The sequence below is a fragment of the Nelumbo nucifera genome, chromosome 4, assembly GCF_055504915.1.
Source record: "Nelumbo nucifera cultivar China Antique chromosome 4, China Antique-T2T, whole genome shotgun sequence".
In the NCBI taxonomy this organism is placed as follows: Eukaryota; Viridiplantae; Streptophyta; class Magnoliopsida; order Proteales; family Nelumbonaceae; genus Nelumbo; species Nelumbo nucifera.
Window position 1 is genome coordinate 92,159,042 of NC_142652.1, and position 68,950 is coordinate 92,227,991.

At 36.2% G+C, this 68,950-nt stretch overlaps 2 protein-coding genes and 1 long non-coding RNA gene across 6 annotated transcripts in view; 1 reads left to right on the forward strand and 2 right to left on the reverse strand.

The window, feature by feature from the left end:
• Window positions 1–3,226, reverse strand: part of FKBP53 (FK506 BINDING PROTEIN 53) — a 6,505-nt gene extending 3,279 nt beyond the window's left edge. Inside the window, exons 1-5 of the mRNA XM_010278175.3 lie at window positions 3,064–3,226; window positions 2,771–2,844; window positions 2,368–2,603; window positions 2,035–2,180; window positions 969–1,326 (exon numbers count right to left, since the gene is read on the reverse strand). Of these exons, the coding sequence (XP_010276477.1) occupies window positions 969–1,326; window positions 2,035–2,180; window positions 2,368–2,603; window positions 2,771–2,844; window positions 3,064–3,076 (827 nt within the window). The 5' untranslated portion in view covers window positions 3,077–3,226. The remainder of the gene's footprint in view (window positions 1–968; window positions 1,327–2,034; window positions 2,181–2,367; window positions 2,604–2,770; window positions 2,845–3,063) is intronic.
• A 9,154-nt stretch (window positions 3,227–12,380) lies between these two features.
• On the reverse strand, window positions 12,381–48,128 carry LOC104611188 (Transducin/WD40 repeat-like superfamily protein). 4 transcript variants are annotated; one of them, XM_010278163.2, is made up of 13 exons: window positions 47,837–48,128; window positions 47,625–47,737; window positions 47,434–47,463; window positions 47,159–47,298; window positions 43,012–43,188; window positions 42,778–42,841; window positions 42,543–42,650; window positions 40,992–41,145; window positions 39,257–39,346; window positions 23,418–23,473; window positions 20,734–20,825; window positions 15,964–16,021; window positions 13,247–13,856 (listed from the first exon to the last, which is right to left on the reverse strand). In XM_010278163.2, exons 1-12 carry the CDS (start codon window positions 47,916–47,918, stop codon window positions 16,012–16,014), a joined length of 1,116 nt encoding a protein of 371 aa, XP_010276465.1. In that variant the 5' UTR covers window positions 47,919–48,128; the 3' UTR covers window positions 13,247–13,856; window positions 15,964–16,011. The 4 variants fall into 4 exon arrangements, with proteins under 4 accessions (XP_010276472.1, XP_010276465.1, XP_010276454.1 ...); XM_010278170.3 differs by lacking the exons at window positions 13,247–13,856; window positions 20,734–20,825 and adding an exon at window positions 12,381–12,418; XM_010278152.3 differs by lacking the exon at window positions 20,734–20,825.
• A 14,248-nt stretch (window positions 48,129–62,376) lies between these two features.
• On the forward strand, window positions 62,377–63,468 carry LOC109115958 (uncharacterized). Its single transcript, XR_016085105.1, has 2 exons — window positions 62,377–62,928; window positions 63,134–63,468. It is a non-coding gene; the product is annotated as an uncharacterized LOC109115958 (long non-coding RNA).
• Window positions 63,469–68,950: the final 5,482 nt, after the last annotated feature.

Genomic DNA, 68,950 nt, shown 5'->3' on the forward strand with positions numbered 1-68,950 from the left:
TCATATGCATGTCCAGGAGACTGAGTCTGACTCAGCAACACAAAAAAAGTTCCAAAATTTTGTTTTACTAACTTCGTAGTTTTATAGGAAAAATGGTGGGGCAGGATCCCAATATAATGTCATTTTTAAAGCATCCCTATTTAGGTATACTCCCATACTGTACACAGGTCCCTGCTTGTGCATGCTTATCACTTTTTGGGGAATGACATACTTTACCTTTTGACTGCGTTTGGAAACGATGCAAATGGAGTGTAAATCCCGGTTCAGGGTAAATTTGCACTTTGGTTCACTTTTGCCTGTGTTTGGCAACATTACGTTTTTGCATTGACAAATGACAGACTAATGCATATTTACATTGATAATAAGATGTAGAAGTACATGAATAAAAAAGAAATAAATTTGCATTCAAGTGGGCTTTTGATAAAAAAAAAAAAAAAGCATATGCTTTATTGGAATTCATGTTTGCAGCCATTACAGCTAAAAGTCTGTTTAGTAACTGGTAAGAAGGTAAATTTGTCAATGCAAAACTAACCCAACTTTGCAATTTATATAAACCGCTTTACAGTCTACATATTTGCATTCACACATATTTGCATCGTCTCCAAGTGCAGCCTTTCTCAAAAGACAAATAATTTTTATAGGAAGATGGCATTCATTGTGTAAATTGGCTCTTCATTTATGCCAAACTACCAATACACAAATCCACTTGGTGCATGCTGCATGGAGCTACTCCCTAAAATAATCTAGTATAGGAATGTATAATGAAAAGAATTAGAATATTGTTATTTATCAAAAAAAAAATGATTTAGCATATATTGCAGGGCAATTAAGAGTAGTCTAGAATTTAGGTAATTTTTTAAGAAAAAGAAACAGATCTACTTGGCTGTATAGTAGACTGCATGAACTTTTCACCCAGTACTCATCCAAACAAAACATGGCAGAAAAAAGGTTTACACATAAATTCTCACCTTACTGGCTCATCATCCTCAACTGCAGTACTACTCTTCCTTTTTAAACCTGTAACTTGGTTGCCATCATCTTGTGTCTTCTTCTTCTTGCTTTCCTTGTCCGATTTCTTGTCTGTCTTCTCCTTTTCTGCTTCTAGATTGTTAACACTGGATTTGATTTTGGATCGGGGGGAAATAGGGAAGCCATCTTCATCTTCACTTTCTAAAAATTGGGCACTGGTACTACCTTTGACAACAATTTGCCGCTGAGAGCTGTCATCATTGTCAGAGTCCCTCAACTGGGATTTCTTCTTAGGATGTTTCTGGCTTCCATTTGCAACTGTAGGCTTCTCATCATCCAATATCTCCTCAATAACAACTGCAATAAAAAAAACAACAGGATTTCAGACACAACTTCTTGAATTGAACAAAATGTCTACACATTACATGTCAATATGCAGAAACGATCTAACATCAATTCAATAAATAGCAAATCAGAGTATCAGTTCAAGAAGAACAACAATACCATTACCAATAACTAGAGGTGCTGAACAAAAATAAAAATAAAAACGAGCCAAGGGAACCAAACCAATCAACCAGTTAACCGATTGGTTTTTGTTCACTTTCAGTTCCCAGTTTTTCAAAAACTGGTGGTGCCAGTTCAGTTTCAAAAATAGCTCATGGTTTGGTTAACCGAACAATGAGCACCCCTACCAATAACAATGATAATAAAACAACAGCAATACACCTGAAAAAGAACTGCAAAGGAAGTGGTAGTAAGCAAAACATTCAGACTCAGATGTTGTGGACCATCTTAGTGGCATTCAAAGTTCTCAGTTCAACCATTTTAGATTCAACCGGGATTAAATCATCTTTAAGCACCTTTTTGATATAACAGCTTATGTACAGCTCAAAGAAATACACTATAGCCATACTTGTTAATATTACTTATGGCTTTCGCCAATTCTAATATTACAACTACCTTCTATCCACAAAAATAAGGGTTCATGAAATCTAGTTGATTTTAGCATCATATACAGTGGCACCAGTATAATATCATGCTATAATGAAAATGCCTCCAAAATACCTCCACTATTGGGAACAGGCGAAGGTGGAAAGACTTCCACATCACCGTCATCAATGAAATCCTCATCATATTCATCCTCATCTTCAGTATCGTAATCAGTGGATTCCTCTGTCTCAGTCTCACCAATATCTTCTCCATAAGAATCTCTATATCAATAAAGCAATTCGTATAGGAAAGCAATAGAAAGTGATGAACTAACAAATCCCCAAAAATACATACAAGAAAAAGAACACATAATGAGATAACCAGTAAAAGAACCGTATAAATGGTACATGCATGAGAAAAATGGAAAAATGCAAGAAAGAGATCACCACCGGAAGTTCAAAAGGATACGTTTCATCATCATCTCCGCCAAAATCCTGGACGACCCCCAGATAGAAACCGGTGAGATGAATGCTTCGAGGGCCAACAACCGAGAAAACGACATCGTCATCCTCCTCGAATTCGAGACTTAATGGGCACGATTCAGTCTTGTCGGGCAACAGAGAGCACAGAAGTACGGGACTCTTGTCCCCTACATTGCATTGAAGTAAGCTTTTGTCTGTAGATGACCCGGTACCCAACGTTGCCTAAGCCACATTACAACATGTATACCACGTTAAGGAGACAAAATAACTCCGAATCCAATACACAGATGACGAGAATCCAAATGATCTTAAGCCGATAGATAAAAGGAAAATATGATAATGATGATGAACATATATATCAGAAGATGGATTGGGTATCAACAACAAACCTGAGAAATGTGAAGTCTTCCTCGCATATCATCATATTGATGTGTATAAGGCTTTCCCGGCTTTATTTCGACACCTGAAAAATGGAAAATGAAGATGCACAAACCCTAGAATCACCAAGGTACGAGAGCCAAAAGTAGGAAAAAAAAAACAACAGATGGTTTCATTTTGCAGTGTCCAAAAGAATTAAAAAACTAGAATGAAATAATAAAATTAATTAGCGAAAATATCAGTAATAAAACGAAAGAAATTTATCAAGAAAATAAATTGCATGAAAGATGGAGTAGAAACCAACCCCAGAAGGCCATATCCGAACAGAGAATATTCTTTCGGCTTTCTTTGATTGGGTTTCAATTCAATGGAAGCGTCCCTTAAACCCTAGAGAGGAAGCTCTGCTTCGCTTAAAACCCTAACATAACAGCCCCTCCACAGCTGGCTTGCTTTTTAAAGTTTTTATGAAAATTGTAATTGTAATGCCGCGAAGAAAGTGAAAGACGGAAAGACAATGAGAATGTGAAAACTAAAAAGCTTGTGTTCGGTAAAGGTAAATGGCAAAAGCCAAAAGGGCAGAGAGTGGGCAGTGATTCAAAACGCTTGATGTTGAATGGAGACGAGAACCGTTGAATAGGATGATAGAATTGGAATCTGCACGGCAGAACTACGATACAAGATTAATGTCGATGTACTGTATCAAAATCAAAATAAAATATTCAAATCTGGTAAGTGGTAGCCAGTAACGGAGTAACCTGTAATGTGATGGATTGTAGAGCGTGCCGGGCTGGGCCTTGGTGAGCCGTGCCTGTGCGGCACGATCCCCCCTCGCAGGTCAGGCCCAGCACAGCCCGTGGCCTGGTACCCAGCCTGGCCGGGCCGGGCTGTGTCAGGCCTGAAGAATCGGACCTGGGCCAGACTTTTTTGTTTTTTTCTTTTTTTTAAATTAATAAAATTTAGACATATAAGAGCAAAAAATTAACATGAATAATCGACAATAAGTTGGAAAAAATTGTGAAAACTTTATTTCATTTCAAACTTAATGTGTACAAAAGAAAGATAAAAATACATTGAAAAATAATAATACAATAGAATTGAATTAATAAAATGATAAAATTGAAAATAAAAATTACAATGGGATTGGATTATTTGAATACATTGCAAATAATTCTCAAATAAAATTGTTGAAACCAATACTTGTTATATTCTTGTAATTTTTCAAGTTCCTTTCAAAACAAAAAAAAAAAAAAAACACTTTTTCAAGTTCTCACCTCCATCATTTGCATTTGGTGAACTATTAGTTGAGGTGCTATGTCTTCCTTTGTCTTGTAATTTGTCTTTCACATCTAGTCAATCATTCAAATAGATGCACATCTCCAAAGATTGATCACTCAAGTTGTTCCTCTTCTAGTCTAAAACCCGATTACTTGCAGAAAAACAAAACTCTAATGCAACTGTTAACACCAAAGAGGTTAGCATATCGTGTGCCATGGCGAAAAGAATTGAATTTTTTTTTTTTCAATTTTTTCTCTACCAAGCTAAAATATCAACTTCTATGTTTCCTATAAGCTGGATAATCAGACATATTTAATTGTTGCAAATAAAATTAAAGTCCATCGAATGATGAATTTGATGAAGAGGTGGCAATCCATTGTTGCCCTTCTCTACTTATTATTGACTAAATTTTATTTCCACTACTACTTTCATGTGGTGTGGTTGTTGAACTTCTCTTATTTTCTACTAAACTTTGAATTTCATACATTTTAAATAATAAAGTATTTAACTTTATCTTTGTTGTTCCAATTTGAATTATTATATTTCAAGATCAAGTAAAACATCTAAGGTCATGTTTGGGAGTGTTTAAGTTAAAAATAAGTGCTTATTTGAATAAGCACTTATTTGCATTTCGCACCCAACTTTTTCAAGTACGTATTTTTTAAAATAAGAAGTTATTTTATATTGGGTGTCTGATAGTCTTTTTCTCTAATAAGCACTTAAATAAGCATTTGTGACTACTTTGTCCTTCATTTTCTTTCAAATTTTCAAAATATACCCTTTGAAAGCACTTTTATTAAATTACTTTTATAAAAACACTTTTATGAAAGTACTTTTATAAAAGTGATTTTGTAAAAGTGCTTTCATAAAAGTACTTTTCTAAAAATCAACTAGAGATAATTTTATAAGTGGTATTTTAAAATTCAACTAGGGATAATTTTGGAAGAAAAAAGTTCAATAAGTGCTTATTGCATAAGCACTTAAAAAAGCTAGAAATTTGGGTTTAAAAAATACGCCCTTATTTTTAAAATAAGCACTTATTTCAGGCTTATTTCCCAAATACCAATAAGTGTTTAATGGCCCAAATAAGCACTCCCAAACATGGCCTAAACCTAATTTTTTAATTCTAGGGTCAATATTTGCAGGCAAACAATATAAAGGAAAAATATTTTTCAATATTTTTAAAATTTTGTTTCTATAATTTCAACAATTTCTTGAAATTGTAGAATATCTCTATATTTTGAAATATATATATATATATATATCATTAACTATAAATAATTGATTAAGTAATACACATGAAGTAGGATAATAAACGCTTGAAAATAAATTAGTTGTAAAAACTCTTCTATACAAATTGAAATTTCCCAATCTTCAATAGTTATGTAATCATTTCACATTTTTTATCGTAATAACTTGTTAAAACATCTTTATATGATAAATAATTTTCTAACATAGAATATGTTGAACTCCACTTATGTTTTGCATAAAATACAAACCTTTTATATTTTTTTCCGTATTCATGACAAATTTTTAAATTCTTGTTTTCTAACCCCTGAAGTTCTAACATACATAATACAATTCTAATAACTTTATTAATATGGGGTGAAATAAATTCTAATGCACCTTGTACACATAAATTTAATATGTGACATGCACGCCTAATATGAAATAATTTTCCATTAAAATTTGGTTTTAATTTGTTTTTTAGCATATTTACTGCAATATCATTATTATTAGCATTATCAGAAGTAAAAAATTCTTTTCAGTTTTATATTCATATAAATTATTTAATATACTTCCAAATATTGTAGTGACATTATGCGGTCATTGTTGTAACTTAATCGTGTGTTTGATTGGTGAAGATTTTTTTAGCAAATAAGTCTTGGTGGCACCTCTATTAAGCCTAACTACACGGTATTGTATACACTCAAAAGCCCTATTGATTTGGTTCTTGTTGGCACCCGTATAAGTCCAATTGGTCCAAGTATTGCAAACACCCATGAAGTCCTACTAGTTGTAAAGGCTCGATTAGCATTCAGGAAATCCAATCGATTAGTGAAAGTCCTTAATGGTAGTCCAAGGTAGAGGACATTGGTATGATTGGCTGAACCTCTCTAAAAATCCTTGTGCCTTGTCATGTTTCTTTTCTTCTCAAGTTTGCATTTCATTTTTATTTGTGCTAACATTCTCAAAGTCATAACTACAATACTAGAATCTTTGATATCTTGTAATATGTTCTTTGATTGTCTTCATTTGTTTTTCATTTATAAGATACAAGGTCAGCTAGTGTAGCTGTTGAGCTTTAACTGCTTTACTTTTATTGTTTTGTTGTCTACATCTCATTAGCATTTATATTTCAGTAGTTAGATTCTAGTAGCGGCTAATCACTGCTTGAATCTCAAGATGAATATAGATTTGGATAGCTGCAGGTTTACTGGTTCAGTAGTTTGATTGATTCAAGTGTATTAATATCTTGATTAATTGCTGAACCTAATTGACCTAGCCTTAAACTTTCGCTGCATCTTGATTGTCAAGAAAGTTTAAGCTCAATTTGAGGGGAAGGGTCTCGAGCTTGATTGTCATGAGTGTAAGAAGCAACAAAATTCATTTATCAACATCATTTTTCGTTACTTTAACCAAATGATAGATAGACATTCAAGGTAGAAATAAATCACAAATTGATTTAGATACCTTACCTTTTCAATTAATATATTCTTTTATCGAATATTTGCAAGAACATTGACCAACTTTGGTGATATTAGCACCATTGAAAACCATGCATGTACCATGTGAGTATTGAAAGGTCAACATCCTGAAAGACAAGTGATCTTTGCAAGCATGCTTTGAAGATGATGAGTAGCTTCATTTAGCAATGATATTTCTGCATTTTTGTACTTAGCCCCATTCATTTCAATCAGAGATGATTCAAAATCCTATTTCATGGAGGATTTTTTGCTCTCACAACTCTTGAATTTTGCAAAAATGGACATTTTAGATCCTAAAGAGTTAAAAGGGCCATTTTCACCCTTAAACTGCTCAAATAAAATAATCAGGCATGCTGATGTGGCATTGCTTAAATAAAAAAAAAAACCCTAAAATTTACATGTGGGTCGCACTTAAAACTCCTATCCTCTCAAGTCTCGACTAACAACCCACCTCTCTTCCTCTTCCCATGCTCTCTCCTCTGTAGTAACCTCTCTGGTTTCTTTTCATCTCCTCCCTCCTCTCCTATCACCAAATTCCCCATGCTTCCAATACAAGTGAGAGCATCCGTAGCTTCAGATAAGAAGATGATATCATGATCCTGATTAGTTCCCAATACAAGTGCATTGGGAAAATCTTCCGATAATGATATCATGATCATTTCTGGTATATCATCATGAGATGTTTCCAATACATACGGCGGGAATGTGCTGTGGGATGTTGTGGGGAGCAGATTTGAACTCTAAGCTTAAAGTGTGCATTGTTGGATAACATATCTCTTCTCTTGGTTAATGAGACTCACCAAGCAGGGGCGGAGCCAGGGGGGACCCAGGGGAGCCATGTTCTCCCCTATGATTCAGAATTCTTCACTTGGAAATAGAGCTTTCCATGTAAATTTCCCCCCTCCCAAACTCTCCACCCCAATGGTTGGACCTTTCTATGGGCCCATCCATACTTATTCCCCCTTTCACTCATTTCACTTCAGGTTTTGGCCCCACTCACAAAAAATTTCTGGCTCCACCCGTCATCAAGTGTACTTGCGGCCTTGTTTTATATGGATTAGTGAAGGGAAAAATTGGGGTGTACTCTGTTAAAGGGGAGGGGAGATGCCACAAAATGTATACTAGGTTGTTGATGATGGTGGTATTGTGATCTTCTGATTTTTGGAATACAGTAAGAGTAAAGATGAGAGGTGTTAATTTCTATGGTTTTGATCAGTTCTATACAAGTTCTTCCCCTGCTTTTCCATGGTTTTGCTGGCCATCCACCTGTCCACTTAATTTGTGACTCATCAAAAGTAAAAGAAGGGTAACCATTGGTGTCGTAAGCACTCTTTTTCCTTAAAAGCTATCTTTTTGTTATTACCAGCATCATAAAAGTAGGAACTAATCAGGTGTCTTTTCACTAAAATTCACGGGGGATTGTGATTGGTCAAAGCCTTTCCGATATGATGTCTTTACAGCATCATAGATATTTCCCATAAATATAAAATAAAGAAAATCATAGAAATCAATAAACCCTTGTGTTACAACTCTGACGACATCTCTCTTATCTAGCAAGCTCTTCTTATTAAGAAGGTAGCCATTTACCAAAGAAGTTGATTTTGTTCATACATTTCGGAACCTCTTACGGTCTCTTATCTAGCAAGTTCTGCCCATTTCTTTTCAATGACAATCTTTGTAGGTGTTTGGCTTCAGTGCTGGGAACACTGCACCATTTTCCTATAAAAACGGTGTTGGGCATGTGGGTACTTATTTTTTATTTGGAACCGGTGCTACTACATAGGCTGTTTTCTGAGAAAACAGTACTGGTTCTATTTGGTATCAGTGATGTAGAACCATTTTCAGGATTGGTCTATATTATCCAAAGTCCAAAATGATGCCACATCATTGTACCGCTTGCAGTAACGCACCATTTTCTTAAAAAACATTGAATTTGACATTACTCCAGACCACACTTTTCCGATTTTCAAGGTGTGGTCTGAAACAACATTTTTTCTAGAAAAACAGTACCAAACAAGAGGGCGTTTGAAACACCGCTTTCTCTGATGTGACGCCTACATGGTGCCATTTTCTCATAAAACGACATTGATGGCAAACATCACCCTTGTTAATGACCTCAATATTGAAAAACATATCCTTATTCTCCACACCAATCTGTTTGATAACTTGCAAACATGTGTTCTCTCCTTAGAATCTCCATGCATATGAAGCAATATTTAAAGTTTAACCATCTGATCTCTCTTATGTAAGAGAGATAGACTAAGCTGTCTGCAATTAACGATGAGTTCTTCGATTTCTTCAATGCCTTCAACCTTGCAATGAGATATAAAGAACTGTACTCTAAGAATCTTTTTTTTTTTTCCTTTTTTTTTTTGTTGCAAATAGAACAGATATGAAGGAATACATAGAGCTCTGCAATCTATCATTTTTAAATTCAGATCTTTGCAATCCCTCATTTTCAGGTAACATCTCTTCAATCCCTCTAATTTTATAAAATAAATTTGAACAAGTAAAAAACCACAAAATTTCACTTTCTAAAGCGAACAATGAGAAAGACCTATTGAAACTATCCATCACTGACTTTTTCGCCATTTCCACAACTCTCGTCATCAAAACTCGAATTCTTACAGGCTTATGCAATTTTCAAAACCCTTCATTCACATTGCATATGAAACGTGCCCCTTTTCTATTCTTGATATTAATCAATTGGGAACAATAGAAAGAGGAGAAAATTTTCTTTTTTTTTTCTTTTTTGGGTTTCTAAATTTTGTTATGGTGATTTTTAATAAAAAAATAAATAATAGAAAAACTCTTCTTTCAATTTTTTGAAAATGATTAAAGGACTAACTGGTTAAAGGTTTGATTCATGGTTTTCAAAACCAGACCAGACCAGACGGTCGGACTGGAAAAACCGGGAACCGGTCAGGGGACTGGTTTCGTTTTTCCCCAAAACCGGGATTTCTCAAAAAAACCATTGATTTTGGTCAGAAAACCGCTGACCCGGGCGGTTAATCGTTCGAACGATTTTGACTGTTTTTTATTTATTTATTTATTTTTTGTCAAAACGGGCTGACCGTTCAATTCGAATGGTCGGACCATTCAACCCAGTAACCGGACCCCTGACCGGTTCGGTCTCCGGGTTGGTTTTAAAAACCATGGTTTGATTGACGTAAAATTTTATTGATATGTTGCAAACTGAATGGATTTGAAGGGAAAATCCCTCAAGTTCAAACGCACTGGATCCAGGGTGGGTGTTATTCTGATAACAATATCTGGAAGTAGATTGTAGTGACAAATAGTTAAACAATAAGATTATATTTGGTTTAGAAGAAAAAAGTAAAGAAAAGAAGGGAAAAATGGAAAAACTTATACAAGGTTTGTAAAGATTTCCCTACCTTTCTCTACTTTTTTCTTGAAACCAAACACAGCCTAAATGAAAGAACAGAGAAAAACCTATTTTGGGCCACCAGCTTTAGGAAAAGTCCGAAGTGTCCCTTTTGGTTATTTAGGTCTATTCAATGTTGATGGTATATATTATTATAGTTTTGATAACATAAAATAGCCAAAGATGGTACAATTTATCAAAATGAGTAGCGTATATATCAAAAATCCAGGGACACTGTTGTCTTCTAACTAAAAAGTATCCACGTATGGAAAGTGGAAGCAAGAAGACTCCGTGTGATGATATCCAATGTGATGGTAAAAGGGATAAAAAGATGTTTGTAAAATTCACCCCAGAAAATAAAGTAATAGAAGAAACCATAGATTTATATAAGTCAATAGTGAGGTATTTCAAGTTTGAAATCAACTAGATTAATTAAGTTAATTTGGTTACATAATTTCAGTAGATCAATTAGGTTAATTAAATTGATTAGCTTATTTGGGTTTGGTAAGGATGGGTTAATTGGATTGATTATGTCAACCATGTTGATTCAACTAAATCAATTGATTAGTTGAATTAATTAAGTTGATGTGATAATATAATTAGGTCTATTAATTTATTGCTGACGTTTACCGTTAATGAAATTTATTAATAAAAAAGAGAATGATAAAGCAAGTGAGAATACTCATTATTATAAGTTAATAGTAACTGTAATTACTTTTAATTAGGAGTAATAGAAAATTAATAGATAAAAGAGGAATATCAAACTTGATGGTGGGCCATCTCGTGCTCCCTATTGGAAGACGGCTCGGGCATCTGACTGATGAGGTTGGCTGGCCAAGATGCAAGAAAACAGTAATCAGAGTACCTGGGATGCTTTACTCTAGGTGGACACTCTGATGCTTAAGTCAGCGAAGATTGTTAAGAATGCTAAAATGCAAGATAGCTAGAGGATTCAAAGAGTTAAATTGCGCGTACCTTTTTAATCAATAGGGCGCCTTTACTTAGACACAGGTAACCGTAGCTTCACGTAACGTGTCTGAGATCTTCAGGGAGACATGACTTATCTTTCTATCACGCTCGGAGGTTTTCATGCTTGAAGACGATTTCCGCATAAAGCAATAAGCTTATCCAACTACCTCCAAAGCGGGTGGCGCGAGAACTAGCTCTGTCAATAAGGTAATGTGATCCTGAACGGTTCGAAGACAATGAGTCACACAATGCGGAGGCTGGCTGCCGCATCACGCAGGTCGCCACCTGGACCTTGGTTAGGTCGATGGGGCCTCGGTGGGAGGTTGCCCTTCGTGCCGAGGTCTCTAGCTTGGTACTGAGGTGGCCGGCCTGACCCTGCCAAGGTGTCTATAGGTCGACCCTAGCGAGGTGATGATATATAAGGGTGTCCATGAAAAACCAAAAAACTAAACCGAACCGAGAAAACCGAACTAGAAAATGTAGTTAACCAAACCGACTGGTATATATATTTATATGTATATTTTATATATTTTTTTAATATATGTCACATATTTTCTATATATTATATATAAATATATATATATATATATTATTTTTATAATAATCTATTTATAAATGTATTATATATATTATATATTTTTTATAATATTTATAATATATTATATATTATTTATTATTTATAATATAATATTATTCATATATTTATATAATATATATTATAAATATAAAAAACCAAAGAACCGAACCGATCAAAAACCGAAACCGGTGAACTAGTTAACCGGTGGTACCGATTCGGTTTCGGTTTGGAGAAATAGAAAAACCGGTGGTACAGTTCAGTTTGCAAAAATTGCCCATAGTTCAGTTAATCGAACCATGGACACCCCTAGTGACATAACACTTTCAGGGTGTGCGAGATGCATCCGACGTGATTCCGAGGTTATCTCTATCATTTTGGTAAAGCAAGTTATATGGTGTCATGCTACGGTTTCGGAGTGCCTCATCAAAACTAAATGAGTTAATTAGGTTAGGTTAACCAGCCGACTTAGAACCCTGGTTCTTGGCCTCATAAGTTTTGCATGTTCATTGAAAAAGGGGATTATTACCGGATTTTCTCCAATGTTTCCTTGTATAGTACGGACTAATAAAATTCAAATAACCATCAACCAGGTCGTTCTATTCATTGATTCATTCCTGCCAAACAAACTGCACTTTAGTTGGTCTAGTCCCTGTTATCACCGGCATCTTGTAATCAGAGAAGTTGGATTGGATCGTTAAAGGCGACCTCCAGACTATGAAAAGTCATATACCACTGCCATGAATGCCTACACAACAAAATCAATTGTAATTTGTGGAGGCATGAGATCGATGCATGGCTCCTTCATAACCTTGATGACTGTTTAAAGTTCAAAAAAACAAACCGACCAACTATATTATCCTCCAATGATTCAAAAGAAACTCTATGAGATGTTCATAAATGGAAATAAAGAGAGTACTTAGAATAGAGTAGATAAAAATATTTTAGATGAGAGAGATTTTAGAAATTGATTGGAGAGTGAGCTAATATGATACCTGTTAGAAGAGATATCTTAGGAGAGAGATTTTAGGAATTTTTCAGGTAATTGGGTTGAAATAGTGAGAGAGAGAATCTGCTAACTTGACTTAATGGGAAAGGTGGGAATGGAAAGGGAGAGAAACTCAAAAAGAATGCAGAAAGGGGGAGTTGTTGGAGAAAGAAGAGCCCATGTACAAGGACAATCTACCATGAATCTGTAATTTTAAGAGGTCTGTAATTTAAGAGGCTAACAGGTACAATGATTCTATTGGTGATCATATATCTTCAGTTTCAAATCAGAATTGGCTATTAAGAGTAGGCCGTGTTTGATGATGACCTTTATCAACCATGACTGAGAACCAGATGATGTTTTTCTTTATATTTTAATTTATGAGACATGAGTTGCTTCTTAAAGGGGTTAGGCTTCTATTTCCAACCTCAGTTTTTTCTTTGAATTATTAATAAAGTCCATGGCTATCCCTCCACCTAGAGTAAATTTTGGGTTTAAAAAAATTAGATTCTCAATAACCATAATGTGAGTTATCACATTTTGCTTTCCAAAGTTAGCCAGAGTGATTCCTCCATGAATTGTGCCACATTGATAGCCAAGTAATTTATCATCAGACTTCTGAGGTTACAAAAATTAAACATTCAACAAAGTCGAAGGCATGTATACCAAATCTTAATAGTTAATACCTCAGCCATTCTCCCTCTTGAATACTAACTAAAAATAATAAAAAAAAAACCATTTCTCCCTCTTTAAACTCATAATGTACCCCAAGTTGGAAAAAACAGATACAGCTATTTAGAAAAAAAAAACAGAAAAAACCCCTCTGCCCATGACATGACAATCTGTATAGCTTCTTGTTCGGCCTGCTCATCAGGAATGCATGCCAAAATTGATGTTTGACACATGTATTATCCACTTCATTAAAAAGAAATCGTTACTGAAATCCATTATGACCCATCATCATCCTTATCTTTGGCACTCTTCTTGCTTTTTCTCTTGGGTTTCAGTAATGGCGATGATGTACTATGATCTTTATCTTTCACTTTGCTTTTCTTGTTGTGCTTGGGCTTTTTTCTTTCTTCACTTTCTTTAGATGCTTTTTTTCTTTTCACAGGCGGTGGTCCATCCTCATTGACCTGGGTCTGATTTGTCTCCTGTTCAACATTTGACAGTGGATCTACTACAATGCCTGAAACTTCTGCTAAGCAAAGAAAAGCACTTAGGACTAGATATGAAAGAGATAGAACTGGATCTACTTCAAAAAAAATGGGGCTGAACAACCTACTAATTCATACTTTAAGTACAGACAGAGATACTGATGTAGCTGAGGAAATAAAAAATGGATAAACTACAAAATACCCTACCTGCGGTTTCCAACAATAACAAATACCAAACCTAGGTTTATAAATTTGCTCCGCACTTACCTCAAGTTATCTGAAAATTATTCTACTGCTGAAAGACCATCTCCTAATGTTGGTCCTAGCTATCAGGGGTCTTGGGACAGGTGACTGCAATACAAGCCTAACCTTCAGCATTTTTGGACAAAGTGGCTGTTCAGTATTGGTTGATTGGTTCTAGTTATTTGTTACTTCTATTGCTATATAGACGAATTACAGGCTACATTATAAGGTATCAGGGCAACATTTACATCCTGCAATTGAAGCAGTGGTTGTGGAGAACGACTGTGGTTATGGCAGAGATCATGGTTCACAATATCAGCAATATTGCACGAAATTTTCACAAAAAAATTCCTATTTTGCTTAGAGCAAAACAAAATTATCTAAGAAATCTTTTTTTTCCCCAATATCTCCGATATTTTGTCAATATGTTGGCAATATTTCAAGGGCAATTTTGGAAACTTCAGAATAGTCAGAAACTGCAGAAATACATGACAAGGGCAATTTTATAATGCACATTCTTTTAGATGATAAACTATACAAGTTACGGTGAACTGACCTCTAAGGTATCCAACCCTGTTCAAGAAATTCTTTCTCTTCTTGTCTCTTCTAAGTTCTTCTTCTCCACTTCATTCTCTTTCTTTATATAGATTTTACAAAACCTATACCCACTGCTTAAGATGGTATAAGAGCAGGTTTAGAGCCTGTTAGTTCTCTCACGAACCCTAAGTCAGTGTTTTCATTTGGTGTTGTCTTCATCTTGGTTCAAGCTTTGGGATAAGACATGGATGATAATGATGATTCTCGTTGTCTCAGTTCGTAACAGGGGCATTGAGGATGATTAGCTTGAGGTTAAAGATCAAGAAGAGATAGAGGTGGAGCAAGTTGAGGAAATTCAGGCACAGGACACAAATATGTTGGTTGTAGTAGATCTAAGGAAGTCATGACTTTACAAGTTCAACTAAAACCAACTCAAGAATTACAAGCTGGCATAGCACAAGTTCCACCAACAATAATAATGGAAGAAATCCAAGAGTTTGCTGAAGAATCAAGAATAGCTGAAAACATAGAGATGGCATTTCCTAAACCAGAGATTTAAGGAAAAGTTCAAAATGCTGCAGTTGATATTTTGGATATGAAAGTTTGTAGTGATAAACAAGGGGAAGATTCACCACAAGATAGGCTAATTAATGATTTTGGTGCTCAAAAGGCTAATGTTATTGGTGATTTAACAAAGGTTATGCAAGGCAGTGTGTTTAAGTAGCTAATTGAAACTCCTACTTTTGTCATTGAGATACATCAACTTTTCATCCTCAAGTTCTTCAAAATTCAAGGGCGAGTTTTTTTTTTTAATCAGGGGAAAACGATGCAGGAGCTGAAGAATTAAATTTGGAATTTTCTGGAATTTTATGTATTTCCATATTTTTGGACAGGGTATTTTCGTCATTTTGTTCAATCCCATTTGGGCCTGGCCATGGTATCTTGTTTTTCTAATTTAGTGGATTTAGTAGAGCTTATCTTCCAATTTAGTTTATTTGCATTAGTAGGTGGAAAGTAATTGTGTTTCTTGATGCACAAGACAAGTCACTCTATAAACAGATGTATTCTCCCTCCCTCCCTCCCTCTATACTTCACTTTTTCTATTGTGTTAGTTTTTTCTACCCTTGCTGCACCATTTTATATTGAAAACCTAGGAGGAATTCTTAGGTATTCAACACACAAAGGGGTAAAAAGGGATATGAATTTATCTATGTATTGGCCTATCATGATTTTTATCCATTCAAATCTATTAGTTTTTCTGTGTTAAGGATTTTTTAGTAAGCTCTCCTGTACAAGATTCAAGTACCATAAGACATATTGAAGGCTATTAAAACCTTGTGATAATGGAAGCATAATATGGTCACTAACCTTCTCCAATGAAATTTGAATCAATCACAACATTTGTGAGCTGCTGCTTCAAGAACACCTGCACCCAATAGTATTAATAGTGAAACAGATGCCATTAAAAAGAGAAGCAAGTTATAAACTATAGAAGAGACACTACTTAAATGCATATTGATTTCTCAAACGTGGATTTCTGTAGATCTCACCAATATGCATTTCCATTAACCTCATTGACTATTCATTCAACTGGATTTGGTTCCAATTTGCAGTCTATTGTAATGGTGTATTTCTTTTGTATATGAGGCAAAGGTGTTATTGTCCTTTAACTGTTATATTTTAAAACCTTATATATACTAATGAAGTGAGCACTTCCCAAACACTGTTTTTTGCACTTTCTTCTTACTCCAGGTAAGACACACATGATATCAGAGCATTGTCTGGCAATAGGTCAATCCTGATTAGGTCTTCTTTCCATATTTGAAATCATAAGAGGAATCAGCAGGAGCCTTGCTAGACTGACCGGACAGGAGAGCTACTTTCTTCCTTATTCTTTGGAGTTGTAAGACCAATAAAATATTCTCTGTGGTGGACAATATACTAGATAGAAGTCTAAAAGGGTTTCAAAAAAGGACTTCTGCTGCACTGGTTGGATGTATCTCTTCAGTTTAAAGGTAATATAGAGTGAAGCAGATTACCGTACCTGCCTGAATAAACCATAGTGAACAAGATAAGATTGGTCTACTGCCTCAGATATCAAGAGATTCATTCAAGACCAGAAGTATTCTGGTTGTATGAGGACTAGTTCTGACATTTTTTGGGCTGGTAAGGTTTCGGTTCATCCCGTGGAGGCTATATTAGTTCTGAGAAGGTGACTCTTGAATTATTGGATGGCCATATAACCTGTGGAGGCTATAACAGTCTCTGAACTTGATTTGTTTGGGTCGTAGAAGGGCAGTACATCCTGGGTAAAGAATTTTTTGTCTTGAAACATTGCTATTTGTTCTTGTACCTGTTATTGGGGTGACATTGCGACCTGGGTGATCAGGGTTCAAATCTTAGAAATAGCCTCTCTGTATATGCAGGCATAATGCTGCATACATCTGTCCCTCCTCAGACCCCACATTGGTGGGAGCCTCATGACTGAGACCTGTTATTGGGGTGACAGCAGCTATCTGGTTTCCTCTCTCATTCTTGCTTGTTGATGGACCTAGTTGTGTGTACAACTATTTTACATAAAAGAGCTTTTTGTAGTGTCTGTTTTTGGTGTTGACAATGGTTACTGAAGATTCGGCAACTTCATGTGATTCAATCTTTACCTGGTAACAGTATGGACAGCATAATCCTCATATCTTTATTGTCCTTTTAAATTGCCTGAATTATTGGAATGGCTCAAGGTAGTAAGGCAATTTATTGGTGGAAGAGGAATACAAGGGTATCTAACCCAAAAGATAATCAATTCAAATGAAGATCCTGCTTATGAAAAGTGGGAAAAGGAAAACCATATGATTATGTCTTGGCTGCTATGTTCAATGCAGCCCAAACTGAAGAAGAATGTCATGTGGGCTTAAACAGCAAAAGGAGATTTTTGGGATCAAGCCAAATCTACATATGCTGAATAAACACAGTGACTTGTAATATTTGTATGTGTGTGTGTGTGTGTGTAAGCCTGGCTGTAAAACCTAGGCCCAATCCTAGAAATTTCCAGACTGGACTAGGTTGAGCTTCTAGATTGGGCTACAAATGATTACCTTTAATTTCCACCCAATTGAACCTCAAACAATCTTCCAAATACCTTTATTGATGGTATCTCAACATCCAATAAGGTCTCCAAGCATTCCCCTACATTCTAAGCTTTAGAAGAACATCTAGAACTTGTAGAATGCCTTCCCTACAATGTTCTACCCCTCCTAACAATTAGGTCAAAGTTCCACCTAATGTATGTCTAATTAGATTCATCCTCTACAACATGGAGAACCTTCCTCTATATTTATAGTGTTTACAAGTTCATTTTCAAGCTACAAAAGGATTACAAGGTTTTCCTAAAATGAATCCATCTCCTTTAGACAAAATGAAAATAAACCCAAAACTCATCATTAACACTTCAAAGGGAATAAATTTTTGAGGTTGATTGATTTTGTGGGACCCATAAGATGTCCCAATCAATCACCCAAGGATTATATCGAACAACGAATCAAACTCATGAGATCTAAATAAGTCCTATGCGAATAGGATTTCTTAGTGCAGCACAGCAACAAGATTTTCCATACAATGATCAACATAATCGTACAGTGGTATCCCACAGTTCTGTGTGACTATATGAACAGTCACATACCAGGTGTAAGAAGTCACCACCTTCTCTCTCCTAAGGACCAAAATCAATCAGGTTTAATGTTTTACGGGCTTTCAACTAATCAAAAAACTTACATAATAATCCTTCCCCTCTTAATGTTTTCATTAGCGCACTTAGGAGAGGAATTATTACCTTCTAGGCATAAATGCATGTCTTCAATCAGAAGGTATAGAAGGCAGCTTGTTAAACTGAAATATCTAACAATTACTTGGCCTGATATTACATTTATAGTCAATGTAGTAAGCCAATTCATGTACTTTATTTCTATGGACATATCCTTCTTTGAGAATGAGTCTTTCTTCCCTATTTCTCCTCAGGGGGTGAATAGTATCGAGGGGAAACAGGTCCAACAAGTCCAACTTCCTTCCATCCTGAATTCTGCTCCTTTTCATGTCTTCCTACGTAAGAGCAGTAGGGATCAGCAAGGTTCAAAGGATGTGGAGATGCAAAAAACTATGCAACCCACACCATCAAACTCCCAAGAGGTAAATCCATCTCAACCAGGTACTCTCATTCCCATTGATACTTCTGTTCTCATTTCTGTTGACAATTCTATAGATGACCTCAACATTCCCATTGTAAAAAGAAAGGGCATCGGTTCATACACTACAAAGCACCTCCATAAGAATAACGCTTGGGTGCAAAAAGGGTTTATCCAAGTGTATGGTATTGATTATGCTGAGACTTTTGCCCCAATACAAAAATGAATTCCATTCAAGCCCTTCTGCCTCTAGCTACTAATTTAGATTAGGAATTACATCAATTGGACATTATAAATGCTTTCCTAAATGGTGACTTGGAAGAGGTGTACATGGTTCAGCCAACTGGTTTTCAAGCCAAAGGTAAGTGAACACAAGGTGTACAAGTTGAAGAAGTCTCTATATGGATATGGCTTGAAGCAATCACCTAGAGCTTGGTTTAGCAAATCTTATATAACTATTCAACAGAAGGGATTTAGACAATGCCAACCTGAGCATACACTTTTTGTCAAAAGGAGTCAAGGAAGAGTTGCAGTTCTAATAGTTTATGTAGATGACATCATTATTACAGGGAATTGGAACTCTAAAATACAAAAGTTAAAAGAGTTCTTGGATACTCTATTTGAAGTAAAACTGTAAAAGATCTTTTTTTATCAATAAAAAAAGCAATTTACTAAAAATTAAGATAAAAGATACAATTGTAAGAGAGCAAGGGGAGAGGTAAGCTCCCTTAACCCTCCCCACATAAAATGTACAAGATTACAATAAAGCCCAAAAACAATTGAACCCTTCCCACCCCTTGTTTGGCAAGTGCATCTAGCCATCTACAAAGGAATTAGCACTTATTTTCACCCACTACAGTCTTAGTTCCATACCCTGAGTCAGCCACTTAAATCTCCTTCTTTCATTAACAAAACACCAAAGTTGTTTGAAACCCCCTATTGCAAACAAAGTCAAGCTTAATTTGAAGCAAAAGATCTAGGACTGTAGTATTATTTTCTTGGGATTGAGGTTTCACATTCACAAAAGGGAATCTTCATTTTGTGGTTTGTCATCCCATCTGTAGTGTTGTGGGTAGACCTGTTCATGGGCCGGGTAGCCCGATGACCCGGCCCAGCCCATCCCGCACCCCGGTTGGGCTTGGTCATGTAATTAAGCCTGCGGGCCTGACCTCGGGCCTAACACAGTAAGCCCGACTGTGTTACGGGCCGGGCTCGGGATTTGTCAAAAAAGCCCGACCCGAGCCCGACTCAGCATTATATATTTTATAAAATACATAATATATATTTTATATATTATATAAAATATATAAACAATATAATATTTATTGAAATATATATATTTATAATTTAATATATACATTTTTTATTTTTTTCTTTATAATTTCTCTCTCACTCTCTATCTCTCTCTATTCAGCCGCTTCAGCAGTAGTACCAACATGGGCTAAATTTTGGGGGGCTTTTTATGAGGGCCGGGCTCGGGCTCGGGCCTTAGAAAAATCTGTTAATACAGAGTGAAAGCCCAGCCCGACCCATGAACAGGTCTAGTTGTGGGCTAAGACTGAGGCTGGGGTTATTAACTTTATAATAGAAGAGCTTAGGAGTCGGTTATCTCTTTCTAATGTATGTAGAAATGTTTATAGTTCTGGTTCTTTTTTGAGGGTGGACTTTTTTGGGGAGTCCTAGTTCTGGTCGCACTTGTACAGATTCTCATTGTACAAGACCTTATACTTTTGAATCTAATACAATATTTTACCTCTTCAGGAAAAAAAAGAAAGGAATCTTCACTTCTCAAGGGAAAAGCATCCTCGATTTCTTATAGGATACAAGTACGATAGGAGCAAAGCAAGCTGACACTCCTATTGATGTTAACCATAGATTGGGAAATTGTGATGGACAACCATTGAAAGATGCAAAGCAGTTTCAAAAGCTAGTAGGAAGATTGTTGTATTTGTCCATGACACACCTTGGCATTGCATATGTTGTTGGAGTCCTCAACCAATTAAGTATTCTCCTAAGATTCCCCACCTGGAAGCAATAGAGAGAGTTCTCAAGTACCTAAAGAAATACCCACGAATTAGCCTGTTGTTTAGGAATCATGATCACATATAAGTCGAGGCTTACACTGATGAAGACTAGGCAGGATCTACTAGTGGATATTGTACTTTTGTGGGAGAAAACTTGGTGACTTTGAGGAGCAAAAAGCAAAGTGTGGTTGCAAGGTCCAGTGCTGAGGTTGAATATAGCGCTATGGCACATGGATGTTTAAATACTTTGGATGAAGAACTTGTTAGGAGAACTAGGCTTTAGTGTATACAGCCTTATATATCTCTATTGTGACAATAAGGCAACTATAAATATTGTAGCTAATCTTGTTCTCCATGACAGAATAAAACACAGTGAAACAAGCACTTCAAAGAAGAAACTTGAGAAGGGTGAAGTGTGTACACTTTTTTTTTGATAAATATGAAATGTGTACACTTTGTCAGTTCCAAGGAGTAGCTTGTTCATATCCTCATACTTTGTGTCACAATGAACTAATGTGACAAGTTGGGCATGATTGACATGTATGACCCAACTTGAGGGGGAGTTTTGTATTTTCTAGTAGATTGTGTCACAAGGGCACTATTGTAATTTGACTTGTTATTAGCTGTCACCTCATTATAAATAAAGAATTAGGCACCTCCAACCTAGATTTTTCGACCATCCAAAATTTCTCTCCTCTTCTTAATCTCCCCTCTCTTTTTTCTTACCTTCTCTTTAATAACAAGGAGAAATAGAATTAATGCAATAGAGAGAATAGCAGCAATAAGAAGAAAAGAGAGAGAGAGAGAGAGAGAGAGAGAGAGAGAGAGGGAGAGAGGGAGAAATAAGAGAGAAAGAGTGGAAGAAAGAATGGCCTATTGGAAAGAATAATCTTCCCAGTCCAGTCAGCCAATATTTATAGATTAATAAAGTTGCTTACAAAGACTATTGTGCCCCTGTTTAAAAATGCGACACAACTTAAGATAGGACACAGTAAACAAATTACATTTAATTAAATAACAGGAAAAAAAAAACAAAACACTCTAAGTATAATGAACATCTTTAGCAAGCTAGAGTAATATGATATATACTCTCCTTGAGGGGGAGCATTACAGTTTATGACCATTTAAGTGTGTGAGAACATTGACAGTTTAGACTTCAGAATTTTCTCAAGTAAAAATACTCATGCTTGTCCCCTTTTATAACTTAATTAGGGGTTTATGTTTAATATTATATATATATATATATATATATTGCATGCCTTTAGGTGGGGAATCAATATAGAGTCTACCAAATAGGAGAAGATGTGAAGCCTTTACTACATTCTCTCTTGCTGTCTTTTCTCTACTCCTCAGTTGTCAATAATCTTCTTAAATCTGAACCGTTTTTACAAGGGTGGATGGAACTTCATCTATTAATGCATTGCTCCCCAAAAAGGTTGTTCTTAGGTAGGTACTAGCAATAATCCACTTGTGGCTATCAATTCAGAAGAAGTTAAGGGAAGTTGAGGACCATTCCTACATTTCACATAACACACTTCTTGTGATGAGAAAGATAAATAATATTGATTTTCTTTTACAGGGTTCAGCTGACCGCTTTGTATAGCTTCCCACTGTACACAGACAATTCTTGGTAAGTACCTTTGCTGATTGATATCAATTTACAAATTTTACCTTTCTCAAAAAATAACTAAATAAGTAATCCCCATTTCATGTCAACACAAAGGAATCATGTTTTGGCATAAACCCCAAATACAATGGATTTTGACCAAGACCTTACTATTGTTTTTATTGGATCATTTACTTGGACTCCCCTATAGTTTCACATATTTGCTAAAGCCTATCCTCTAGTTTTTGTATTACTAAACACCCCCTCTAGTTTGCAACTGCTTTACTTAATCAACCTTCCATCAGGAATTGTTTCTACTTCCATCCAGGAATCTTAATAGGCATAGGTCCAGGGATTTTTATTCCAAAAATACCCCTACCAGACACACTCCACACCTCCAGACCAAGCTATAATGTGGGGAGAGGGTTTTGCTTCCAAAATTTTCATATGAGAAATACTTGGGTGTCTTTTTTGATCAATAATACTAGGGGTATCTTAAGAATAAAAAACCCTGGATCCATGCCCTTTCACATTATCCACTTGTTTTAGGAGGTCATGTGACCATCCCCAAACAGACAAACGGTTAACAGAAAATCAATTAAATAAAGTATTTGCAAACTATAGGGGTGTTTTAGTCATATGTAAACTAGAGGGTAGGTTTTAGTAAATACGTGAAACCAAAGGGCTAAGTAAAAGACCCTTTTTTATTTCAATAATAGGTTAGTGTTGGTTGTATGCAGAGAAAAGCCATGAAAAATATATTATAAACTATAGGAGGATTTTTCTTAATATGCAAACTAGAGGGTAGTTTAAGTAAATACATGAAACCATAGGAGGTGTCTAAATATATGACCCTTTTGTATTTCAATAATAGGTTAGTTTTGGTTGTATGTGAAGGAAAGCCATGGAAAATAGATTATAAAAATTATGGAAAAACAAAAGGTTGTTAGCCCACAGAAACATATAATTTTGCAATAAAGAGTCAACCATCCAAAAGTGTCAAGTTTCAAAACAAACCGCAGAGAGAAGTTGGCGAGTCTTAACATCCCAGAAGCGCAAATAGCCATCTAATCCTGGAATGCCAATCCATTCAGTACAAAATCTAGCAAAAGAAAATGCAACTAAACTTTGACATAGCCATAAAAGTATACTGAAATAGCTCCTAAATTTACCAAGTCACAAAATGAGGATATGTATATATATACAGAAATCATGTCCAAAACTGTCATGCTTACCATAATAGGTCTCAGGACAAAACATATAAAGCCATACTAAATACCAATCAACAAGTTATTTCCCAAATTCACTATTTTATAAAAATTTCTCTTGGACTAAAAAACACAAATTTCTTTTATGTTTTATCATGATGGTTTTTGTTATTTAAGTTTTAAAAGAGAATAGCTAAATCAATCCTCAAAACAATGTTCAAATCTTACAATTTATGATATGATTCACAATTTGAATCATCCCAAGTGTTTTCATTCGAATCATATATCCAAATCATTTTCTGCAAAAATCTTATGATTTTTGGTTGAATCCTATGATTTGATACATAAACCTTACAATTCCTACAATTCACTGTGATTCAAATAAAGTCAATTAAGAATTAGATTTTTAATTTGACGTTTTTTTGTTTATATTTAATTTTGTCAAGGGAGACTTGTTTTAAATCCCATACTAGAAAATGGTTTATTTACATGATCCAAGATTAGATATTGAGTTCACTTTGCATTATATGTAGGTTGAAGAACCATTGTAGATGGATTTATTTGACTTTCAGGTCAAGTTTGACTAAATCATCTTAGACTGTTATTTGTATAAGTCATAAATCTTATAGTTTTAGGTACATATATGGTATATATGAATTAAATAGTTTAAAATCACTTCCCTGTATATATTTAGCCTTTTAATATATTTATATTTAATATTTTGGCAAGCTTGTAAAAAATAGAAATAAGCTTACGATTTATGATACAATTCACATTCAATTCGATTCAACTTACAATTTTCAATACAATTATAATTTTCAAAACATTGGCCTTAAACATATTTTTTCTTATTTCTGTATTAAAGGGAAATTTTGATCTTTTCATAATACTTCCTAAGTTTAATCAAAGTACAACTCTACACTTGAATGTCAATCTTTGTAAGATTTTCAAAATTCCATCTAATTACAAATATCAATATTCAGTACTTGTTCTTTTAACTCTACACTTGAATGTCAATCTTTGTAAGATTTTCAAAATTCCATCTAATTACAAATATCAATATTCAGTACTTGTTCTTTTAACTCTACACTTGAATGTCAATCTTTGTAAGATTTTCAAAATTCCATCTAATTACAAATATCAATATTCAGTACTTGTTCTTTTAACTCTACACTTGAATGTCAATCTTTGTAAGATTTTCAAAATTCCTTCTAATTACAAATATCAATATTCATACTTGTTCTTTTTATTTTAATTTTAGATGTTAAAGCATAAAGAGAGATTATAATTTTATTTTGATCTTTTAATAAGAGCCTAATTTTAATCAAAGTACAACTTTGAACTTGACACTTTCAGTCTATTTTGGTCATTATAATTTTATTTAGAGGAAGCACATTGAAGTATTATTGATAGAAAAGGGATTTTTATTGGGTATTTGGGTTTTAGATTGGTCAATTTCTTAATATCATCATCATCCGTCCCATATTGTTCTCGATTGTGAATAGTCTTGACAGTTAATGATTTTTATTTATGGATAACGAGAAAATTTTGTTAAAATCAGGAAAGAATAAGATAAAATGTACAAGGAAAAAGTGTCAAAGCATCCCTTACAAGGAGTACAACCCCCCCCCCCCCCAGATAAACTAGTTACAAGATTAAACAGCACCCCTGCTTTTCCCTTTTTTATCAGCAACAAAAATGAAGATTACATTCATTAATTGAAAAAGTACAAGAGGTTGTGGTTACAATCAAGGAAATATGGTTATAGCCTCAGCTATCCCACCCATCCATACATTTTACATCAAAGCCCAAAAGAGTTGCTACCTATTAATTCCCTGCTTTGCCAAGCCATCAGCCAAGCTATTAGCTGATCTTTGTACCCATTGAATTTTAATCGGTAATCCTTTATGAACCATTTAAACTCTCTGATTTCATACCTGAAGCACCATGCAGCTCTTGCCTCCTCCAATAGCCAATTGATAACCACCTTGGAGACACCTTCAACAATCAACCTTTCAACTCCTAGCTCCTTGATTTTCTGTACCCTAAAGCTTGCCACCATCATCCCTGCCCTTACTGAATCTCCTCCTATGAGACCTAAGTACACTACTAGGATACTCCCATCCTCACCCCTTATTACACCCCATATGCTAAATGGCCCAGGATTAGCCATACTACTGCTGTCAAAGTTCAACTTCTACTACCCTCTACTCGGAGGTGTCCACTCTTTTGTAAATTTTGACTTTTTGGAAGAAGATAATGCAACTGTCCCCCAATTTCTAAGTATCTCATTAAGTGTGAAATCAGAAAACGATTCCAAGGTCCTCACACAACATGAAACTCTTAAGAGTAATGGTTTCAATTAAGGCATCCACCTTACTCCTTTCTTTTTCCTCAAACATTCTTGCATTCCCTTCCTACCACAACGTCCATACCACTACAGCTCTTGTGCATTTCCACTTTACCTCTTTTCTTTGGATATCTAGCCACTAAAGCGCCAAACAACCTATCCAAGCTAACAAGAGTATCCCAACTACAACCAAAGAAAGCAAGAAATCAATTCCAAATACAACAAGTCGATAGACAAGAACTTGGTAGTATGCAATCTCACCATTCACCAGTTAGGACACAAAGGCCAATTGGGTCTTCTTTTTCACAACATATCACAAGTACCAATGCTTCCATAGAAAACTCCCAACAGAAAGCACTGACTTTAGGAGGAATAGGAACACATCAGACTTCCTTCACAAGAAAGGGCTCAAAGAGGGGAAGTGACCCTATACAAGATATTAAAGAAGGAACCACAATAAAAGCTTCTGGTAGACTTAGGAACCCCTAGATGTTTATCATGAGCTGAATTATCAAGAACCACACCCTCCAACAAACTCAAGAGGCTAGAAGCAGGAATAATTCTAGACTCTCTTAGATTTCTCCTAAACCCATATCCTAATCAAAACCAAGGGGCAAAGAAGAAGGGAGAACAAATTCAGAAATAGTTAATCTGAATTATCAAGAACCACCCCCTCCAACAAACTCAAGAGGCTAGAAGCAGGAATACTTCTAGACTCTCTTAGACTGTATTTGGTTTGAAAGAAAAAAAGTAGGGAAAGAAAGGAAGAGGTATGGAAACCTATACATAGCCTTAGATTTCTAGATTTCTCCTAAACCCATATTCTAATAAAAACCAAGGGAAAAAGAAGGTAGAACAAATTCAGAAATGAGTTTATTTTTAAGGTCAAAGAGAGTATAAAGAGAAGGAAAAACAACTTTCAATGAGGACTCCCCAACCAGAAACCTCCACAACCATTTTCCAAGTAGAGATAAATTCTTCTTACTAATATTGCCTATCCACTTTGCTTCTACTTACTAACTCCCATCTAACCAAATGGTCATTCTTTCCCTGCTCAAGTTCCCAAAGGAAATGACTAATCAACTTCTCAACTCTTCTAGCAATCACTTGTGGCATCCCAAACATAGAGAGGCAATACATAGGAAGATTGGCTAAGATGGATTTAATCAAAGTTAGCCTTTCCCCAAGAGAGATTTTCTTTCCAAACTGCCAACCTTTTCTCTACTTTCTCCACCACTGGATTCCAAAATTTATGGACTTTAGGGTTGGCTCCTAAGGAGAAACCTAAATACTTCATTGGCCACTCACTACATACACACCCTACAGCTACAACCCACAACCTTAACTCATCCTCCCTTATGTTTAGACCTGCCACCATGCTCTTCCCCCAATTGACCTTCGAATTGGAAAGTTCCTCAAACAACCTCACCACTAATTTTAAACTCTCAAACCATTGTCTACTCTCCCCATCACAAAAGATAATGATGGCGTCTACAAATTCAAGTGGAATAATACAAGTCTATCACTTCCTAGACTCCACCCCTTGAACAATTGCATCCTTTCTACTCGTGAGATAAGCCTTCTCAACACATTTGCCACAAGAGTAAAAAGAAGGGGGGGGGGGGGGGGGGGTAACAGATAACCTTGCTCAACCACCCAATGGCCCCAAAGAAGTCCTTTATGGTTTCATTAACAATCACTAAGACTACATAATGACAAGTTTGCAAGCACCCCCTAATCCATTTACACCATCTCTCCCCAAAGCTACTTCTCCTCATAACTTCAATCAAGAATTTCCAATCCACAAGATCATAAGCTTTCTCCAAATCCAACTTAATCACAACACTTTTTCTCCCTAATCTTCTCTATTCCTCCACAAATTCATTTTCTACAACGATCTGATCTATTATTTGCCTCTCCCAAATAAACGCCCCTTGAAATTGTGAAATAATAGAACCTTCTTAATCCTCAGGGACAAGAATTCAGCAATAATTTGTAAATGTTGGTCACCAAAATAACTGACCTGAAGTCTGTGTTGACAAGCCTCCACCTTCTTTAAGAGTTGACTCATTTAACCTGGCCAGTTGAACCATTAAATTGTTCGGCCTGGTTAGCAGGTCATAAGGCAATTATTAGTTCTCTTTTTTTCTTTTATATTCTAGCCGTTTTCATCATTAACAAAAATTATTCTTATTTATCACACTAATTTTTGTTTAATATGCTGAATATATAATACTATATGCCCAATTTTTTATAAAGTTTCTGTATATATATAGTACTTTTATTTATTTTATCACTTAACTATGACATATGGGTTGACCCATTTGACCAAGTCAGTTGAACCCTAAACCATTTGGCTCAGTCAAAGAATCATGGATCAAAAAAATACCAAGTCTCTTTTGCTTTTTTTGCATTTATGGCAATTTCAACATTAATAAAAAATAATTCTTATTGATCGCACTTATTTTTGTCTAATATGATGAATATATAATATTAGAGCTATGATAAATTTTTCTACATATTTTCTGTATTTTCTTATAATTTTATATATTTTTATCTATTTATTACTATGATAGTATTTGACCCAAATGATTGAACCACTAACCCATCACATAGACAGAAAAATGGTTCCATTTTGGGTCAGTCTTAAAAATTTTTGCAAGTCTCCCCCTGCCTCCTAGAGACTGATTTCAATTTGAGTCAGCATATCTTCTGCTTACCCCCCACCCCCAGAAAGAATAAAAAGAAGCAACTCCATACCTAACCAAAACACCATTCCAAGCCCACAACATCACTTCAACCAAAAAAAAAAAAAAAAAACTCCAAGAACAAACAGACATCTAGCACCTTGTTTTTATCAGTGAATATTCAGATTTATAAAATCAAAGTCAAAGATAGTACAACTTAGGGAGAGGCACGAGATGCTACCTCCCCTTTAAAGAGGGGAGATGGAAGAAACCATCAACCCTTTAGTTAAAGAATATAACAAAAGAAAAAGAAAGAAAATTACAATGAAACCCGAGTAGCCCCTTGTTTAGCAAGATAATCAGCCAAGGCATTAGCCGATCTACCTAGCCACTGAACTCTAACTGTCATGCCCCTAAATAGCCATTTAACCTTTTTTAAAATATCCTTAAAGTTCCAAGTGACATCTAGCACTTGATAATCACAACAAGAACATCTTCTCACGATTAGAGGAAAGAAGTTTTGAATTCTCAAATCTAGAGTGGAATAGAATTCCAGAGAACATCTTCCCATGAATAGAGAAAAGAAGTTTCCGATCTCAATGGAGAGATCAAAAGCCCCAGGTCCAGATGGGTTTTCTATCACTTTTTTCCAAAACTGTTGGGAGACTTTAAAAGGGGATCTTCTAGAAGTCTTTGATGAATTCTTTCACAAAGGGTAGATCTCTTCCGGAGCAAATGCCACTTTTATAACCTTGGTACCAATGCAAAAGAAGGCTATATCCTATAGGACTTTAGGCCAATAAGTTTGATTGGAGTTGGTATAAGATTATCTAAAAGGTTCTATCTGAAAGATTGAAGTGTGTTCTACCCTTGGTGATCTCACAGTTCCAAGGTGCTTTTGTTGAAGGCAAATTGTAAACCAAATTCTAGTAAGTTAATGAGTGTGTTCTTAAGAAGAGAAAGGGAGGAGGGAAGGGGTCGGTTCGTAAACTGGATCTAGAGAAAGCTTATGACCTAGTGAATTGGTCTTTTCTCCTTGAGATTTTAGAGAGAGTTGGTTTTGGAGAGAGATGGAGAATGTGGATTGATGCTTGTATTACCTTTTGGAATTACTCAATCCTAATTAATGGAGTTGCAAGAGACTTCTTCCCCGCCAAGAGAGGGATAAGACAAGGTGATCCTCTTTCCCTATTCTTATTTACTTTGGTTGTGGAAGTCCTGAATAGGATGATAATTAAGGCTAATATGCAAGACCTAATTAGAGGTTGGAGAGTTGGTAGGAATCAAATTGTGGTCTCCCATCTCCAATTTGCTGAAAATAAAATTTTGTTTTGTGAAGGAGATGACCCAAACTTTACTAGGAATTTAAAGGGTTTGATTCAAACTTTTGAGAGTGTCTCTAGGTTGAGGGTAAATTGGGGAAAAGTGGAGTAGCAGGATTTAATATGGAAGAAGGGGAGATTCTGATGATTGTTGAAATTTTGGGGTGTGAATTTAGGGACTGGCCCTTCGTTTATCTAGGACTACCACTAGGAGGGAATCCAAGGACTTATGGATTCTGAAAACCAGTGGTGGAGGTGTTTGCTAAAAAAATTGGCCTTGTGGAAAAGGAATTATATCTCTATGGGAGGCAGAATAACTCTAATAAGAGCCACTTTTACAAATCTTATTCATTTCTTGTCTACGTTTCATATCCCGAATAGGATAGCATGACGATTAAAGAAATATATGAGGGACTTCTTGTGCGAACCTGGAGAGGAAAAAAATGGAACACTTAGTCAAATGAGAACAGGTTTGCAAACCTAAGGAGAAAGATGACCTAGGGACTAGAAACATAACTCTTAGGAATATAGCCTTGTTAGGTAGGTGGTTGTGGAGATGTCCCTTTGAAAGGGACTGGTTGTGGCACAAGGTAATTGACAACATTCAAGGATTGGGTGATAATGGCTAGGATGCAAAATTATCCCCTTAGTTGACTTCTTCCTCTCCTTAGAGATCAATTTTTTAGGTTTACCCAATCTTCCTCAATTTCATCTGCTATGATGGGGGAAATGATAATAAAATCCAATTTTGGAAGACCTTTGGTTGGGGAACCCCTCTCAATTTGCAATTTCCTTTGCTTTACTATACTCTCAAACTTTAAAGGTGAAATTGTTTCTAGACTAGGAATACCTTCTCCCCAAGGGATTAACTGGGACCTTGGCTTCAGGAGAGGCCTAAGGGAGAATGAATGTGACTCTCTTATTCAATTACTTGGGATGCTGGAGTCAGTTTTCTTGGATCAAAATGTAAAGGATTCTAGGATTGGTTAATCTCTCCCAATGGCTTATTCACCTGTGCTTCTTTTTTTTCAATAGCCTCACTTTGCCTAATTCCCTAGGGGTTAACTTCTCGATGAAAGAAATTTGGAGTAAGCCTATTCCACCTAAGATCCAAGTATTTTGCTGGAAAGTTTTCCTCGGTAAAATAAATACTTGTGATTGCAGAGAAGAAGGCCAAATGCTTGCATCTTTCCTTGTATGTGCTTCCTATGTAGGGCCAATGGTGAATCCTTATCCCATTTATTAATCTCATGTTCTTTTGTGCACTACATTTGGGAGTATTTTTGTTCTCTTTTTGGTTGCAAGTGGGACTCCCTCAAGATATGTTTGGTACTTCAAATATTAACTTTCTTGGGGGCTCAAGCCTTAGATGGAAGATAAGAAAGTTTATCTTCCCCTTTGTAATTATTTTTCTGATTAATTAATGAAATGTGTTATTGATCAAAAAAAAAATATTAACTTCTCGAGACAACCAAAGAAAAGAGGGAGGATAATGTGGAGGTCAGAGAAAGAAGCAATAATCTGGGTGATTTGGGAAGAGAGAAATGGGAGAATATTCAATTAAAAAAGTAGATCAATGGAACAGGTAATTGATTAAAGATGCACATTGGGTATAAAGTTGGTGTAAAGCTTTCAGGTCTTCTTAGTGAATGAAATACTAAGAGCTTGGATGCAGGTGGCATTTTCATCTCAAGAAAAGGACAGGGGTTATCATGGTTTGAAAACCTCTAGAAGGTACCAAGTTTAAACTAAATTATGATGGAAGCTCCTTAAGAAATCCAGGAATGGCAAGAATAGGAGTGTAATCTGAAGAGCTATACTCGAAGTAGCAAGGAAGAAAAGAGAATGACAGAAAAGAAGAGAATGTCGACCTGTACTAGCCAGTCGACCAGTTCTTTATTTATAGATGAATATAGTACAAGGTACAAGAAATTACTGGGATGACCCTGATTAGTGATGGGACACCCAGATGACTTAAATCATTAAACAGGATTAGGCCCATTAACACAAGCCCAGTTACAAGATAAGTTAAACATAAGAATGGGCTAATAAGAACTCTTATCAGCCGAACATCACTCTAGCATTCTAACACTCCCCCTCAAGCTAAGCATAGATATCAATCATGTTTAGCTTGCCAAGTATGTCCCTGAACTTCGTTGATGCCAGCCCTTTAGTTAATACATCTGCAATCTGCATCTCTGATGGAGTATAAGGCACACAGAGTTCTCCTGAAATAATTCTCTCTCTGACAAAGTGTCGATCAATTTCAATATGTTTTGTCCTGTCATGCTGCACAGGATTGTTGGCAATGTTGATAGCAGCTTTATTATCACAATACAGCTTGAGAGGACCCTCTGTCTTGATACCAAGCTCATTAAGGAGAGTCCTGAGCCATAAGAGTTCAGCAACCCCGTGTGCCATAGCCCGGTATTCTGCTTCTGCACTTGATCTAGCCACAACATTCTGCTTCTTACTACGCCATGTGACTAGGTTTCCTCCCAAGAATGTACAGTAACCTGATGTTGATTTTCTGTCTCCAACAGACCCAGCCCAATCAGCATCAGTGTAGGCTTCAATTTCAAGTCTGTTGTTTTTTCTGAATAAAATTCCTTTCCCTGGGCAAGTCTTCAAGTATCTGAGGATTCTTTCCACTGCTCTCATATGAGGGGTCTTTGGTGAGTGCATGAATTGACTGACAACATGCACTGCATAGGCAATGTCTGGCCGAGTAAGGGATAAGTATATCAGTTTTCCTACCAACTTTTGGTACCTTTCCTTATCACAGTATTCCTCACCCATTGATTCTTGTAATCCATGGATTGGTTCTATTGGAGTGTCTGCTGGCCTGCACCCCATCATGCCTGTTTCCTCTAGGAGATCTAGCACATACTTTCTTTGACATATGTAGATTCCTTCTCTTGATCTAGCAACTTCAATTCCAAGAAAGTATCTCAGATTTCCCAGGTCTTTGATCTCAAATTCTGAAGCTAAGAGCTCCTTCAGCCTCTTCATCTCTCTCACATCATTTCCAGTAATCACCATATCATCCACATACACAATGAGTGCTGTAAGTTTGTCATCCTGTCTCCTTGTAAACAATGTATGATCTGCACTGCTCTGAGTGTACCCTACTTTCTTCATGGCCAAACAAAGTCTCTCAAACCATGCCCGGGGAGATTGCTTCAAACCATATAATGCTTTCCTTAGTTTACATACCTTCTTTCCAACATCATATCCAGGTGGGGGTTCCATGAATACCTCTTCATGAAGATCACCATTTAGGAAGGCATTCTTCACATCCAGCTGATGAAGTTCCCAAGAGAATTTTGCTGCTAGTGACAGTAGAACCCTGATTGTGTTGAGCTTTGCTACTGGGGCAAAGGTTTCCTTGTAGTCAATTCCTTCCTTTTGTGTAAACCCCTTTGCCACGAGTCTGGCCTTGTACCTCTCAACTGACCCATCTTCCCTGTGCTTTACTGTGAATACCCACTTGCACCCAACAGTGCCTTTCCCTTCTGGCAGGTCCACCAATTCCCATGTCCTTGCTTTCATTAGGGCTTTCATCTCCTCATTCATGGCTTCTTTCCACCTTGGATCAGATGCCGCCTCTGAATACCTGGAAGGGACACATACAGAGGAAAGAGCAGACACAAAGGAATGATAGGCAGGGGATAAGTGTGAGTAAAAAACATAATCGGCTATGGGATGCCGAGTGGTACAAGAACGAACAGGCTTACGGAGAGCAATAGGAAGATCCAAATCTGAATTGAGTGAATCAAAATTACCTTGGATTGCAGAGACAGATTGATCTGAGTTCAACTGGTTGCAATCATGAGGTTGAGGGGCCTTCTTCCTTCTACTGTATGTAAGTATCTCTTTCTCTTGTTTACTGGAACCTTCAGAAGTATCAGCCGAATCTGGAGAAGCAACTGGCACAGTGGAAGTCTCACTAGGTTGACCCGGAATGTTATAGCTAGTAGTAGTGGAAGGTGCTGAAATAGGAACAAAAAAGAAGGGAGAATGAGAATCCTCTTCCAACCCACTACTCTCCCCCTGAAGAGGATTCTGAGAAGACTCGAAATAGGGTTGAAACTCAAAAAAGACTACATCCCTGGTGACATATTTTTTCTTGGAGACAGGATCATAACACTTATACCCCTTCTGCGTAGGAGAGTACCCCAAAAATATTCCCTTTGTAGCCTTAAGATCCAGCTTGGTCTTCTTTGGATCTTTCACATGTATGAAGCATGTACAACCAAAAACCCGCGGGGGAAGAGGAAATTCTGGAAGAGTGGGACACAAAACAGAGAAAGGGGTCTTCATACCCAGTACCTTAGATGGCATCCGATTTATCAGGTATGATGCAGTGAGAACAGCTTGAGACCAATATTGCTTGGGCACATTGTGCTGGAAAAGAAGGGCTCGAGCTGTCTCCAATAGATGTCTGTTCTTGCGCTCAGCGACCCCATTTTGCTGAGGGGTGTAAGCACACGATGATTGATGTAACATGCCTGCATCTTCCATGAATGAGTTCAGGGATCTTTCAAAGTATTCAGCTGCATTGTCTGAACGGAATTGCTTGATCTTTTTATCAAATTGTGTTTCAACCATCTTGCAAAACATCATAGTTATCCGGGGAACTTCTTCACGTCCTTTCAACAGATAAATCCAAGTGCACCGAGAATAATGGTCAATAAAACTGATGAAGTAACGGAAGCCATCAATGGAAACAATGGGTGAAGGACCCCAAACATCAGAATGAACCAAGTCAAAAGGGGCTTGAATTTCATTACTAGAAATTGGATACATTGATCTACATTGTTTTGACATTTGACACACATCACAAATTAAACTCTGACTCGAAATGCCCTTACATAATTCGGGAAACAACATTGCTAAGGAAGAAAATGACAAATGACCTAGCCTAGCATGCCACAAGTGCAGCCTAGCTATTGACTCCACACTCTCCGGACTAGTAGTAGAAGCTTGCATGGCTGAGCTGACATCTTCATCAAAGTAGTAGAGGCCCCCATACTCATGACCACTCCCAATCGTTCTCCTCGTCAATCTGTCCTGGAAGACACAATGAGAAGGAAAGAAAGTTATACTGCAGTTCAAGTTTTTTGTAAGCTTTGAAACAGACAACAGATTTGAGGTAAGACTAGGAACATGTAGGATTGATTTAAGAGAGAGATCCTTGCTTAGGTCAACCACCCCCTTTCCAGAGATGGTGGAGAGGGACCCATCAGCTACTCTCATCTTATCCTGGCCAGACAACAAATGATATGTGGAGAATAAGGAGGACATATGTGTCATATGGTCAGTGGCTCCGGAATCAATCACCCAAGAGGTAGAATTAATGGAACTAGATGCACTAAATGCAGAAGTTGTACCTGATTTGGCAAGAGAGGTGGAAGCTAAAGAATTGTTCTTCAAACGGGCTAATGCCCGACTGAGAACCTCTACCTCACTAGCTGTGAAGCCCAAAGTACTTGGTCCAGAGGAGTCGGCAGCCTGCCTTGCGGTGGAAGATGACACTGTCTGAATACTCTGTGAGTTGTCACTACTGTTGTTGGTGGCAAGATTCCCACTTGCTGTGTGGCCCTTCTGTTGCCTTTTGTCCTTTCTCAGAGCAGCTGGCTTCAGATGAGGGTACAGGACCCAACATTTCTCCTTTGTGTGTTTCTCACCACCACAATGTGTACACTTGAGTGACTTCTTGTCTGAAAATCTATTCCCCTTAGTGGAGACTAGGGCTGAGTGTTCTCCAGGTTGTTCTGTTGACTGTGTCTGGGAGTCAACTTGCATCTCCTTTCTCCTTACTTCTTCATTCCTCACCAGGTAGTAGACATGGTGAAGCTCAGGTAATTCATCTCTCCCTAGAATCTGTGACCTTATACCTTCATATACAGGGTCAAGACCCGCCAGAAACTTGAAGGCTCTGCCCTCCTCAATCTGCTTATCATGCCTCCCCTTATCATTAGCATTTTCCCAATCCAAAATCAAATGGTGGTCAAGCTCTTCCCAGAGGCCTTCCAGTGTTGTAAAGTAGGTTGCCACGGACATGTCTCCTTGCCTTAGGGCTGCAATGTCTTGGTTCAACCTGTAGATTCTAGCATTGTTCTTTTTCTAGCCATATGTCTTAGATACTTTCTCCCAAATTTTAGCAGCTGTGGGGAAGTGATGAACAGTTCTGGCCACCCTAGGAGTCATAGAGGCCAGCAACCAAGACATGACTGTGGCATTTTCCTTACGCCACACGGTGTATTCAGGACTGCCAATTTCTGGTTGTTTCTTGTCTCCATCCAAATAGCCTGTGAGGTCACGAGAGGTAATGAACAGCATTGCTGAGACAGACCACTCTCTGAAGTTATACTCATCTAGCAGCACACTTGTAATCTGCAAGCTGTGCAGATTAGGGTTTTCCAGGTTTGAGGACCTTGTAACAGGTCTGTTATCTCTAGAGGAAACTTCACCGGATAGTGAGGACATCTTGACTTCAGTCCAAGAGTTGTTCACAGTGCTGTAGGTGATTCTGTTTAGGACTGGCCGAAGTGGTCACAGTGTTCACCGTGCTGGTAGAAGTGTTCACAGTTCGGGTACTGTGCAGTGCTGTTTAGGACTAGCCAAAGTAGCAAGTACAGGGCTGTAACTGAACCAGTTCATAGTGCTAGTAACTAAAGTTACTTCAGTTAGGGCTTGTTGTGCAACCTGAAGTAACTGTGCAGTGCAGTAACTGAAGTTCACAAAGTAGGACTGATAACCGACCTGAAGAGAATCTGTAACTAAAGTTACCACAGTTCTGCCCAAGTCTTGCTGGGGCACGAAGCTGCAACTGTAGAGAAGGCTAAGTCTTTACCACTTGTTCTGCGCAAGTCTTGCTGGAGCACGAAGCTGCAACTGTAGAGGAAGCTCTCCCTCTTTCGGCTAGTGCTAGGACTACTGAAATCAGTCCTCAACTAGGTCTGTCCTATACAGACCTCTCTTAGTAGCCCAATAGCTACTATTTGCTGGAGATAATCTAGTAGGACATCTACTTCTGGTCTTACTTCCCTTGAGTCCTACAACCAAGAGAAACCCTAGGTTCGAACTTACTTTACTCTCTTACACTCCTAGGTCTTCACTGCAGCAACCCAGAAAAGGAAGAGAGAAGATGAAAAAACAGCAAGAGAAGAGAGTGCGCCTGCTGAAACCAGGAAGGAGCTAATGCTCTGATACCATGTAATCTGAAGAGCTATACTCGAAGTAGCAAGGAAGAAAAGAGAATGACAGAAAAGAAGAGAATGTCGACCTGTACTAGCCAGTCGACCAGTTCTTTATTTATAGATGAATATAGTACAAGGTACAAGAAATTACTGGGATGCCCCTGATTAGTGATGGGACACCCAGATGACTTAAATCATTAAACAGGATTAGGCCCATTAACACAAGCCCAGTTACAAGATAAGTTAAACATAAGAATGAGCTAATAAGAACTCTTATCAGCCGAACATCACTCTAACATTCTAACAAGGAGGTGTCGTCATAAATTCCGAAGGCAGGGTGTTGGCCTTATATTGAGGACCTATTGGAGTTGGAAATTCTTTTAAAGCAAAATTATGTGCATTGTTGAAAGGATTTCAATTAGCAAAACAACTAGGATACCAACAAGTGGAGGTGGAAGAGGATTCTAAGATAATTTTCATGTGCAAGATGTAGCAATCATGTTCCGTGGAGTTCCAAAAAATGTTCCGTTGACTTTCAAGCATGCCTTTAGGGAAGTCAAAAGTATCTCTAAGGAACTAAATACTGAATTTAAGTGGGTTAGGACTGCCAATGGGATGGCTGATACCCTTGCTAAACAGGGGGTCATGAGACAGCAACTTTTTTGGGCTTTGCTATAATTGTTTTAGTCGTTTGGGTTGGCAATCTTTTATCACTTTGTACTGAACTCTCTCTTTTCAATTAATAAAATAAAATTTTCTCACTGATCAAAAAAATAATTTTGCTCAAGAGTCATTGTTCGAATAATGACTCTTTGGAGATTGGATGCTTAGTCAGTTTACTCTGCCTTCTTGAGAAAGTTTGTTTGAACCCCTCTGAACCTGACAAAAGAATTTGGGCACCTCGATCAAAAAGATTCTTCTCTTGTGCTTCTTTTTTCAAATCCCTTTGCTGTTCTAACCCTCAACAGGCCTTCCCTGTTAAGGAAATTTGGTGCAGATCTGTTCCCCCTAAGATTTTGGCTTTTCGCTGGGAAGTGTACTATGGGAAAGTAAATACCTTGGACAATCTACAAAAGAGAAGACCTTTTCTCTGTATTTCCCCCAACTAGTGCATCCTTTGCAGAGCTCAGAGTGAGGACTGTTATCATTTGATAATTTCTTGTTCCTACAGCAGAGTTATGGGATTGACTACTCTCTTTGTTTGGGAGCAGTTGGAACTTGCCAGCAGATTTAAGAATGTTTTTTGATCCCTCTACTTTTGTTTGGCAGCAGAAAAGGGGTAAATCATGTGGAGGTGTGCAAGAGATGCATTGATATGGACAATTTGGGAAGAAAGGAATGCTAGACTGTGTCTTGGTTAGGATGATTCATTGGCTGAAATCTTTGGACTTGTTCCACCAATTCTCCTTTAATGACATTTGGAGGAATTGGGCAGCAGTGGCAAGTTGTTCCTCTTCCAAGACTAAAGTGAGAACAAGCTGGTCATCACCTCCTGCAGGCTTCTTGAAGTTGAATTTTGACAGAAGCAGTCTAGGAAACCCAGGCCTTTCTGGGTTAGGTGGGGTATTGAGGAATGAAGTTGGGAATGTGATACTTATCTTCTCAGGTCCTTTAGGAGTGGGAGACTCTACTAGAGCAGAATTGTTTGCTGCCCTGCAAGGTCTACAGTTTGCAGCTCAATTAGGGGTGGAACAGCTCAAAGGCCGTAATAAGCTGGTTGCGGGACCCAGAGTCAGTAGTTTGGTGCTTCAGGAATGAAATTAAAAAGTTTAAGGTGCTGACAAGAAACATGGACCTAAGAATACAATGGGTGGGGAGATCAGAAAATGCTATGGTGGACTGTCTAGCCAAGCAAGGGGCAGCTAGGGAAGTTTTGTATTGGGCACAACTGCAACTTATTGTTTTTTGTTTTCTTCCTTAGTGGAGAGATCGCAGCTCGCGCCTCTCCAAGGGTTGCTTGTATGTGCTAATATTTCCAAATTAATAAAAGGTTCCATTTATTTATCAAAAAATAATAACGACTCTTTGGAGCAAAATTTTAACCAAAAATAGCCTTAACCTCCAAGCACATCTATGGTTCTTACCACATGAAGCAATCACCGGGAGCTCTGGATGTCTAGCTATGGATCTAATACTTCCAGAACACTTTCCTACAAAGCATCCCAGCAATTTCCCTAAAAAACAAAAACACCATGATTAGTTATTTGTCAAACTGAAACTTACCACTAATAACCAAAAAAAGGATAAGCAATGCCAGGATAAAGCATGTCATAAATAGGAACCTGAAAAAAATGAATGTAAATAAAAACAAAAAATTATCCTCCGTATTCAGACAGTTCACCAAAGCATGAATGACATTGAGCACCCTGAAGACAATAATATTGAGCATTTGTAGCTTATACTGCACAGCATGAACTTTATTATTTTGCAAATGGCAATGTAACCAATTTTACTTGCACATTGTTGAGAGATCAGTTCAGATATGTTTTACTGCTTATTTCAGTTTCGGCTGCTGTTATAGTCATATAGTTACTGGTTTATTGTTTTTTATTAATGCTACCCTTCCATTTCCGATATAAGCATCAGAGGTATTATGGTCATTGCATCTGTTTTATTTCTTATTATATATAAGAGAAAGAGAGGTCGCAGCAGAACTTTTTACCTCTCCAAAAAAGGTCTAATTTGAGTTAGAGGGTCAAAATGGGTAACCTGAGTGGCAAATGGGTTAGTGGGTCAGTATGGGTGGGTTGGTACTCAACACACACCAAACCCAACCCAACCTACCCATTGCCACCCCTAATTGATTGCTATTGCTCACTGCTTAGAAGAAGAGAGAGAATCAATATTCATACCCTGAAGTTTACCCTCATATCATGTCCAAAATTTCTCTCTATTGATTGCTATTGTAGTTGTTCACTGCCTACAAGAAGAAAGAAGGAGACCAGAGCAAGAATCTATATTGAAGATAACGGTCTTACTTAAGGGCAACCTTGGCATTTAAAAAAGTTTAGAGAATGACATCAGCATTTTTCTGTTATAATTTTAACGTCAACATAATGGAAAAGGTGTAAATCCCACTATGTCAGAAACATCAGGAGATTTGACTGCCACATAGTTGTCAAGGCAACGCCTAGCAACAAGGCACCCTTGGAGGCTCACCTCGCCTAATTGCCAATCAGTTTTATACATTGAGTCATAAAATACTTTTATATTCTTAATTTTTTGAGATTATAATTATAAAATAGACATTATTAAACTAAAGAATTCATTTTGTGTGTTTATATACTAATTCTTTTTACTATTTTCTTATTTGTTAGGGTTTAATCAACACAAACATAGCTAAATGTTGTACTTAACCCTCAAAGACTTCAAAACCTGAACCAATAAGTAAGGAAGAACTTAAAATTTTGTCTAATCAACACATTATCTTCTTCTTCCACTTTTTCTTTTCTTCTTTTCCTATAATAAAATAGGGGTTCAGCCTCCATATTTTTTGAATTTTCTTTTCTTTCTTCTTTTTCTTATGAATATGTTGATTTTCTATATTATTATGGAACCAAGGAAACTACCCTAGGACTTAAAAAGTCCATCACCTAGACGATGCCTTGATGGCTTGAAAACTAGGTGACAAGGCACCACCCTGTCACCTAGCCTCATCTTGATGCCTTGAAAACTATGTTGATTGCTAATAGAAAACTTCACAGTATGATTCCGAAACTTCAGGGGAAGTCTCAGCAATATACCCTAACAAATATGTGGTACATAGCAAGACAGAATTAGTGATACCATACAGGGAATGTCACATATGATAAAAGATACCTGTGCGCATGTCAATAGAAGCAAGGTCACCAGAGCCAGTTCCTAAATAGATGGTATAGCCATCCAAATCTTCTGTGACAGCTTTAATTGGGGACTCCCTGAAATTAAATGAAATTATAGGTCTTCTCTGTGCAGATATGTCATAAAGGCGAACCTGTGACGGATGGAAATTAATAAATGTTATCAGAATCCACAATTGGACAAAAGCTTCTGAAGAAGTTTAACTAGGGCATTTTTAGTGGATGAACTTCTATCTACCGTGTGAGAAGAGAACAAAGTAACAAGTCAAGAGTAACACAATGGCACTTTCTTTTGATAAATAACAATCCAATTTTATTAAAAGATGGACATGAAGTACATTATGCCTGTAAATGGGTCGAATTCGAATCGAATCAGGCCATATTCGAATTCGATTGTACAAAATAGAAAACACAAAAGAAAAATAAAAAACCCAGAACAACCAAGTTGTGATCTTCCCTGGCACGTTAATGGCCTCCATGAAGTTTTAAATGCCGGCATTCTGTATGTCCCTTGCTTCTTATTTTAACAATAAGATCATCCTTAGAGCAACCAGTCCCTATTCTGTATCTCCGATTCAGTTTTGAGTCTTTCAACAATTAAGCATAGAGGTAGAACAAAAATGAGAGATTGAAGAGTTCAGGTTTTATCAGAACTGCAACAGAGGAAGAAGGTAAAGATGAGAGGAGAAAAGATAGACGAAAGTGGTTTCATCGAAAAATGAAAAGAGGAAATACAAGGGCAGTAGGATTTGTTGAGATTTGAGATCAAGACTCAAGAGAAAAAGGGATGTGGTGGTTATTGAGAGTTGAAATGATGTATTTTCTTACAAGCAAAAGAATAAGGTGACAGGTATAGCAGCATAAAACACTTACTACTTTTTGTAGGTAGGTATTCAGGTATAGGTGTAGGATAGGATACGTGTAAGAACTAGAATCAATGATAATTAACACATAATATATTTATATATATAATATTATTATTCTATTTGAATTCAATTTTTTATCGAATCAGATCGAGGCAAATTCGAATTTGATTCGACTAATTAAATGGTAAATATGTCATATTCGAATTAAATCGTTTATAACATTCGAATTCGAATTCGATTACAGTATTTTTTGAATTCAAACTCGGATTTTCAAATATCATTTACACCCCTAAAGTAAATATGTACAAAACGCCCTCAGTTTAGGTAAACTGGTAGAAACCATCTCTGAAACAAAGCAACCACAACCAATCTAACTACATAACATACACTCAAAAAGCAAAAGAAAATGAACTGCTGAAATTTTTCAATTACTTAATCCTTTTTTGTGGTAGGTGCTCGAGCTTGGAGGACCCTAGCATTTATGTTGATAAAAATGAAATTATTACTTAATACCTACAAATTGCTTAAGGTGAAAATAACATTTCTATGATTGGGAAACTTAAATGCACCCAAGAGTTGTCAAAAAAGTGTTCCCACAACACTGAAAGGTCTTCACAAAAAAAAAAAAGTTCCCAAGGGTAAAGAAAAATTGATGAGCATATTACCTGATGATTGTTTGTCCCAGCTACAATTTTACGATGATCCTCTTTATCAAGGAACGTTGCAGCAGTAAACCAAGTTGGAGTGAATATATCAAGGCTGTTTTTTGGAGGCTTCACAGAGACCAAAATATAACAAACTAAACTTCACATTTAATAGCTTGAAGAAAGTAATGAAAAATTGTGTGCAATGATGAAAGTGAAGAAGAAAAGAAAAGCAAGATAAAGAAGAAATGCTCACAGATCTTGCAGTCCAAATCTTACTAGACTTGTCAAGGTCCCAGACATTAATTTCAACCCCCTTCCTGAATTTAAAAAAAAAACAGAAACCACTGTTCCCCCTCAGAATTGGATAAAATACAACAATCCTCTTAGGGTGTACTCCAGAATTTCGATGGACAAGTTCCTCAAGCTTAAATTAGGAGACAAAAGTCATAGTGATGCAAACAAAACACTTATACAATTCAGAACTCACCCTCCAAATAACGCATGGTTTTCGCTTCCATCCACAGCAGAACAAAAAATCTCACCAACTGCAGATATACTCCATGTTTTTGGAGAAGTACACAAAGACCCTGAAAGTGAATTAGTAATTCCAATGGACTTCAGGCTTGCATTTCCTTTCTTCGTACATGTTAGCAATGTGAATAACCTGGAAACAGGAAGTAGATTAAACAAATAATTACAACTCATGAACAATGCAAATGGAATCAAGAAAATGCCAGTTATACAAGAGCTACCCCGATTTACTAAAAAAATGGAGTATCTACCACCTTCGTACATGTTAGCAATGTTGCAAACACATTTTAATCAACTACAATTACCAGAGAGGATTACAAGGAAAACCTTAGTACGGTTTTAACTTCTTTTATAGTATAGAAAATTTATTTTAGAAGAGAAGAACAGGTGATGAGAAACCACCCCACCCCAGAAAATAAAACTGAAAACTAAACAACCAGCAATCTTAAAAATAATTAGATTACATCTTAAACCATTTCCTATGTAGACCAGAAATCAGAACTAAATGAGGTTCTTTGGACATAAATAAATTCTGGATGCACTAGAATACAATCCAAAATCTAATTTCTTTCTTTTTTTTATGAACAATAGAAAAGGATTTTATTAATAGAACATCATAATCAAAATATACAAAAGACATTTCAAGGGGAGTCACGAGACGCAACCTCATAAAAAGCGCCACCTTATCCCAGAAAAGATTATCCCTATGCACCCCTTGCTTAACTAAAGAGTCAGCTATTCCATTAGCCGACCTTCTTTCCCAATGAATTCTTATTGTCATATTGGAGGTCAACCATTTGAATCATTTCATGGCTTCCCTATAGGCCCAAACAACAGTATCCACATTGCTTAGCCAACCAATTATCAGCTTAGAATCCCCTTCAATTAGCAGTCTATCAATGTTCAGCTCTCTAGCAAGTTGTGTCCCCTGTAGAATAGCTTGAAACTCAGCTTGAATAGTCCCCCTGATAGGAACCACCTATCCAGGAATCCTCTTCAAGGGGAACTCTTCCTCCTTAGAAATTTAGAAAAATAGACAAGAGAAAGAAGAAGATTATAATTGCCAAAGTTCATGCGCTGTTATTCTATTCAAGCCTATTTATAAGTGGTTACAGGTTTGGATCACCATCTGACACTAGCGCAACTAACTACTGACGTGCCTGACATGGCTGGCGTGCATAAACTTGTTTGTATGGGTGCATCAGGTGCTTGTGCAAGGGCTTGGTTGGGCCACTGAAGGTAACAGGGGAGGGCACGGGCCAGTTCAGGTCCTGGTTCACTGGCCCATTTCTATCATCACTTCCCCTTTTGAGTTGGACCTTGTTCTCAAGGTCATTGTCACCAAACTCTTTCTACAGCTGATCAAAATTTTCCTAAGTGGCATCTTCCTCTGGTAGGTCTGTCCAAGTCACCAAGGCTTCAGTCACCACTGAGTTGCCATTCTTAACTTGTCCAAATCCAATGATTTCCTTTGGTTCTACCAGGAGCTTGCCTTTGAAAAATTTTGGTAACTAGGAGAAGCTAGAGACTACTTCCCCAATGTGTTTCTTAAGCAAAGCCACATGAAATACTAGGGGGATGATGGCCGTTGGGAGCAATTTCAAAATGCATAGTCAACTACCTGTAACAATCAAGGCATAGGAATGCCCTGTCTGAGTGTATTCAACTAACCTTGACAGACCAAGTTAAACTAGGCATCAGTCAACTGAATAGGAAGAGTCAGTCAATCGAAGGAGAAAAAAGATTCCTCCCTTTGTCTAGTAGGCAACTATAAGAATATAGTAGTCAATTACTTCAAAGAAATTTGACCATTTGAAGGCTTAAATGGCTATTGTTATCTTTGACAAACCTTCTATCATGTTGGAGATATTTTGAATCATTATTGTGTTTAGTAAGACACCTCCAATGACTAGAAAATGGTCACTTGCTCTCCAAACCTCCATAAATAGAGGTCTCTAGCTTGATTCAAGAACAAGAAGAAGAAGAAAAAAAGAAAACCTAAGTTATTAGTGTACAAAATCTTTAGTTTTTTTGTAGACAGTAAATTAGCAAAAGTCTTTATCTTCTTTGAAGAGATTTTTGAGTTTCAATAGTTTTTAGAGGTGAGTAAAGCTGAGAAGCCATAGGGCTCATACATTCTCACCCATCTATTGAGAGTCTCTTCACTGAAATGATCATCTCAAATTTATACTCTTGCAACTGAATAGTTGTTGTGTTATATCTTCTTATACTTGCCTATTTTAGAGGCTTTGAGTCCTGCTATACTTGTAATATCTTTGAGCGTAGGAGGTGTTTTAGGTTGAATCCCATTTAAGGTTTGGTAGAGACCTTGAAGATCTACTATGTCAGGTTCGGCAAGCACCCATGAAGTTTTTCCAAGTTTGGGTAGCACTCAGAAGCCTATCCAAGGTTGTAGGAGCCTTGAAAAACCTATAGTGAAAGGTGTTGCTAGCACTTGGGATTTTAGCTGTTTGTTTAGTTGTGTGCCTTTCGTTGTGCTTTCTTTGCTTTATCTTTTCTTTACTTTTCAAGTTTCAGCAGTTACTTTGCTACTAATATTTACCAACTCTTTTGCTAACTACTCAAACTTGAATATTTGAAGATCTTGCAGTTATTGCACATTACTTTGTTTATTTTCTTTTGAATTGCAAAACACAAATATCTTGGTGCAGTTAATAAACTACTAACTTTACTAACCCTACTAACTGCACTAACATCTTTGATTAATTTCGCTAAAAAAAAAATCTTTGATTAACAGTTTAAGTGCTTTATTGTTTACTAACTTTCACCAACTACTAACCACTAACATTTAACTACTTTTCTTTTACATTTCTGCAGTTATTTATAATCATTGCTTTATTTATTATTCAACTACACTATCTATGTTCAACATTTAAATTGTTCTTGAGATTCCTATAGCAATTCTTTTTATTTTATTTATCATCAATTGCTTGAATCTCAAGTTTTCATTTCTAGTAGTTAGTCCTTCTCACAGCTACCATCTCATGGCTGATCTCCAGCTACAAGAATTGACACACACATCTTGTGCAACTGCCATTTACACCTTAGCTCATTTACCTTTCAATTACCTTTACACTTCAATAGTTATTTGAATTTATTGTTAAATCTTTATTTAACTATTCATTCCACTAACCTGCTTAGCAGCTTCTATATTCAATTGTTCTACTTACTTTCGGTTGTTATTTACTTTCTAGCAGTTACTTGTATTTATTGTTCTATCTTATTTAACCGCTAACCCCTACAGCCCTTGTGCTTACTCTGTTATTTTGTTTAAATCTACAGTTCATCATTCAGTAGTAGGTTAATCATATCCAAGTTGATCATATTTTTTTTATAATTGAAATAATTTTATTAATCAGCAATAGACAATAGTACAAATTCCCCAAGGAAAGGCACAAGTTAAAACCTCTCCGGGCTAGTTAAGTACAGATTTCCAAATTAATAACAACTCACAAAGAAGCACAAAAAAGATCTTCCCTAGAAACCCCCTGTTTGGCTAAAGCATCAGCCAAAGAATTAGCAGACCTACTAACCCATTTTACCTCAACTCTCATATTGCTGGTTAATATTCAAGTTGATCATATTGATCAATCACCTAATTAACAGCTGAGTATTCTGACTAAGCCATTGTTCCGCTGCATTTTGCCTTGAATCCTCAAGAAGGCTTAGTTTCTTGGGGGAAGATTTAGGCTTGAACTAATCAAGTTTTAAGCTATAGCCAATCAAGTTTTAAGATTTAGGCTTAAAGAGAGGCCTTTGGAGTCTACAATCTAGACATTTAGATGTTAAGCATCTTAAATGCTATTACTCTATATGATGATTGCAAAATGTATAGTCCAATACAAAAATCAGTTAAGAGGAGCATGAATAATTACCTAGATAAACAGATTATAATACAACCCATAACAATAAAAAAATAATAATAATAAAAAAGTTTAAGTACCACGCCCCTGGAATTGATATCAACACAAAAGAACATTGTTCCATCATCATATTGGAATTGATAGTAATTGCTTTTTTTATCAGTGTGATGGTAAGTTCTGTTCAAGAATCAGAAACTGTTAGAAACTCAAAATTAATACCTGGATGATGACTCCAATCTCCCTTTCTTAAGTAAATGCAGTCCCGCGATAGGGTCATCTTCAGGAACATGAAGACCTCCATCACCACCTTTGGTTATTGTAACAAGTGCATCCCCATTTAAAGGATTAAGAACTTCAATCTGTAGTTGAAACTCATTACCAAAAATCACCTCCTATGAACTCAAAAATGCCTCAAGACAAAAGTGGGGAAAGAGCACGACTAAAGTACAAATCTGAAAAAAAAAAAACGAACTTCCATTCAGGAAGAAACTCACCAGACCATTTTTCCTTGCAACAGCCAGCAACTGCAAAAGCGTTCCGAAATATTAACAATTTGCGCCGAATTAAACAAATAGCTCTGAACACTTCATTCAAACTCAATTTCCAAGAATAGGGATAGGGTCTCCATTAATCAGCAGAACTAGCTATGCAAAGTCAAGATTGTTCAAGGCAAAGAGCAACAAACCGGGTCGTCTTTACGGTCGTTGATGGAAGCAGCAAGCACGCAGCGTGAAGAATCGGGTTCGCCCCATCTCTCGATCACCTTTGGAATTCCTTGTTTCCCACGAGATTCAACAACTGCTACCACAAAGAGAATAAATGACGAGAAGTGTTAGTATTAGAAAGATTTTTTACTCTCTCTCTCTCTCTCTCTCTCCACACCGCGCCTGCACACACCTTTAACCAGGCCAAGCACATCGAAAGTTAAGGCTCTGATTGGAGGGCAACCAGGGCACTCCACAGTACTGGTTCGCGGCATGGTATCCTTCTCTGTTCTTTACAGACCGACCAAGAGAGAGAAGCGGCGTCGGGGGAAGGGCTGAGGTTTTGTATACTACTCTTTACGGACAGACACTTGCTATGGAGTTAGTCGGTCGCCCGCCAACCCTGCCACGGTTCCAGAGTCGCGAGATCAAATCCGCAGACACGCGGGCGTAGCGACGTTAGCCACAATTTCACACGGGCTGGGCCTGAATTTTTCCTCATGTTAAGCTAAATCTAACCCTTACGTAGTTTGAGCCTGAATCTTCGATGTTAGGCAGGGTCTAAGGCTATGTTTGGGAGTGCCTAAAATTCGAAATAAGTACTTATTTGGGTCAGACCACACTGTTAAGCACTTGTTGGTATTTGGGAAATAAGTCTGAAATAAGTATTTATTTTAAAAATAATGGCTTATTTTTTAAGCCCAAATTTTCAACTTTTTTAAGTGTTTATACAATAAGCACTTATTCAATGTTTTTCTTTCAAAATTATCCTTAGTTAGTGCTTTCATAAAAGTATTTTTATAAAATTACTTTCGTAAAAGTGATTTCATAAAATTGCTATTATAAAAGTGTTTTTGTAAAAATACTTTTATAAAAAGTGCTTTTATAAAATTCGAATGAAAATGAATGGCAAAACAGTCACAAATGCTTATTTAAGTGCTTATTGGATAAATAGACTACCAAACGCCCAATATGAAATAAGTGCTTCTTTTTTAAAAGGGCAAATTTCTTAAACTATCCCTACTGTAGCTAATTGACTAACTATACCCTTACTATTTAACTATTGTCTTGCACCACCCCTACTTTTTTGACAATACCTAAACCGTTCACATGTGACATCACGTGACTATTATATTTTTCAAAAATCCCTAACTTACCCTTTTATGGTTGACAATGCCCTTTTCAATTTGCCCTCTCTAAAGCTTGTAGCCTGTAAAAGGGAATAGTCAACGACGACGGAGGAGGTGCCGATCCGTACGCTATTGTTGCTGGCAAAGTTGAAGTTTTCGAGAAATTTTGATATGGGTATGTAAGTTTCAGGCCACCAAAGAATTGTAGAAGACCAAAACCAAGGTATGTAGATTTGATCTTGGTGAGAGAAAGAGCTCAAATAATGCCAGTTTTTAGCACCATAGAGGCAAATGTGGGTGATCTTCTGTAACTGTAGGAACAAAACCAGGGCCGTCAGAGATAAGAGGTTGGAAACGTCAATACCTACTGATGTTAACTCCCACAAAAGGCGGGTCATCATCTTGTCTCTTAACATCTGTTACTAGTGTCGCCTCTGCTACAACAACCAGTTGATAGAAAAGAGAGAGATGAGAAAAGTGGTCTTTGATGACGAAAAATCTCTCTTTAAATTGGGAGTATTTAGTGGGTTTTACTTTCAAGAATCCTCATCCATGGTATTGCTTCATTCCTCTTCAGTTTCACCTATGTGTCCCCTTCTTTTGTCTCCTCGTTCTCTTTCTTTTTATCGAAATTCCATTTTCTACTCTAAACATCAAAAAGTCTATGTCTATCTTAGCCTTTTCTGTTCCCAGTGCTCTTCTCAAGACCGACGAGGGACAATGTGTATCACAAGAACCATAATGTTTGTAAATGGGTTCATACAAATTTGGGCTATGTTGTTGATCCAAACGAAAACCATTGCAGCAAGATAAATCGATTTAGATTTAAAATTACAATGATAATAAGTCAACAAGAAGAGATTATGCTCTAGGACGGACAACAAAGATGGAGGCAGGAGACAGAAAAACGGAGATGGAGGCAAAGGCGGAGATGAAGACAGAAATAGAGATGGAGACGAAGATGAAGACTAAGGTAGAGATGAAGACGGAAACAGAGACAGAGGTGAAGATGAATATGAAAGGCTTCTTATCTTCTTGAAATTTGGGTTTTATTTTGAAAAATTTAGGAATAGTGGAGGGTAAATTTGACATTTCATTTTTTTAGCACTTAATGACAATATCAATTGTCAAGAACAGTAGGGGTGGTTTAAGAAATTTGTAATAAGCACTTGAAAAAGTTGGGTGCCAAATGCAAATAAGTGCTTATTTGAATAAGCACTTGTTTTTAAGCACTTATTTTTAATACAAATACTCCCAAACATGGCCTAAATCCCTAACCCTTACGTAGCTTTTTTTAGCAAAAGAAGTGAGTCTTTTTTCATTCAAAACAAAACCCAGCATGTAGGGTTGTAAGCGATTCAATACTATTCGTGAGCCACTTGAATTCGACTCGATGAATACCCAAATTCGACTTGTTGATGGTCAAGTTCGAGTAACTCGAATGGTGAAACGATTCGGTACTCAAGAGTCTGAATACTAGGCTCAATGGACTCACAAGCCTATTCGAGTATTATATATATATATATATATATATAATATTTAATCCCTTAATTAGACCCTGCTTGGATAGACTTTTATAAAGTACTTTTGTACTTTGAAAGTATAAAAGTACGAAAAACACGACATACTGTTTGTATTGTGTACTTTATACTTTTTGCTTTCATACTTTTAAAAGTATGAGAAATCCCAAAAGTTCAAAGCCAACTTTTATACTTTGTGTTTTTGGACAAATTGTGCTTTTGTTTTCGTGCAAACAAGTGGTCACATGTGACCACCCTTCGATAAAACTCTCGACCTAACCTCCTCTTGCCACTGCTAGAATCAGATTACCATCATTAGTCTCAAACCCCGAAACCACTGGAAACCGTCATTGGAAGTACAAATGAGCATGCTTTTACCAAACAGAAAATGGTACTTTTGTTTTGGAAAGCATACTTTTCAAATTTTTTACCCAAACGAATTTCAAAGAAAAAATAACAAAGTAAAAGTATTTTATGTACTTTATACTTTGATATTTTTAAAAGTACAAAAAGTAGAAGTCTATCCAAACATCACTATTTTCTTCCCTCCAAAAAGATCATTCAATAATCAATTCTAGCCTTCTAGTTATTGTTTCTAAGTTCTAACAAAGTAAGTCTTTAGAGCTTTTAGACTCACTACCATCGGTGCACCACAATGCTGCCGCACAACCGCAAAACCCCCTTCTCTGGTTAATCGAGCTCCAGCATTCTAGTCGTAGTAACTACTCCACTTGGTCTCTATAGTCTAGAATCTGTTCTCCTTCTCAAATCCCTGCTTAATCTCCTATGATTTTTGAAACCACTGAACCTCAAACTTGAGAGTTCACTATCGTCGGTCTGCCGCAACACCCCTCAACCACTCCACCCAGTCTTTGGATCACCGAACCACAGCTCGAGCATTCACTATCATCGGTTTGCCGCAACACCCCCTTCTCCGATCTCTGAACCACCAAATGGTAGTTGCATCTATCATCTCCGATGTTGATACTTTGTATTAAGGTAAGTGCATGTGCTTACTCAACTCCGAGGCTGAATGTTATAAACCATTCCATTGGCTGATTTGATTCTCAAATTTTTCTTCATTATTTCAATCAATTTTCATATTATATTAGATGTCTGAGATGTGATGCTTTTATTTCTAGATTAGTTCTTAGTATTTGCTTTGTTGTGTTCATTTCAAGACCTCATCCAAAGCATTATTCCATTTTCATCATATTTGTTATGTTTTTAATTGATAATTCAAATTTCATGTTATACTTTTAACAACAGTTTATTTGAACTTCAATGGATCAAAAGCTGATCTTATTACAATTTCATGAAGCAATTAGGGGCTACATGTCAAAAGTTTACAATTCCATGAAGCAAAATGATCAAAATCTTATCTTTTTCAAATAGTGATTCTTTACTCTAAAAAGGAGCCATTCTACAAGCTTGGTTCTGTAGTTTGGACTTTGGAGATAATCATTTTATGGATATCACTTTTGTTTTGTTAGTAAAGTTGTGGATGCTACACTTTTGGAGGTTTGTTCATAAGGGAATATGGGAACTCGAGTTGTTGTAGTGGTTTCAGCATTGTTTGGACAACTAGTTTAATAGTTCAAAATTGTGATTGAAATTCATGTTGTGGATAAGACTTGTTCACATTTGTGAGCTGATGTCTTGGGAGGCAAATCTTTTGTATGATTTGTTTTCTCAAAGGGGGGGATCTATCTTTGATAAAGAACCTTGTTTCTAGTGTGGAAATAATCCTTTTATGACTACAAATTTGGTAATATGGTCAAAAGGTTTATTGCCCTTTTTAATTCTAGTTTCTTATTTAGGTTGGAGGTCTTTTGTAGTCTAAGGGGTAAGGATCATTGCTTGGTGCAAAGGCAAAATATGGGTCTGACAAGTGTAAGAATGCTTGTTCCAGTTTCTTTTTTCTTTTTCCTTTTATTTGTGTGTGTGCACAAATTGGCTGCTCTTAGATTTGAAATTGTGTTATCATGCTTGTTAGCCTGTAAAATCACCTTGGATGTTTTTTGGACTAAATTATAAACCACTTTTATAATAGGTATGCCATCTACTCCAAGAGAGAGTTCTTTTACACCAAATCAGCCAATAGAGAATTCATTTGAAAGTCAAATTGAATTGGACAACACTAATGCAAGAGCATCCATTAATTCCACAAATGAAATTGGAGAGGAAAATCAGGAAGATGATGAGAATGGTAATCTATTTGAAAAGAAAAAAGGACAAAAGGCATCTAAAGTTTGGAAGGAGTTCAAAGAAGTGGAGCTTTCAGATGGTTCTAAGAAAGCAAAATGTGTCAATTGCAAGTCAAAGCTTTCTATCATTGCAACCAAGTGTGCAAGTCACTTTAAAAGACACTTGAAGATTGTGTGGGGTAAAAATTGCATAAAAAACAACAACAACAATAGAGAATTAATTTTCAACCAGTGGATGCAAATTGTGAGACAAATTCATTTTCTGCACTTATAGATGGCAAAGATGAGAGAGGCAACTGCACATTGGGTATTAATGCATGAGCATCCGTTTTCAATAAAAATGGAAAGGATATCACATAATACTAATAAAAATGATTGTGTAAAGGTGTACAACATAGAAACAAAAAAAGAAATTGAGGACAATTTTGAAGAATGTCAATAGGATTAGTTTGACAACAAATTTGTGGAAGTCAAAAAATCAAAAGATTGAGTACATGGTTCTTACAGGGCACTTCATAGATTATAATTGGAAATTGTAGAAACGTGTCCTTAACTTTGTACTATTTTAGTTGATAATGTTTCAAACAACGATGCAGCAATATAGATTTTGAAGGATAATTTCTCAAGAAGTAGAAAGATACTTTGTGGAGAGAAGTTGTTCCATGTTCAGTGTTATGCACACATACTGAACCATATAGTTCAAGACAATCTTTCTGAAATTAAGGACATAATTGAGGATATACATGAGTGTGTTCATTATATTAATTAAAGTGAAGGGAGGCTTAAAGTGTTTTCAGAGATTGTGTAACAACTATAATTGGCTCATAGGACGCACATTCTTGATTACAAAACACATTGGAATTCAACATATGAGATGTTATCTATTGCATCCAATTTTAAAGAGGTGTTTCCAAGATTTAGACACTAAGAGCTACATTATTTTTATTGTCCAAGCATCGAAGACTGGGAAAAAGTGGAGAAAGTTTGTGAAGTTCTTGAAGTGTTCAACTATGCTACTAATATCATCCCTGAAAGTGACTATACAACTTCAAATTTGTTTCTTAATGAAGTGTATAAGGTGAAAGTAATGCTAGATAAAAAGCCATTAAATGAAAATGACTTTATTTGAGCAATGGTTAGAAAGATGAAGGATAAGTTTGACAAGCATTGGAGGGAATGTAATTTGTTGATGGTTATAGATGCCATCTTAGATTCAAGGTGCAAAATGAGGGTGATTGAGTTTTATTTCCCTAGAATGTATCCCAAGAGAGAAGCTCAAGAGAATATTGCAAGAGTGAGAGATGCTTTGTATGATATTTATGGTGAATATATGGCTGAATATCATTCTTGCAATGATGAGCAAAGTGCTGAAACCCAATTGTTTAATTTTAATATTACAAGTGGCGTACAATTTTCATCTTCAGGTTGGTCAGAATTTGCACCGTTTGTGAGGGTAATTGAAAGTGTTCACCCACAAAAGTCTGATATAGATATTTATCTAGAAGAGGGCTGCTATATATGTGAAGGAGATTTGACCAATTTTAATGCTTTGAATTGGTAGAAAGTAAATAATTTGAAGTACCATGTTTTATCCAGGATGGCTTGAGAAATTTTGGCTATTCTTATCACTATAGTGGCTTCATAAACTACTTTTAGTGCTGGAAGTAAAGTCATTGATACTTATCATGCCTCATTGTCTCCTGACATAGTTCAAGCCTCACTTTGTGGTAGAGATTGGTGTTGTAATATTAATGGAGTGAAAAAGAACAAGGTCAGTTCATTCATTTCTAATTATAATGTGTTTAGTTTATTTCTATTTCAGCCTTACATAGACTAATTTTTGTTTTTTCTTGTCTTTGTAGAAAGAGAAGAATCCAATTAAGATTGCCCTTCCCATCACAAGTTTAACTTTTTATCTCATGAATGTTAAACACATATTTCATTTCACCAAAATGATGTTGCTTGTTATTATATTTTGTTTTTCATTTCACCAAAATGTTGCTTGTTATTATATTGTAACAACAATTGGTGGTAGAAATGGTCAACCCAAACAGGTATATCATGGTTGATCTTTTTTGTTAACTATTGGATTATTTGTTATTTATTTAGGTTGCAAGGAGAAAAGTTATTATTATAAAAAAGAATATGGGAATGGTTACACCAACAAAAGAAACACCACCTCCTAAAACTCAATCCAAAGAAAAACCCGACCATCACCTCCCAAAACCCCAAGAATAAAATTTAAATAGTAAATACAAAATAACAAACCCACCATTTACAAAACACAACCAAGCAAACCCCTTTGAACAAATATCAGGACTTTAAGTTGATAATTGTTATTTTAATTAATGTAGGTAAAGGAAAATTGCTAACACCTTAGGGTTCTAACTTTTGGATGGTCAGCATTAGGGTTCTAACTAGTTACATGTTAAGTTGTCTATTTTACTTAGTGAGATCATTAACACGAATGTCAATGTTAAGTTTTTTACAATGTCAAAATTTCTCCTTCTCTCTTTGTGGATTTATTAACATGAATCTTGTTCTGGTTCTTCTAAATGAGTATTCATATAGTTCTAAGGTAGCATTTGTAGAGAACATGCCCTAGATGTAGGGATTGGAATAGTTGCCAAGTGATGTGTCATATAATACTGGTGGTGAATATATGTCATCATGAAGTTAGAAGGGTGTATATTGCAAGTAGTAAAAACCTCTACCATGGGAGGATTCAGTTACATTTGGGGAAAGATAAATGGAGAAATCCAACTGCTAGGGGAACCAAACATCAGAGGCATAGTCTGCTATACAAAACAGCATGGTGTTGAATGAAAACAAAAACTACTTGAATGGGATTTTAAAGAGAAAAGTTCTAGATAAGGATGACGATGATGCCTTCATGGAGTTGGCCACATCTATAGCTAGGACCAACTTGTTTTTAACTTTCATTTTCATCATGACCACTTGCTTCTACTCAACCCTACTATGTGTATGCTTAATTAATCAATTGATCATGACTAGGGGGTCAATGGACCGGTTTTGGGTTGGACTCCGTCCAAGTCAAAATCTGTTTGGACGGATCAATAAGACATATTGAATTTGGATGAATTGGATGAACCAATACGACATATTGGATTGGACCTGGTCCGTCCATAATGAATTTATATTGGATTGAGCCAATATTTGGTCCATTGATAGAAGATAAGAACATAGGTGTCAATGGACCAGGTTTGAGTTGAAACCTATCTAAATTAACAGGAATTTGAACAGATTGGACAGTCTCCGGACTGATCCAAAATGGTCCAAAATATTCATTGGACTGGATTGAACCAAGTCCATTTGTAATGGACTCAAATTGGAATGGACTAGATTGGACCAAATCTAGTCCAATTGACACCCCTAATCATGACCCCTCTTCTCTCTATCTCAAAAGCAAATTTGCTAGTTTATTAACATATTCTACTAAGAAAGTACACAATAGAGGACTAATCCATTCTACATGCATGTCAAGTCGCCACAAAAATGGTGACTCAAATAGGATTGTACCTGAGATTTTGTTTCTATATTTCTCTTTATAAGTCATCTTTTTTCAAAGCATTTCTAGGTTTTAACTATTAGTTAATGTAACATAGAATGATAGATCATTATACAACAAGGATTAGTGATTAACGGAAGCATATTTACCAAAAAAAAAGTGATTAGTGGAAGCAAGTAGTGCACGGTAAAGCCATATGATCTAATCGAGTCGAGTTCAATCTCGAGCCTTGAGCTCATTTTTGGTTTGATCTCATTAACAAGCCAAGTCGAGTCGAGGCTTGAGTATGATGAATTTCTCATCGAGTCGAGTTCGAATTGGATAACAAAACTTGAATTGAGTTCGAGTAGGGAATTTTTTAGTCGAGCTTAAGCTCGAGTATTGCAATGTATTGACTCGACTCAACTCGATTACACCCTTACCAGCATGGGGCAAAACAAGAAAATTAGTCTGCGTATAAAGATCAGCCGAAGCTAGAGACCTTAACCAGTTAGGGCAATTGAAAACAAAATGACCCTGATCTTGGAGGCCCTTCTAACCTAGAGATTGAGCTAGGCCATTACAATTTCTACTTACGAAAACAAAAGAAACATTTAAAGAGGAAGCAACTTCTAAAATGTCCCTCAACAGGAAAAAAACTTTGGGGCTAAAATATGAGATCTTCATGTTAGCAGCAAGAACTAAGGTCAGACAGTCTGATTCTAGAATAATTTAAGAGAGCCCACATTGATAGGCCAACAACAGTCCTTGACACATAGCAATTGCCTCAGATTGAATACTTGAGAAATAAGGGTAGGAACCAAAACAAGCTGCAACATAGTTTTCTTGTCAGTCTCTAATCACAAAACCAAAGCTAGCTTTATTAAGATTAATAAAGCCTCAATCAGAATTCACCTTGTATACACCACAGTTTGGAGGCTACCAAAGAGGAGGGCCAACTTTAGAGGAATCACTTGGAGGTGAAACTCTCCACCATGGCTTCAAAGTCTCGATTGATGTCTTCACTTCTTTGGCAGTGGAAGATAGGAAGAAAATAGGAGAAATATTAGCATAATCTAAAATCAGCTGACTTCTTGATTTATAAATATTCCATTAGGTGATTGGTAGTTGAATAGAAAGATCTATGTATCTCTCTTTAATAGAATGACAAGATTCCAGCCAAGTGAAAACCATTTCGCAAAGCTTAATGGGGTACCAAGCCCGTCAACTCCAACATTGAAAGAACCAGCTAACCAAAACCGCCTTGCATGGCCACACAAGATACAATTGCATGAAAAACAGATTCAAGCTCTTTGTTGCAAAGGGGACATGTGCTTGAAGGAAGGACATTTTGAGTTGATAAGTTAGAGCATGCCACAATGCTTTCATGCACAACTTCCCAGAGAAAGGATTTGATTTTGGGTTCAACTGGAATATTCCATGGTTGTTTTCATCTTTGTCTAAGATAAAGATTTTCTTTTCTAACCACTATTGAATTATGACTCAAGTTATTTGCCACAAAGTACGCTGATCTAATAGAAAATTTGTCATTCTTAGCTGGCCACCCCCCTTGCGGAAGGAATGGACAATATCTTGCTTTCATAAGCTTCAATGAATAAGGAAGTCACAATTTGCTCCTTCCAACCCTTATGTTGAGAGAGGTAAGATGGAAACCATATTTTTATAAAATGTCAAATGGCTAAACAAGTTTGGTTGAGCTTAATGATGACAAAAATATCAAGCAATGGTTTGGGAGAGAGAGGAAAGTTCAAATATTCAGGACATCTCACAAGTCAGGAAAAAAATAGTTTCACCCTTTGGAGCCTATGGAAATAGAGAAATGAAAAAAAAAATTCTCAAACAAAGATGGTAACCAAGGTCTAATATTTCAAAGGCTTGGGAACCTATTTAGAGAGAATCTTGAGGCTAATCAAGACAAGATGAATAGTAAAATGCAAAAGAGATATGAAGAGGTATGTATGGATTAGATGGACCCCCTCCAAATGAAGAGTATATAAAAATAAATTTTGATGCATAAAGAGATAAAAATGGAATTTGTGCAATTGGATGTATAGCAAGAAACTCAAAAGGGGAGGTTATCAACTTTTATTCAAGCCCAATAGGAAAAATTCAATTAGAATCGCTGAATTATTTGCCACAAGGATAATCCACAAACTAGCCATTCAACCTGAAAGAAGAAGATTCTTGATCGAAGGTGACTCAAAGTCAGTAATATAGACAATTTGATGAAGAGAGGAGCACACCCTTGGACATGTAGTGTGATTCTTGAAGATTGTAAATGGCTGGCGGGTGAGATGGAGATCCATCACTCCCATGTATTCAAGGAAGGTAATCAAGCATTGGACTAGTTTTCCCATAAAGGTTTTGAGGGTCAGCACTAACAACCTCTTCCTTTAGAAGACCTTTTCAACATTGTGCGAGGAGATGGGTGGGGTAGAGTTTTGTTAAGGGATAGCTAGGTTTTTTTTTTCTCTGGTCTTTATGTTTTCATTTTGTCTCTAATTCAGTTTTTTGTTTTGTTTTGTTGCTTTTGAATATATCCCATTGTATAAAGAAGGGGAGGGATGTTTTAAGAGGAAGTTTTAGGTGAGGGAGATAGTTTATGAGAAATTTTAGGAAAAGAGATAATTTAGGTGATTTGGAATGTATATGTGTGTGTGGAATTCACATATGTGTCCCACAAGTGCCCCACAACACATCTCAACCATGTATTGGGAGCATCTCCCAATGGTTAGTATGGGAGATGTTCCTAGTATACGGTTGAGATGTGTTATGGGGCACTTGTGGGGTGCAAATGTGAACCCGTGTGTGGGGGGGTTATAGATAGATAGATAGATAAATAGAGAGAGAGAGAGAGAGAGAGAGAGAGAGAGAGTTTAGGAACATAGATTTTTAAGATTTGAATAGTTGAGAGAAATGATGGCATGGCCAAATAAGATAAGCTAAACCCCTAGTGACTTGGCTCAATGGAAGGAATAAGAAGGGGGAATGAGGAAAGAGAAAATGTTAAGGATGAAGCAGGAAAGGGGGTTTGTAGAAAAGAGAAACATGATGAGTTAGACTGTTTTGCTTTATTTATATAATATAGATGGGGTATATATGTATACCTTTTTTTTCTTAGGTTGCATAACCATATGACAATTAGGGGTGATAAGTTACAGCCCAACTTGGCTTGGTCCAGGCCTACATTATTTTATGTCATAGTTTATACAATATATAGTTTTATTTTAAATGTATAAAATAAGTTATATGCACATATTATATAAGATGTAATAGAAAAGTTGTAGGTCGAGAATTAGGCCTTACCCCACCTAAGCATAGGCTTATATTTCAAGCCCAGATTTAGGAACGGCAAAACTCCCCATCCCCATCCCCACCAATGGGGACAAGGTTTTCCCCATCCTCCTCCCCATAGAAATTCCCATCATTGTAAGGATCCTCACTCCTTACCATTTTTTTTACAATGTTAAATTCATTTTATTTTTATTTCTATTTCATTCAAAAAAATTAAAAATAAAATAATCACATATTACAATCTTATCAAAATATATCCAAATATATTGACAGAGCACTCTACCATATCCATCCATGGGGAAAATCATCCTCATTCCTACCTCATTTAGGGCAAATCTTCATAATAATCAAGAAAATGGGGAAAATTATCATCCTTATCTAAAACCAAGGTTGAGTTGGGCCCAAGCATATATATATATATATATATATATATATATATATATATATATATATATATATCCGTTTATAGAATGATTGCATCTAAATTTTTGAATCCTAACGGACTCGGATTGGATTCGGATTTAATATGATTCCGCCTTAATTTTTTAATTACAAAAAAAGTAAAAATTTAATTACTTTTCAACTCAATTTATTATATATATAGAGAGAGATTCATGTATAATACTATATATAAATATATATTTTTTGTAATTTTAAATATAATTTTATAAACTTTATATATTAAAATCAATAAATATCATAATTGGATTCAGATTTTAGTTGGATCAGATTGAGGCAAATCCGAATATATGATCCAATTATTAATTGGTTGTAGATTACAAAATCGACATTCAATTCGATTACATAAATACATCATCTGAATCCGAGGTAATCGAATCAATTGTCAAGTCGGACCTCAAATTTTCGAATATCATTGACATGCCTATATATTATTAAATGTATAACATATCAAACATATATATAATCCAATTCGAGATATGCTCCTATTTTGTCAGATTCGGATCCCCCTGTTTGGATCATTAGATCAAATTGGAGAAGAAAATGTGATTTGATCAGAAATTGGATTGGATTCAGATCACCCCTATTTGATTCGAGAAGATTCGATCCGACATATATGTGTTATATATATATTTATTTATTTATAACATATATGTTATCTATTTATTTATAAATATATTATTTATATTTTATTTTTGTAAATTTGTTATTTTAATTTTTTAATAAAAGCATGTATATATATGATGAAAACAGTTGAAAAGATACTTGTATTTTTTGTTTTATTTTTTAAATTATTATATTTTAATATTTTTGTTATTATTTTTTAATAAATTTAAATTAGATCGGATAAGATCAGATCCAAAAATCCAACTTGTTCATCGGATTTGAATTCGAATCCATACTTATGTGATCCTTCAGATCTTTGGGTCGGATCGACTCTTATTTGATTGAATTCTTTTTTTGGGTAAAATATCTGATTGAATTTGGATATACCCTAATTCGAATCCGATCTTGATCCATTTGCATCCCTATCTAAAATTACAGATTATAAGGTCAGGTTCCGATTATGGTTCCTTAATATTGATTGTCGGGTATGTTCAATCTCCAGACCTGATCCGTTGGTAGCCCTACAAGCAAGGATTAAGGTATTGATATGATACTCCCGATATAGGGTGTATCGTATTCGTATCCATGATCATAGATACAGGATACGCTACGACTGGATACGTATCCTACGAGTCATGTATTGGTATGATACGCCTCCATATCGGGCCGTATAGCACCATATCGGTGGATGCGGTCCGATACACACCGATATAGAGGTATATCCGTGTCTAGTTTGATGAAATTGTACATTGAGTACTTTTGGATTGTTTTTCATCTTTAATACAAAGCTAAAAAACAGTATTATGAAAACTAAAATAAATAATTTAAGATTTAATTTTCCAAAAGAATAATAATAAATAAAAATTATAAAAATGATATACTTCATCTACCTTAGATGATTTATATATTTTATTTTACACAGAATCATATTATATATTAAAAATGAAAACATAGTTATTATTTGAAAAAAAGAGTTACTATATAAAAATACTAAATAAATAAAATTTCCCAACAAAATTAATGGAAAGCAGAAAATTATAATTATTAAAACTGAAATGAATAATTTAAGATTTAATTTTCCCAAAAAAATTAATAAAAACTGAAAATTAAATTTAATTTATTTTATCTACCTTAAATGGTTTATTTGTTTTATTTTGCAATTATGTGTAAAATAAAAACATTATATGTTAAAAATGAAAACATGTTTATTATTTAAAAATAATTGTTATTTAAATAAAATACTAAATTAATAAATATTTCCAAAAATTAATAAAAATTGAAAATTATAATTATAAAATTAAAAGAGTAATAATTATTGTACAATGTTTGATGTTCTAGAGTTCTAATATTGTTTATTGTAATATTTCTCTTCATATAACCTATTGAAGTATGCATTTCTCATGTATTTATATCTTATTCATAGATAATTCACTTTTAATTTAATATAATTAATATATTTATATAATTTGTATGCATTTTACTAGTATATACAAGCATTTTTATATTTTTCATTCATATTCAAACATTTTCAAAGCAATATCCATATTCGATTTATCCAATACAATACCTTATACCCGTACTTTGTTCCTTGAACTCGCATGGACGAACGGCGAATCGTGACAAATTACTGTTTCCCAATAACGATAAGATGCCAACGGTATTGGCGTATTGCTACAACCCAACAAATATCAAATATGCATCCCAAGATATTTACCATTTTAAAGTTTCTAACCCAACAACAAGACTATACAACGTGACAATACATGAGTATGTCTAGAAGTTCCGTTGCACATTGTATCAGAGTATTCATTTATTGCCACGTGGCATAATTTGAAGCATCTACAGTGTTTTTATTCTACGTGTGCAAATAATACCTGAGAGGGCACAATGATGCGACACCTGTCGCAGATCCAATGGAGGTGTAAGAATAAGTATTAAGTAAAAAGTGTAGTGGATCCGGAGTCCTAATAAATGGAAAATTACTTTCCTTGAACCTTCACCGACCCGCCAAACGCAAAGGCAAATCCTAAGGGGATTCTATCTGAACTCTCTTACTCTCCTCTCCTGCAATCTCTCACTCGGTAAACCCTAAAAGTTTCTGACGATACTCTCATTTTTCATCTGTCAACATTAACCAGTTATGTGTTCTCAAGCGACAGCAAGCAGAGATTCTGCCTCTGTTCCCAAACCGGATTCCTTCCATGGTCATCTTGCGAGGATCTCCGACGATTTGACACGGATGCAACTGCCAGAAAGCAATCCTGAGTTCCTCCGCGGTCGCGGACGTGGTGGTGCTGTCTCCTTCGCCGGAAAGCCGGTTTCCATGGAGAACGTAGGTCAGAGGATGACGAAGTTTCTCCTCAATGTTGCTATCCAAGGGAGCTTCGCAGTTGTTCGGGTCATCCTGCCTACGAATAACACTGTGGAAGAATTGATAGAAGCCGTCATACATATTTACACAAAGGAGAAGAGAAGACCGCTCTTGAAGGAAACCGATTCTCGACATTTCGATCTTCATTACTCGCAGTACAGCTTTCAGAGTAAAGTTTTCGATCATCGTCTTTTATGTTTGAACCCCTGTAATACTTTTCTCCGTTCCTCGTCTTTATATTTTCAAAGAAAGAGTTATAGCGTCGATCGTTTCTTCGAAGAAATGTCAATTTCGCGTCTTGGTTTGACTATCTTGATTCACACAAGTCTGCTCTGCATGGAGATTCATGCGCTTACAGAGCTCTTTACATTCAGGTTTAAATCCGAAGGAGAAGTTGATAAATTTGGATTCTCGTGATTTCTTTTTGTGCTTGAAGCCCAGCAGCTCCTCGGACCAAGCAAAGAAGGCGGTGGCTGAAACCTCGTTTCCAATGATAGTTTCATAGATCCCGCCCCCACCTTCTTTAATCTCAATCTCTTTTTCACACAGACATTTTTTATTTAAATCCTAGAGTTGATTTTGTGATACTCATACACATTTTGTAAAGCAATAGCAATTCTGTAATTTGCAAATACATGTTGTCATCCAATCTTGTAAATATTCCTGAAAGCTCTTGTAATTTAATATCTCTCTTAGTTCTCTGTTGGAATTTCTATGTAAACCACATTATATTTCGTTCCGGTGATAAAAAAAGTCCTACCATCAGGTAATTTCATTGCGTCCATTTGCTTAACAATCAGAATCGGAATCGGAATGGGTTAAACTGGAGTTAGAAATTAGAAATGGCCGGAATGGATTCTCATTCTCTACAAAAGGAAGTGCCAATCGATAAAATAGTGATAAGTCTTGCTTATTACTTCACCTTATATATAGCTATCACCCTACCTCTAATTCACGACTATGACATGCATATATATACTACCTCTAATTAAGGGTGTCAATGGACCGGTTTTTGGATTGGACCCCGTCCAGTCCAAAATCAATTTGGACGGATTGGATGGATGAACAAGATATACTGAATTGGATCAATCTGCTCTAAAATATATACTGAATTGGATATCTGGTCTAAAATATTTATTAGATTGGATTAGACTTGGTCACCAGGTTTGGGTTGAAACTAATCTAATGAATTTGAATAGATTAGATGGTCCAGACATTGAATTAGACTGGTCCAAAATGGTCTAAAATATTGAACTGGATTGAATTTGATCTATTTATAATGGACTCATAGACTGAATTGGATTAGACCAGATTTAGTCCAATTGACACTCTTACTTCTAATTCACGCCCCTATATATATATATATATATATATATATATATCAATGCTGTTGTTAATGAAATGCATTGAGTTTTTCTATTCTCTATTAAAAGAAAGTGAGCCTGTAAAATCAATCTCCAATCGACACCAGATCTGGGTGTGGTTCTCTCACATAGAATTGCCCTGATATAGGATTTTCAGGCCGAAAATAGGGCCGGTCATTCTTGTCCCTTCTCAGCTCGAGCCCACATCAAGCTCGGAAAATTTTGGACCAGACTTGGGCCTAAAACATGCGTAAATACTTGAGCATCAAATATGTAAATTTTTCTCCTAGGCCAAGCTTACAACATGGCCTAAGCAATGTGGTGGGACTTGGAAAAACAATTAAACAATTAATGATAGCACTCTAAGTATTTAGTGTTGTTTTAGGTCCTACATTGCTCAAGAATGGGAATGGAGGTCTTGCCTTTATCTATAAAAAAATAGGTAAGTTAAAAGAGTTAAATGAGGCTCATGCCTTTTTTTGTGTGCAGGTCCAAAGTTTAGCCAAGCACAATTTACCTTGAGAAAATTGGGTTTGTGCCATATTTTTTATATATATTACATTTTATTTAATTTAAAATAAAAATTAAATTAATTAATTTTTTATTATTGGATGTCAAATGCCTAAACTCATTTCTCATTAGGCCTAGAAAGCTTGTAAGCCCAGCCTAGGCCTGTATAGCAGGCTTGGACTTGAGAACTAGATCGATAGGCCATAAATGCAATTAACTGAGTAAGTTTTTCTGGAAAAGTCTTACCTAGGTAAGTGTATTTATCCATGTTCTTTTATTTCCCAAATAAAAAAGGAAATGACCATTTTAATCATAAAAATTCATTATTAAAAGGGGCATTTTTGTCCCATTCAAGTGTTGAAAACATTTCCCCAAGGGGAAAAGTTATTTACCCACCTAGGAGATGGGTATCACTTATCTGGAAAATAAATTTTCCTTGATCCCCACATTAATCTGAAAAAAGAATATAAGATTCTTGGTCAATGGGAACCAAAATCTCATTAACCAGATTTCCCCCCTCTCAAAATCAATAAAAGAATACCCCCATAGTGTGAGCTGGGCCGGGGTCTAGGGTAAAGCACTTATCATTAGTTCTAAACCTAGATTGGGCCCGACCTAGCCTATGATCACCCCTACTTGAGAATGCTCTATTGAGTTAAGAAATCTTCGGGTATGTTGATGGTTTGCATGAGTGCCGAACCAAGTTGTTGCCTTCTTCGTCAAGTGATATTAACCCAAAATACACATGGATCAAATGGCATCGTTTGATTCTTAGTTCGCTACTTTCATCTTTGACAGAATTGATTCTCGCCCAAGTTTTGGGATCCACCACAAATCACCAAGTGTGGAGTACTCTCAAAAATCTACACTCTCCTCGTTCAACCTCTTGAGTTGCAACTCCGAGAGATGATCTTGCTTTTCTCAAAAAGGGAGACAAACCAATGGCAGCTTATCTACAAGAGACAAAATCCATGTTAGACAAATCGGTCACTATAGGAGAACCATTAAGCAATTCTCAACTCATTCATCACATACTTAATGGTCTCTCATCTTACTATGATCACATTACTGCTGCCATCATTGCTCATACAGATTCGCTTTGCAAACATTCAGTCCGTGCTATGACTCCTCTTTATCGGAAGGCATCTTGAATCTTGCGAGATTTTTTGTCGCCTATCCTGCCCGCACATGCAAGCTCAGAATGGCATTGCTGAACGGTCTCATAGACAAGTGTTTGCAAATCTACACTCTCCTTCGGAATGAATCATGGGAGCTTGTGCCTCCTTACCCAAGCTTCCAATGTTCTTGACTGTAAGTGGGTGTTCCGTGTGAAGAGACATGCCGATGGAAGTATTTAGCGCTACAAAGCGTGATTAGTATTTATCGACTACATTGAAACTTTTAATCCCATTCTCAAGCCTATAACTATACGGGTATTTCTGATTCTTGCTATTTCTAATGGATTGTCATTGCATCAAATGAATGTTCAAAACACATTATTACATGGTGATCTTTATTGCAACCACTGGGTTTTATTTTATTGATATTCAATATCTCATTCATGAAAAACTAAGTGAATTCCTTTGTTTTATTAGATTTTGGAACTCCATATTTGACTCCTCTCTCTTTATAAAGCATGCCCATCACTCCGTTACCTTCATTTTGATGTATGTTGATGATATTATCATCAGTGGTTCAACATCTACACATGTACAACAAATTATTGATTCCATGGGTTCTCACTTTGCTCTAAAGGACTTAGGCAATCTACATTATTTCTTAGGTGTAGAGGCAATTTAAACCAAGTTGGGTCTGTTTCTATCTCGGAAGAAGTATATATCTGATCTCCTTGAGAAGACTAACCTTGATGGCATCAAACCAATTGCGACCAATGTTGTACTTTGTAAATATCAGGGTCACTCCTCAGATGCTTATCTTTTTCGATGGGTTGTTGGAGCTTTGAACTACCTCTTTCTCACTACACTCAATATCTCATACTCTGTAAACCAAGTTTGCCAGTTCATGCATAGCCCCACAAGTCACAAACATTCCCTTGATTATGGGCTCTGCATTATTCCCAATTTCACCATGAATAAAAATGAACTTTTGATTCCGCCCAACTAAAAAGTTAGAACGATTCTGAACCCAGACCTCTATTATTGCAAACCGAAGTGTTTAGTATTTCTTGAATCCAAATTTTCTAATCAAAGAGTGTGCATTGAGAACTCCCATACTTGATTTTATCTTCCATGGGAAGATGTTTCCATTGCAGGGCTATGAATGTGCACAGTGCACATGCGAAGCAAAAATGTATAGAGATATCAATGGGTGGAGTCTAATTTGGGACATGTCAATGGTGGAGCCAAGAATTCTCTTTTTAGGGGAAGGGGTTCTGGTAATGAAAAAATTATATTAAGTCAATCATATTATAGAATTTTGCAATATAAACAACATAAATATTATTACACAAAAGTTAGCAATGCATATATGATACGAGGGGTGAAAAGGCTGCCATATCTTTTCGTTATAGTCTTTGTCACAACTCCCATTAATACTATTTAATTTCTCAATGTATGGATTTACTTTTCCAATGATCTATTTTAGTGTCAAAAACAAGAAAACGAGATGGGGAGTAAAATAGGTAAACTTTGGAGAGAGATAAGGTAGAGGGTTTGGTTCTATTATGGTTTTTTTTTTAATGAAAAAAAACCTTTTTCTTTTCTTTTTTCAATTTTTGGGAGTTAAGTAGAAGGGCATTAAAGAATTAGAGAGAACAGTCCTTAACATTTTAATGGTGGACTTTTTTTGTTTTGTTTTGTTTTTTTTTTTTTTGTTTTTGTGGGTGGGGGGTGGGGAGGACGGAGGACCCCTTTTTTAGACAACCACTAACTTATATAAGTAATATTGGTTTTAACAAAATGTCTGGGGGCCAAGGACTCCTAACTTAGAGAGTGTTTGATTCTGTTTACGTTTATTGAAAAAATGCTGCTACCTTAGTGCCAATTCAGCTTTTGGTTTAATAAACGTTTTTTGGGTTTAAAAAAGTTATTTGATACGAGTGTTTATTGAAAAAACGCTGATAAACGTTTTTCATTGATTTCTCACTTCCCCTAATGGCTAGCCGTTTCACAAAATGTGCATGTGATGTGGCGCTGATGTGTAATCCGATGGGGCACAGTTGGCTTTTGATCCGGTACATCACGGGTCTACCATCCCACAAGAAAAAAACCAATTGAAGCCCTAACCACGACCAGAGGTCCAGAGCTAGATGATGCAGACGATCGGTGGAGCAGGGAGTTCTTTCTTTTCACACCATTGACGCTGGTAAGTTTGCCATTGACACCCCATTAATCCCCCGCCTTGCTGCCGGCAAGGGGTTTTTTCTGATGAATCGGGACATTTTCTTCTAGTTTTTGCAGCCTTGTAACCCATCAACAAGGTCCTTCATACGCCATTAATCCATTGCAATCGTTGCTTCTTTTGCTCATTGATTGGTATATCCGCCTTTAATCCCTTGCAATCGATAAACTGCTGTTTGAGTTACTACTATATTGTTGATTGCCTTGTATTCTGTCCATCTGAAACATGCCAAAATCGTTTTAGCCTTTTAGGTTTTCAACATAATCAAACTGGCTTCCCATAATGGACTCTTCTGTTACAAGCAGCCTCTTAGTTGAGTTGTTCGCATCTCCCTGCTAGAGATGGCTGCAGGTTCAGTCCTACAAGTCAGCAATGAGCAGCCAAGTAGGCTCCTTCCATGGCAACCAGTCGCCTCTATGTAAACTCTTAAATATAAACAATACAGACCGGCCCAATTCCGGCCAGTGACTTTTTCTTGGTCCATCTTCTCCTCTACCCTTCTGAAGCCCTATAAGGCACACACATTGAACAAAACATGCATTGGCCATATCTGCCCTTTGTTAACAAAGTCCAAGACCTACAAGGCACACACTTTCTTTGAGTCCCAATTATAATTGAGTTTGGACTTGGGACTGGTTTTAATTTTACTTGTTTCAACCCAATTAACATCCAAAATGATTATATAAATTGTTCTACGTATGTTCGCAAGGTTTACTTGTAATAGTTTCATTATCATTTTATAGGGATATATAAGATCTGAATCCTGAAATGAATATTAAATTTGTCAAAGGGAAATGTTATAGCCAGAATGTTAATTGGAGAGAGAGAGAGGGAGAGAGTTAAAGCGAGAGTGTCATATATCCACTGTTGGATCTGAAAATCGGTCTTTAAATATAAGCACATGTAATTTGGACTATTGGATTGACTAATAAATCTTATACACCAAAGTGAAAGTGT

What these genes read in the sequence shown, in the direction of transcription:
- LOC104611188 (XM_010278152.3), bottom strand. Translation starts at nt 47,918, where the DNA reads ATGCCGCGAACCAGTACTGTGGAGTGCCCTGGTTGCCCTCCAATCAGA. An exon ending in ACGACCGTAAAGACGACCCG is followed by an intron (nt 47,464 to 47,624) that starts GTTTGTTGCTCT and finishes ACGCTTTTGCAG; the next exon opens with TTGCTGGCTGTTGCAAGGAA. An exon ending in TTCTATTGACATGCGCACAG is followed by an intron (nt 39,347 to 40,991) that starts GTATCTTTTATC and finishes TTTGTTTTTTAG; the next exon opens with GGAAATTGCTGGGATGCTTT.